The sequence below is a fragment of the Lactuca sativa genome, chromosome 8 (genome assembly GCF_002870075.4).
Source record: "Lactuca sativa cultivar Salinas chromosome 8, Lsat_Salinas_v11, whole genome shotgun sequence".
Lineage (NCBI taxonomy): Eukaryota > Viridiplantae > Streptophyta > Magnoliopsida > Asterales > Asteraceae > Lactuca > Lactuca sativa.
The window spans coordinates 220,386,984-220,459,072 of record NC_056630.2 but is presented as its reverse complement, the minus strand read 5'-3'; positions in this window follow the sequence as shown (position 1 = coordinate 220,459,072).

The following is a 72,089-nucleotide window of genomic DNA, read 5'->3' as shown; positions in this document are numbered from 1 at the left end:
TGGATCCAAGGAAATGGAAAGCCATGACAATTAAGAGTTTACCCTAATTGTGTAACTATATAAGCATCTTATTATTGAGGAAAAATCGGCCACTAGAGATAGTGAAGAAAGGGCTAGCCGATTTTGATGAGTGTAGAATTCTCTCAAGTCATTCCAAGTGTTTTGATGATTGTGATTCCATTTGAGGTGTCACACTTGGGGCACTAAGCACTCAAGCTTCATGAAGACTTACTACACCAAAAAGGTATGTATTCTATCCTACTATATCCATTGTTTTATATGCTAGATTAGGATAATACCTTGGAAGTTCTTATTTGCATGTATAATAGAGAAAACATAGATCCAAGGTATTTAGGGTTGCATGTACACTTAGGAAGTGTTAGAATGCTCAAAACCCAACAGTTGGATCGTCAGATGGATGAAACTAGACGGTTGCTTCAACAAAATCGTGAAGAACTGTCGATTCGTGTGGAAGAGCCTGAATTAAATGAAGGGCACTCGGAAGGTGGAAACTTCAGTGGGTCTGTTGGTCCAGCCAACCCACTGATAGTTAGGCAAGATAACCGTGATGAAAGGAATGATGGAATGGGATGCACGTACAAGGACTTTTTGACTTGCAAACCATCGACCTTCAATGGAAAGGAGGATCCGATTGGGGTTATGGATTGGATCTCCGAAATGGAGCTAGCCTTCATGACTTGTGGCTGCAGAGGTAAATTGCAGACTATCTATGCCGTGCGTCAATTCCGAGGTGGAGCCGTTCATTGGTGGAACACTCTAGGGAAGACCTTAAGCCCTAATGAGCCACTGCAATTGACATGGGCAGAATTCTTGGTGCAGTTCAAGCGCAAGTTCTGTTCGGCTCAAAATTTGTTGGAGTTGGAGAACAAGTTCCTGACATTGACGAAAGGCAGCATGTCAGTTGATGAATACACCAATAACTTCACCGGTAAGATGGAGTTTGCCTTGCGTATCGTTCCAGACGAGCTAACAAAGGTGGATCGGTATGCAAAGGGACTTCCATGGGAGTACGAGGTGCCAGTACGTCAGGCACTTACTCTAGAGGCAGCTATCTGGGCTGCCAAGTCTGTTGAAAACATGATCAAGGGGAGAACCACCGACAAGGTTGATGTTGGTGAGAAAAGAAAGTTTGAGGGAACATCTGGTTCCGGTAAGAAAGGAAAATTTTCGAAATTTGATTCGAAAAAGTTTGGAGGAAAAGGAGGCGAAGCAAAGTGGTGTGATAAGTGTAAGAAAAAGCACTTTGGGAAATGTAGTGAGGATGTGACCTGCTACAAGTGTGGAAAGGTTGGACATTTTGCCAATGAATGTCCGAACAACAAAAGGATGTGTTTCGGTTTTAATGAAGAGGGGCACATTTTGAAAGATTGTCCGAAGAAGAAGGAGGCAGCAAAGCCCAACATTCCACCAAAGCCGAAGGCGAGAGCCTTCCAGATGACACTTGAGGCTTCGAAAGATGAAGCTGATGTCGCTTCAGGTACCTTTCTCGTAAACGAATTACCTGCTCATATATTGTTTGATTCTGGAGCCAACTACTCCTTTATTTCGCATGAGTTTGGTAGAAAGCTAGCTTTGCCTATTGATAGACTAGATAATGCTTTATTAGTCGAAGTAGCTAGTGGCAAGTTTGTACCTGTTAGCCATCATATGAAAAATGTCTTGATCGACCTTAATAGGAATAAGTTTCACGAGGCGTTATTGCCTATCGAACTTAATGGTTTCGACATCGTCTTGGGAATGGATTGGCTTAGCGCCAATGATGCCGAAATTTTATGCAAGAAAAAGATAGTTAAAGTAAACCCGCCTGGAAAAGATTCGTTTATGGTGTATGGGGACAAACAGCGAGTGAATTATGGGATCATTTCTCTAATGAAAGCCAGAAAGTGTTTGACCAAGGGATGTACATCATATTTAGCATTTGTGATTGATGCTAAGAAGGAAAAGAAGGTGATGAAGAGCATTCCAGTGGTGTGTGATTTTCCGGAAGTGTTCCCCGAGGATCTTCCTGGATTACCACCTGATAGACAAGTGGAGTTCAGAATAGACTTGTTACCAGGAACCACGCCAATAGCAAAAGCACCTTATCGATTAGCACCGACGGGGATGAAGGAGCTGATGATGCAACTTCAGGAGTTATTGGACAAAGGTTTCATTAGACCTAGTTCATCGCCCTGGGGAGCTCTGGTGTTATTTGTGAAGAAGAAAGATGGAAGTATGAGAATGTGCATCGATTATAGAGAGCTGAACAAGGCAACAATAAAGAATAGATATCCGTTGCCGAGGATTGATGACTTGTTTGATCAATTGCAAGGTTCGAGCTATTTCTCAAAGATCGATCTTAGGTCAGGATATCATCAGCTGAAGGTAAGAGAGCAAGATATCGAGAAGACTGCATTCAGAACTAGATATGGACACTACGAGTTCTTGGTTATGTCGTTTGGACTAACCAATGCTCCAGCAACGTTCATGGATTTGATGAATAGGGTTTGTAACCCGTTCCTTGATAAATCTGTGATAGTGTTCATAGACGACATTCTGATTTACTCGAAAAGCCAGGAGGAGCATGGAAGACACTTGCGAGAAGTGTTAGAAATCTTGAAGAAGGAGAAGCTGTATGCGAAGTTCTCCAAATGAGATTTTTGGATTCGTGAAGTCCAATTCTTGGGTCACGTGGTCAACCAAGAAGGGATAATGGTTGATCCAACGAAGATCGAAGCTGTGACGAAATGGGAACAACCGAAAAGTCCCACGGAGATTCGAAGCTTTTTGGGATTAGCCGAATATTACCGCAGGTTTATCCAAGGTTTTTCTTCGATTGCTACTCCATTGACAGCTTTGACCGACAAAGGAGCTACTTATGTTTGGAGTGAGAAGCATAAAGAAGCGTTCGAGAAGTTAAAGAAGAAGCTATGCGAGGCACCGATACTTTCTCTACCCGATGGAGTTGAAGACTTCGCTGTTTATAGCGATGCGTCTGGTGTTGGATTGGGTTGTGTTTTGACCCAAAGAGAAAAGGTGATAGCATATGCGTCTCGACAGCTGAAAGAGCATGAAAAGAATTACCCGACTCATGATTTAGAGTTGGCAGCGGTAGTTTTCGCTATGAAAATATGGAGGCATTACCTCTATGGCACGAAGTGCAAACTTTTCACTGATCATAAGAGTCTCCAATACCTCTTTAATCAGAAATAATTGAATATGAGGCAACGACGCTGGCTAGAATTACTTAAAGACTACGACTGCGAGATACTTTAGCACCCCGGTAAAGCTAATGTTATTGCTGATGCTCTCAGTCGGAAGGTCAATCTTGAAAGGAGCAGGCCAAGAGCGTTGAGAATTGAAGTTGTCTCGACCATTGTGGAAAGTATAAAGAAAGCTCAAGAGGAAGCTTCTGAGAAAAATGACCGAAAGGAGGAATGTTTGGGTAAAACGTTGGTGTTTGGTACTAACGGTCATGGACTGAAGGTATTCCAAGATCGTATTTGGGTACCTAAGTCAGGAGGAATTAGGGATCTTCTGATGGAAGAAGCTCACAAAACCATGTACTCAATTCATCCGGGTAGCACTAAAATGTATAGGGACCTGAAACCCTACTACTGGTGGCCGACGATGAAGCTTGATGTTGCAAAGTATGTGGCCGAGTGTGTGACTTGTGCGAGAGTCAAGACACAACATCAGAAACCTTACAGGAGTTTAGAACCATTGCCTGTGCCTATGGGTAAGTGGGAAGACATTGCTATGGATTTTGTCACTAACTGCCCAGAACAAAGAATGGTCACGACATGATTTGGGTGGTCGTTGATCGATTCACTAAGAGTGCGCATTTCATAGCAGCCAAGGAGAAATGGTCTATGGAAAAGCTTGCAAATTCTTATGTGAAGGAAATTGTGAGGCTTCACGGTGTTCTGTTAACGATTGTATCGGATCGTGATAGCCGTTTCACCTCAAGGTTTTGGAAAAGTCTACAAGAGGAAATGGGTACCAAGTTATGTTTAAGCACAGCTTACCATCCGCAGACTGATGGTCAGAGTGAAAGAACAGTACAAACACTTGAAGATATGCTGAGAGCATGTACCTTGGAATTCCTAGGTAATTGGGATGAACATTTACCGTTGGTAGAATTTTCCTATAATAATAGTTTTCACTCGAGCATTAAGATGGCACCTTATCAAGCTTTGTATGGACAGAAGTGTCGTACGCCGTCTTGTTGGCTTGAGGCTGGGGAAAAGCAGTTTATGGGACCGGAGATGGTTCATCAAACTGCTGAAAAGTTGAAAATAATTAGGGAAAGAATGTTAGCAGCTCAAGATCGTCAAAAGAGCTATGCTGACAAGAAGCGAAGACCGATGACTTTTGAGGTTGGAGATTCGGTTTTGCTTAAAGTCTCGCCGTGGAAGGGACTTATAAGATTTAGTAAAAGGGGAAAGTTGAGTCCAAGGTTTATCGGACCGTTTAAAGTCCTTCAGAGGATTGGGAACCAAGCTTACAAGCTCGAATTACCCGAAGAACTGAATGGAATTCACAACACTTTTCATGTGTGTTATTTGAGGAAGTTCACGGGAGAAGTTCCCGATATAATTCCAATTTCTCAATTGAGAATTGATGAGAACAAAAGGTTGATTGCAGAACCAGAGGCAATTGTTGACCGAAAGACTAAGAAGTTGCGACGCAAAATGGTTGGGTTAGTTCTCGTCCGATGGAAACACACGAATGGGCCGAATCTCACCTGGGAGACGGAGAGTGACATGTTGAGTCGCTATCCGCATTTGTTTGTTGATGTGTGATTCCGGGGACGGAATCATTTTAAGGTGGAGAGAATTGTAACGCCTGTGTTTCCGGGCTTGCCATTTTTAGCAATGTAATGGTCTAGGTTAACCTTTGTAACCCGTTTTGAAATAATAAGATTATATTATTTGAGTATTATGTGTTTTGTGCTTAATTGCTTAATTATGTGGTTTGATTAATTAAGAAAAAAAGTAAGCGTCAAAACTTAAGTGTAAAATAAACTTAATATCTTTGGTTAATGTTGTAGTAATTGAAACGAGGTTTCCGAATATATATAGAACGCCCAAATCTTACTTCGTATGAGGAAGTTATGATTTATCGAAGTTCCGGCTTAGCGGTATGCAGCCTGAAATACTCGATTTGAGATCGAGCGGTTTTTAGCCGAAACAATCTAAATGAGAATCGAAGATCTCATTGTTGGTATCGAAACGATAAAAAGTTAGGCGAGAACGGACGTCAAACGAAGAAGTTATGAATTTATAACGAAAGTTTCTGTCCCGGCCTATTAAAAATAATTAATAAAAATAAAGTCAAAATTAGCCGACGGAGTCTAAACGAAAGTCGTAGAGTGTGGTCTCACCTTTCCGTGGATATAAAGAACGTCGAAAACGGAGTTCGTATGAAGAAGTTATGAATTTCCGAAGTTTATTAATCATTTTGTATTTAAATTTAAATCAAAAATCAGAAGCCTTATCCGAAGCGAGTCATTGATCTGATCCGAGGTACGCGCTGCGTACGCGAGAACGCCCCGCGTACTCCGGAAGTGTCGACACTTCGGATGACGCATGCAGTGACGATTCGGAGCCCTGTACGCCCCGCGTTCGTGCGAGGGCCCAGCACTATAAAAGGGGATCCGAAGGCAGCCAAAATTCTTGTTCATTTCTTCTCTTCTCTCTAGTCTTTTGCATCGTTTTGTGTGCCGATTCCACCCTGAAGCCCCGGTATCATACTCTAGCCCCGAGGCAAGTCCCGAGACCCCGAAGATCCCGAGAAGTGCGGTTCCCGAGTCGAAGCTCTGCCCGCGAGAAGTTCGATTTTTGAGGAGATCTTCCAGATCTGCTGAGGAATACTACTTCTATAAGCCGTAGTGCTGTCGGATCATCTTCTGATCAAGTGTGTGTGTATTTATTTTATTTCTAATACAATAATACGAAGTATTTTATATAAAAATACGTGCTATGTGTATATATTTGGTTGTGTTATGGGTGAATGTATATTCACTCTCTTCTATCTTATAGATCTGCTTATTTCTTTGTGAGATATGTGTTATGTATGTGTGTGCCTCATCTGTTATGTGATATATGTGTTGATTAAAGCATGCTATATAGGTTTTCTTTAAACTATGTATACAAATATATATTTTTATCTACTAATATGTTGGGTAGAACATGGGTAGATAGTTGGTGTGTAATAAACAGATGAGAGGCCTCATTGTTGTTTGATTTAGTCATCTAGCGGAGTTTAGATGACGACCACATACTTTTCTAGATAGTCTTGTGGAAACATTAGCAGGTTCGCCACCTGTAGGTGTTAATGAACTTGGGTGTTCATTCGCTGTACTCCATCCCCCTCATGGTTGCCTTATTTGACTTATATTGCTAAGGTACCCCCGAAGCATGTGTTGTCGCCCTGATGAAATATTCTTAGACTAGGTCCCTTATGTTAGTTGTTTTAGGGACATTAAAGTGAGAATAACGGGAATGGGTAATTGGGTTATTGTTGGTTGGTGAAAATTAAATATGATATTTATTGTGGGTTGAAAACCCTATATGCTCACCAGGCTCCCAAGCCTGACCCACTCAGTTTTAAATTGTATTACAGGAAGTGGCGGAAGGGCATGAGATGGATGATCCATCAAGTTGTTTTGTTTACAAGTCTGCATATGTTTATATTTTATAAATGACTTGTAATGTATTCGTTTATGCTTATTGGTCTATATCAGCACATGACACCCCGAGTTTTGATTATAATGAAAATACATTTCTTTTATGAAATGCTTCGGTAAACATTGTTTTATCATGTTTTGTTTTTGGGAACAAATTCCGCAACTCTTTCAAATCAAAGGATTTACTCTGAAAATATTTAAAAGCATAAATGAAAATCGGTCTTTTCTGGCCGAGATTTTGGGGATGTCACACATACGCATCCCGCCAATTAAAGACGCACGAAGTAAATTATACGACCCATGACCTAGAATTGGGAGCCGTGGTCTTCGCTCTGAAAATTTGGAGGCACTACCTGTACGGTACAAAGTGCACCATCTTCACGGACCACAAGAGTCTCCAACACATCTTGAACCAGAAGGAGCTGAACATGAGGCAACGAAGATGGGTGGAATTGCTAAACGATTATGAGTGCGAGATCAAGTACCACCCAGGCAAGGCCAACGTGGTAGCCGACGCGTTAAGTCGGAAGGAGTACTCTAATCGCCGTGCGAAAACTCTCTCAATAACCATCCAATGTCACTTAGCCACTCAAATTGCGGTAGCCCAGTCGGAGGCAATGAAAACGGAAAACAAGGCAAGCGAAGCATTGCGCGGGATGGAGAAGAACCTAGAAGCAAAGGAGAATGGAGTATACTACTTCATGAACCGTATTTGGGTCCCTAAGGTCGGAGGATATAGGGAGGTAGTTATGAAGGAAGCCCACAAGACGCGATACTCCATTCATCCCGGTTCAGACAAGATGTATTTGGATATTAAACAACACTATTGGTGGCCTAACATGAAGGCGGAAATTGCTACCTACGTTAGTAAGTGCCTTACGTGTGCCATGGTAAAGGTGGAATACCAGAAGCCCTCAGGGTTATTGCAGCAACCAGTAATCCCTGAGTGGAAATGGGAGAAAATTTCTATGGATTTCGTGACCAAGCTACCCAAGACGTCGGACGGACTAGACACCATATGGGTAATAATCGACCGACTGACGAAATCTGCCCATTTCCTGCCAATCAAGGAATCCTACAAGATGGAGAGATTGACGCGTTTGTACCTACAAGAAATCGTGAGACTCCATGGAGTGCCAAAATCTATTATCTCGAATAGGGACAGTAGGTTCACCTCACGTTTTTGGAAATCACTCCACAAGGCAATGGGAACTCATCTCGACATGAGCACCACTTATCATCCGCAAACGGATGGTCAAAGCGAACGAACCATCCAAATGCTCGAAGACATGCTACGCGCATGCGTGATAGACTTTGGGAAGTCTTGGGATACCCACCTACCATTAATTGAGGTCTCATATAACAATAGTTATCATTCGAGCATCAAGGTGGCTCCTTTCGAAGCACTGTACGGGCGTAAATGTAGATCACCGTTATGTTGGGCTGAAGTAGGTGACACCCAGCTAGCAAAAACACATACGTCGGACAAGGCACTAACGGGACCGGAGATCATTCGCGAAACGACGGAAAAGATTGTTCAAATCAGAGCGCGATTGCAAGCATCGCGTGACCGACAAAAGAGCTACGCCGATAAACGGCGAAAGCCCTTAGAATTTCAGGTTGATGATCGAGTACTGTTGAAAGTCTCACCCTGGAAAGGGGTTATACATTTCGGAAAACGGGGAAAGCTGAACCCACGATACATTGGACCTTTCGAAATCGTCGCCCGAATAGGTCCGGTAGCATACAGACTGCAACTACCCGCAGAGCTAAACGATGTACACCCCGTGTTTCATGTCTCTAATCTGAAGAAGTGCCTATCAGATGAAACCCTTGTCATTCCTCTTGACGAGATCGAAATCAATGAGAATCTCCTGTTCGTTGAAGAACCAATTGAAATCATGGACAGGGAGGTGAAGCGTACTAAGCAAAGTTGCATCCCGATCGTGAAAGTACGGTGGAACGCAAGGCGTGGGCCATAATTCACGTGGGAACGCGAACACCAAATGAAGCAAAAGTACCCTCACCTATTCTAGCCTTCTCAAACCTAGCTTCGAACAGAATTTCGGGACGAAATTCCCTCTAACGGGGGGATGATGTCACATCTAGAAATTTTGTGTCATGTAATCTATACATTCAAGTAAATGTTGAATCAAAAACTTAAGAACATGTGTGATACCTATTATTATGACATCAAAAACTTCAATCAAATACATCATACAAATACTACAAATAGTCATCAGGCAATTGGAAACCCTAGAAGTTCTTGTTTAGGTCCATATGGGACTAGGACTTCCTTATTCGACTCAATGGACCAATAAGCTTCCAATTTGACTATCATGGGCATAGAACCCTAATTGGGCTCTAAGTGGACCCACATTAATTTATTTCAAAATTTTGGGCCATTTTGGGCCTAGAATGAAATGAATTAAAAGCTTTGATCCATGAATAACCTAAACTAGTCCAACAAAATGTAAAAAAATCATCTTATATTTCTTTTAGGTTAAAACTCACCTAAACTAACTCTAATATTGGGCTTAGGGGCAAAAGCCCAAAATTTTCCCTTTTCCTTCCAAATTCTCGGCCCAAGGCCCAAGTCCAAGAAGAAATGGAGAGGTGTTGACTAATTGCATGCCACCTCACTTATATCCAACATGTTTCCATGTACATCTCATACTTCTAGGAACACATCACTTCAAAGATCATTTCTTCTTTCCCCTCTCTCACTCTCTGCCATTTCAAACACACACACACACACACCTAACAAATTCTCTCTAGAATACTCAAGAACTCATCCCTCCTCTCCATTCAAAAATCTCAAAAATTAAGAGGCTTTCAAGAGGATATTTCCACAAACTCTTCATCTAAGGTAAGGTTATGCTTGGATCTATGACTTAGATTCTTTGTTTTATCAAAATCTCTTCCTAATCCATGCAAAAATCGTGATCTTACATCCTAGAACCACCTCAAACTCGAGATCTTCAAGAAAAGGGTGCTAAGGCCAAAAATCACCAAGTTTTCTTCCATCTTTTCTTCAAAAACCGAAACCACACCCTAAGGTGAGCTTCATACTCCCTATTTTTCTATTTTATAAGTTTTGTGGGGGGGGGGGGGGGAATACAAGTGAAAGTGTAGATCTATATGTGTTTTGTATGCCTTGTATGATTTCTATGCCTATATGTGTGTTTTTGTGTGTTTATGATGTTAGATCTAGCCATAAACCCTTAAAAATCGAGATATACTTTTGTTAAATGATACTAGCATCAAATATATTTCTACATACAAAGTGTTCCAAGAAAAATAGCTAAATGGCTTAATAACATTTTCTTTGGGCTAAAAACTCAATTTTTGGACATAAAATGTTAAAAATATAAAGTTAAAGGGCCCAAAATGAAATATTTCGAATTCTGATGGGTGAGATGATTCAAAACAGTTTCCATAATGTATTTTCTGAAAATATACTCTTTTGGAGGATTAAAAACATAAATTACAAGCTTAATGGGCTAAAAATGACATTTTCGGCCCAGTAGGGCCCAATATGCGAAATTTTCTGTTTTGAAGGGCCAAAACTGTGTTTTTCTGTAAAACAGTGGACTACTAGTGTTCCAAGACCTTTTCTGAGGTTTAAAATGCTTTTCAAATTTAAAAAGGATCAAAGTTGCAAAAAATTTCCAATTTGGGCCAAAATTGTAAAAACTGCGAAAAAGAGGGGTTACAACCGAGAAAACTGTATTTTCAGGGACTAAAACTGTTTTCAACTCAAAATGTGCTGAAAAATATCAAATTTCAATAAGTTTTGGTATTAAAATGTCAAGAAAAATGGTTTAAGGACCAAAGCAGAAATTTATTTAATTAAAGGGTTGAAAAAGTAAATTTACAAAATAAAGAAGGGCTGAAAACAGAAAATTTTCAAGGCTAATTCAACACACCCAACGTGATCAAATATTGGCACCGCGACTACCGACGAAATACAATACACAACAATACCAAAAATCGTTGTTAAACGAATTGATTCGGTCTCGAATCAACAACAACCCGAAACTACTAACACGACGATAACTCGATTCACACAAGTAACAATTGGGAATTTAATACACACGTGAGAGTGCACAGATGTCTACGCACCATCTTTGGGCCCCAAAGTGTAAAATCTTGTTTGTTGGGCCTAGCTAGCCCAATGACCTGATCTTTAGGCCCGAAGACTTCTACCTTACGAGTTGTTGGGTCTTACATGATCTAACACTGCGTAAAAGGACTTTCAATGGCTTTTATACTATTGGTCCCCAAGGGTCCTTTGGTCCTGCTAGTAAAGTCGGTTATTTTAATGCGAGGCGGGTCAAGGGCCCCTCGTACTCTTTTTTTTTTATCCCCAACCGGCTAACGGAGTTATCGAGGTCTTCGTGCCCTCTTTCTCTTCGGATGTGGGATTACTCGAAGTCAGGGCGGTTGGATTACGTGAATAGTACGGACGACGCCTACGGGATCGTTAGTATAGTTGTAAACTGGTCATTTGCGTAACGCGTGTTTATAGCAATTCACCATGCGCAATAATCCGACGTCGCCTGGAATTAATGACTTCACACGTCGCGATGGTATTATTTTCAACTTCATGGAATTCAAAGTATTAGGAAAACATCGGGTTTTCCTAGGGTTTTACAATACATACAGTTTCGAAATGTACACAAGTTTAATGAACATTTTTTTTACAACTATAGAAACAAACAAGCATACTTATGGATCTTCACAAACTTTTTCAGAAACTCTTTTCAGAAAATATCGGATTTTCTGGTGGTTTTCAAAATAATACAAAACGTTGTTTTTCAAATACCGCTTATGAACTCACCAACATTTCATATGTTGACGTTTTTCAAAATACTTGTGTTCTCAGGTAACAAGTGAACCAAAGGAAAAATATACTCAGTGATGGCTTGCAGTTTATTTATTTATGAACCGAACAATTTATTTTTGGGAATGTAATGTTAAGACAATTTACTCAATGTAAACTTTATCGGTTGTACTATATTAATGCATGGTGACGAATGATGTTATGTTTCATATATATTCAATGTTATGGTATTCAATTAAGTCACAACAGCCCTCGGACGTTTCCGCCGTCTGGTTCGGGGGTGTGACACTTCGTTCGTCACTCTTAGAAGAAATCCTACTGATTTGATCAGTTAGGTTAGAATTGGTGACACGGGTTTGGGTGAGACTGCTACTTATGCTAGAGAATTTCGACTTCAAATTATTTAATTCTTTTTCATAATTAGTAGCAGCTATTTTTAGAGAAGCAAGAATATCTTGTACCTTTTTGATCAACTCATCGCATTCATTGATCTGAGCACTGACAGGCTTGGCAGCGAAACATCTGTCCTCTCGATCTCTTTCTTCTTCAACTCCCCCATTAGTTTTGTATCCTCTCATATGGGACACACCCTCGGTCACTGCAAAACATCTTCCCATTGACTGTTCTGCTTTTGCCATCATTGCTTTTCCATGAGATGGCTTCCTAACTTCATCATCCTCAGAATCTGTAGACCAGACTTCCACACCTCCAAACTCGTCACTGTTGGTCAACCCCTGCACAATTAAAGCATTCATAGTAGAGTTATTAACACCAGACTTTCTTTTCTTTATTCCCTCCAATCTTTTCAGGAGGCTCGCTTCCTCATCATCTTCTCCAGTCTTCTCTTCTTTCTTTCTCAGCATGTAGTCTTTGGCAAAATGATTTTTGCCTCCACAGTAATGGCAATCAAATCCTAAGTCGCCTCCAATTTTAGCTTTCTTCTTAGACTCTTCAGATTTTGATCCCATCTTCGGTTCCTCCTTGACCCGTTCGGCGCTATAACTTCCCTGCCAATTTCGGTTTTTTTTTGGCGGGGAATTTCTTCTTGATGAATTTTCTGGGGTTTGAAACCATCATTGCATATTCTTCGCCGGTTAGATCGAAGTCAGCAAGATGTAATTCCTCTTCTTCTTCAATCGAACGCTTTCCTTTGGAGACAAGAGCCAGAGAACCAAGAACCGAAACTACATTCGTTTCCTTTGATAAGGCATTCTCATGGGATTTTAAAATACCCACAAGTTTTGCCATAGAGTATGACTTGAACTGTTCATGAGCTTTGACAATTGACACAACAGCCATCCATTCGGGTCTGAGACCATTCATGTGTTGGGTTTTGAGCATTCTAACACTCCTAAGTGTACATGCAACCCTAAATACATTGGATCTATGTTTTCTCTATTATACATGCAAATAAGAACTTCCAAGGTATTATCCTAATCTAGCATACAAAACAATGACTATAGCAAGATAGAATACATACCTCTTTGGTGTAGAAAGTCTTCATGAAGCTTGAGTGCCAAGTGCCCCAAGTGTGACATCTCAAATGGTTCACATAACACCAAATACACATGGAATGACTTGAGAGAAAAACTACACTCATAAAAATCGGCTAGCCCTTTTACTTCACACACTAGTGACCGATTTTGGTCAAGAATAAGATGCTTATATAGTTAGGGTTACACCATGTAAACCCTAATTGACATGGCCTTTCATTTCCATGATCCATGGGTACAAATACACCATGGAGCATCCATGGACCATCCTATGGGTTTTAGCCCAACTTGATTATCCATGGAGCATTAGCCCACTATATAAGTATGGATGATTTACACAATCAACCCATATATTTAATTAGACTTCTTTTGATCACTTAATTAATCCTAGATTAATTCTTGATCAATACTAATTAAATAATCTTATTATTCTTATTATTAATATACTAGAACTTATAATATATTAATAACCATAAGTGTCTTATTTCTCTCATTATAGTCTATCCAAGTGCATGATGGTATGCAACCCAAATGGACCATGCCGGGTCGGGTCAAGTTTTACCAATTATAGTTATGGACTTAGACATTAATCCAACATCATGAAAGTGACCTTTTGTTCAATCACCTTTCTTTCAATACCATGCTTTATCATCTTGCTCAAAAGATGATTGAAACATTGAAAGTTTCGATAAGCTTTTCTTCAGGCTTTTGCTTAAAATCACCAAACTCTGACAACAAGAGGGTTTGAATAGAGTGTTCCAGATCTTCATCAGTGGAATACAATTCCTTCAATCTATCCCATATCTCCTTGGCTGTAGCACAAGACCTTACCAAACGAAATGTATCCGATTGCAGCGCAAATCTTATCGTCATGAGAGCTTTGGTATTGCACTGTAACTTCTCTTTTTCATCCTGAGGGATGTCTTTGACATCATTAACAAGTTGATTGTATTCTTTCTGCGTTTTAACAATCTTTGACGTGCTAGTATGAGTGAATGGGCCTGAAGTGATAGCTTCCCAGATTAGATACCCATTCTCCTCCGATCCAATCACGTAGTCTTCAAAGTGATGCATCCAGACTTCATAGTCTTGAGTGTACAAGATCGGTATTCTTGTTGTAGACCCTATGATGTTTGAGATATTTATCAGATTGGTTTGAGAATTGTTCATAGACATTGTGAGTACTTTTGATCGAAAACCTGTAAAAGATCAGACTTGTAATATTTCGATTAGGGTTAGACTAACAATTAATGAGATACGCCAACAAGGAATGACGGCTCAATAAATATCAATCAATGCGTAATAAAAACCCTATGAACTTCTTCGACAGAAGAGGTGTGTATGAATTACACAGTCTCCTGCTCTGATACCAATTGATGAGTTTAAAACCCTTAGATCGTTTAGATCTTTCACAAGTGCGATAAAAGAATTCTAGCAGTTAAGAATAAATAATTAACGAACATAGATCAGAATCAAACAAGAGCTTATGATTCAAAACTGAGTCACGCCTCAGCAGAGCTCGATGAAGAACTTCCACTGTAGAGGCGAGCTAGGGTTTACAAAATAGTGAATACGAAAATAATCAAAAAGCTTCCTTCTAAGTCTGCATGCATGCAACTTATATACTAAACCCTAATGCAAAATAATGCACGGCTGGATAGGCCCAATACCGGCAACTAATCTAGGCTATGGACCGAGCCCATGACGCAATTCATTAGACTCAATAGGCTAAAAGTCGCTCGATCTCTATTTCGAGTTTTTAGCTGTCTACCGCTATATCCTAAACATCGAAATATCATAACTTCCTCATACGAAGTTAGATTTGGGCGTTCCTTTTACGCATGTTCACGGTCTAATGATATCTACGATTTTCATTTAGATACTTAAGGCTAAAAAGTATTTTGTTGAAATTTCTCGTTTTATGCTTAACACTGTCTTACCGGTATTGTTACGGATCTTCGATAGGTCATAACTTTTTCGTTATCACTTAGATTTTAGCGTTCCTTATATTTTTGGAAACCTTGTTACGATATCTACCACTTGGCATATCCAATTATGTTTTTTTTTGTTTTTTTTTTCAGAAAAGTTAAATGTTTGACCTAATTTGACTGGTGTTACAAGTAGTGTTATTTCTGTTTTATTTCTTTTCAGAAAAATCAAAAATCCAAAAATATTTTTGTTTCCATTTTATTTTTCAGAAAATATAAAAAAAATCCAAAAAATATTGGGTGCTAACTTTTCTTTTAGTTTTTTTCTTTATCTTTTAGTTTTGTTTTGTCTTGAAAAGTGAATTCAGATTTAGATGAGAGTCGTGGAGACTGTATCGAAATTTCTGAGCCAAGGCTTCATCCATGATCATCGAAGAATTCTCATTCTAAGGAACAAGAAATGAAGATTATTCTTTCAACATTCAATCTATCAACCCCATAAGCATGGTGAAGCTGTATTTGAAGATTATGTGACAGATTGCATTGAAACCTTCTCAATCAATCTGCTACTATCTTGAACCTGCCGAAGTGATCCTGGAGATTAGTTATCTCTGTTGTTCTCACTGAAGATTCTCAAGCTGAAATTGCAGATTTTTAAGAATCTCTACATGAAGCCTCCTCACCCAACGTTCGTTCAAAGTCAAATCTTGAAGAAAAGCTCATCCGTTCAAGATGAAGTTAGTCAATTGGAAGATTCATATGTTCATCTTGAAGATGTGAAGATATCAAAGATAAACACTGAAGCCAAGCTCCAAGAGAAAGATTAACAAGAAAAGCTGGCTACTTTTTAGGGGGAGTGTTTTGGGTCGATTAGAAAAGAAAGCTATAAACCATGGGGGAGATTGGTGGGTCTAAAAATATGGTTTATACTTTGCTTTTCTACGCAATTGGGTTTTCGGTCATTTAATATGTATTTTGTGTGGCTGTGTACGGTCGGAGTCGTGTCTATGGCCGTGCACACTGTGTATGGTTGTACACGCGTGTACAACTAGTGGTCATATAAATAGATGTTAGGTGGGTGAGGAGTAAGTGGCCTTGAGGAGAGTCATAGGAGAGGAGCATGTTGTAGAGAGAGAAACTAAAGAGAAGAATAGTGTGTGTGAGTGAATCTTGTATAAAGGAGCATCATTCTAATCATCAATACATCATAGATTCATCTTATTCTTCTTCTCCTTCTTCTTATTTTGATATGAGATCATCCAATTGATTGGGATTCCGCACCGTCAATTGGATCTTATTGATACACAAGCGAATTTGGGGACTTGCACTCGTCGAGCCTGTTCATGGACTTGGTGAGTTCATCTGTCAGATTGCAGAAAAATCGATTTTCCATCTTTGAAAAATAAGTGAGCATCAAATATAACAGAAAAAAATCCTAGTCTCTGATACCACTATTGGGTTTTGTATACGACAACATCCTATGGTGCACATACAACCCTAAAAGCTTTGGATCTATGTTTTCTCTAATTATACATGCAATATTGTTTACAAAGTTTAAAGCCTACAACTACCATACAATTGATATAAACAACATAGAATTGAGTTATAGAGTTACCTCTTTGTTGTAGCTTGTAGTTTTGGCCTTTAACAACTTAGTGCATCAAATGTTGCACCTCAAACGGTTTACAACACACCTTGGATAAAGGAAGAGTTTTGAGAGAGCTTCTTGCACTCAAAATCGGTTATGGGAACTCCAAGAACCCTAGGGTGTCGATTTGGTGATTTAGGGACTCCTTTTATAGTGTGGCAAAACTAGGGTTACAACCATGCAAACCTTAATGCTCCATGACCTTTCATATTACTTAGGCTCCTTGGGTTAAACCTCCATGGACTATACATGGACTATCGTATTGATTTACCCATCCTAGATAACCATTGGCCCACACTATAAGAACCAATGATTTACTTAATCAGTCCCCGTATATTTAATTAGTCTCCTTTGATCACTAAATTAATTCCAAATTAATTTTTGATCTAATTAAATCATATGATTTCATATTAATATATAAGAACTTATAATATATTAATAAATCATAAATAACCTCTTCAAAAAAGTCCATCCAATGAAATTGTCGTGGTGATATGTAACCCGAAATGGACCATCCTACTCTCGAGTCAAGTACATACCAATTATAGTTATGGGCTTAGACACCTAATTCAACACAATACGTCACACCCCAAAACTGGAACGGCGGAAACGTTCTGGGGCGGATGACGTCATGTACAGTATCATAACAAAGCATAATAGTAAACAAGCAACAACATCATCCATTGCATTAATAGTATAATTTAATACATGTGTGTTCTGTATAAAAATAAGACACCAAAAATGATTAACCAAAATAAAGACGAGTCTTGAAAGTGCTCCGTCTTCTCAAAACTTGGCCATCTGTACCTGCCTACTATCGACCTGAGAATACAAGTTATGTTGAAAGAGAGGATCAACATTAAAGTTGGTGAGTTCATAAGTGGTTAGTGTCAAATGTTTGCATAAGTTTTGATGAAAGTGTTTGTAAATGTTTGGAGTATAAAATTGTAGTAAATGTTTGCATCTTCCAGAAAATCCTATATTTTCTTCTAGAAATGTAGCCTTCTACCAAGACCTGAACGTTCTATATGTTGTTTGTTTGAAAAGGTGAGTGTTTTCCCAAGTATGACTATCATTACCAAAATATAGTTTTACATTACCGGTTATGTGAGAAGATCACAATGTGAATGCAATGGGAAAATAATGATGTATTGTAGTATTATATATAGTAACTACTTGTTGTATTAACTACCTTAAACCAATTGTTAATTAAGGTATAATGTGATATGATTGTAACCATACTTGATCGACTAGAAGTAAACACAACGCTCGAAGACGTCGAAATGTTATGACACTTGTTACCCGTTGACCTGCACGTCCCACTGTAGCTAGCAATAAGGTGTAGGATGGTGAATACAGTATAGATGTATACAAATTTCATGCTCTCTCTACAAGAGACTCTACTTACAAAACATGACACATCAGAGATTTCCATGCCATGAAGTGGCTCAGATTAGCGCTATAGTATCCTTGTATCTTTGTAGTATGTTCTCTCTGTCTTAGTGTATTGTATGTTCTCTTTGTATAGTATATAGTATGTTCCTCCTTGTTTCTCATTATATTATGTTTGAACTGACTCATGTATGAAGTGACTCTTGTATGTTTCATTGTATTAGAAATAGTGAGTAGTAATCTCCTAAACTATACCTATTATAGTTTACTAGTAATGTTTGTTTCAATGATTGAGTATGATTGCACACCTTTTCTACCCAAAGGTGTCGGAACTGAAGCAATGCTTTTATATCTACACACACATATATAATATATAACGAGGATTCAAACGACACTCGGACAAAGAACATGATACTTTATGTCCACAACCAAATAAGGAACAAGAAATAAAGTAAGTTATCAGTCCTAAGTCCTTTCAACCTTATTTATATAACTATATCTATATAGACATGAGTTTCACAATATATAAGTTTAAAATAGTTTAATAAATAGTTTAGAATATAAAAGAGTTTGATAACATCTTTTGAAATAGTTGATTGATAACACAGTTTTGAAGTTTAAAAAAAATCCATTAGTTTGATATTTATTAATCACATATGAATCATATAAAAACTATAATGCTTCAACTTGTATTCCGGCCCCTATTAAAAGCGTTTAAAATCATTTAAAAAGTAGATTAAGGGGTATGAACTCACTTGCTGTGAGTAACTCGAATGAAAGATCGATATAGGGAGTGGAGTGTCAATTGAAGTTTTGAGCATAAATGAATCCTATTAATCATGTAATGGCACATGTATGCACATAATTAGTGTATAAAAAACTAATCATGAAAGGTAACACCCTACAGGACTAGGAAACACTTATATTGAAGTGCTACAACCACATATGATTGCATATAAGGGGTGTATGACCATACAATGGAGTGTGCGGCTAGAATGCACAAGTTTAGTGTGTGTACGGACAGGATGTGCAGCCCAAGTGGGTGTGCGGACGCATACTCATAATGAAATGTGGAAAAAGTGATTTTAAGGCGTTAAGAGTCATCCATGAAGGGTTCTTGGTCCATGCTTTAGCCCTAAGGGAAGTTGGTTGTCATGCTGGACCCTTAAAAGGGTGTGTACGGCCACACAAGGAGTGTGCGGCCGCACACCCTTGATGATCTTGTCTAAATGGTGTTTTTCATGAAGAACTTCAATAGTTCTTAGTATATAACAAGTTATGGAAAGAGTACTCTCGATTTAGAGGCTTGAAAGGATGATTAAGGCCCAAAAACTAGTGTATGTTCTTGGTGTTCTTGAAGATCTAACCCAAAAAGTTGAATTTCGTGGATGAAATCAAAGGATGTTACTAGTTAAACCCTTGCATCAACAAATCAAAAAGGAAGGATTACTTACTTTTATGAAGATCAAGATGAAGATCTTGATGATACTTGAGAGAAACTCGAGTTCTAGGATTTGAAAGTGTGTAAAAAGTGTTCTAAAATGACTAAGTACCACTTATATAGGTGGGAGTGTGAGGCCACATTGGGTGTGTTGTTGGGATAGGTATGTGGCCGCACACTCATGTGTGTGGCCGCACACTCCACATGTTGGAGTCTTTGGCCCGAATTTGGTTGATATAAATCGAGTTAACCCATCCATAGGCTCCTACCTTGATTGTACTAGGTTTAGAACACTCAAATCGACCCTAAACAGTGCTAAAAGATAGTGAAAACGAGTCTGACTTGGATTGAAATGAATGTTTATATAAGATAGAAATTTCGGGTTGTCACATCATACTCCCGTTAGAGAGAATTTCATCTCGAAATTAGATTTTAAACAATTAACTTATTAAAAATAACTAAGCAAAAAGATGAGGATATTTCAGTTTCATTTGATCCTCACAATCCTAAGTAAATTCAGGTCCCCGCTTGCCAATCCAGCGAACCTTTACTATCGGGATACGACTTTGCTTCGTTTGTTTGACCTCTCGTTCCATGATCTCTACTGGTTCTTCCACGAAGTTGAGGCTCTCATTGATCTCGATCTCGTCGAGTAGGATTACAAGAGTCTCGTGCGACAGACACTTTTTCAAGTTCAAGACGTGGAAAGTAGAATGTATTTTACTAAGTTCCTGCGATAGTTTGAGTTTGTAAGCTACAGGGCCGATTCTAGCGATAATTTTGAAAGGCACTATGTATCTTGGATTTAGCTTTCCTCTCTTTCCGAAGCATATCAAGCCCTTTTAGGGTGAGAATTTCAATAAGACGCGATCTCTAACCTGGAATTCTCAAGGTTTTCTTCTCTTGTCTGCGTAGCTTTTCTGTCCATCTCTAGAGGCTTTTTATCGCTCACGAATATGAACGATCTTCTCTGTCCTTTCTCGTATGATTTCTGGATCGGTTAGAGTGCTGTTAGGAACTTGTCCTTTAGCTAATTGCATGTCACCGACTTCAGCCTAACATAGAGGTGATCTACACTTTCGTCCGTAGAGGGCTTCAAATGGAGCAGTCTTTATGCTCGTGTGATAACTGTTACTGTAGGAAAACTCGACAAAGGGGTAGGTGAGTATCCCATGCTTTCCGAACTCAATCACATAGGCTCACAACATATGCTCCAATGTTTGGACAGTCCTCTCACTTTGTCCATCAGTTTGTAGATGGTAGGCTGTACTCATGTCCATCCTAGTTCCTAGGGAACTTTGTAGCGAGTGACAGAATCCATAAGTGAATCTACTATCTCTATCGGAGATATTGGATATAGGAACACCATGCAGTCATACTATCTCCTTAATATAGGTTCTTGTTTGTTTCTCCATCTTGTTAGTTTCTTTGATAGGAAGGAAGTGTCCAGATTTTGTTAACCTGTCAACGATCACGCATATGGTATCGAGACCACCCGTTGTCTTAGGCAACTTCGTTATGAAGTCCATCGTGATCTGCTCCCACTTCCATTCTGGTATCTACGGTTGTTGTAGTGAGCTTGAGGGTTTCTGGTATTCAACCTTAACGTTGGTGCAAGTAAGGAATTTACTCACAAAGGTAGCAATCTCTGCTTTCATGTTAGGCCACCAGTATAGCTTTTTGAGGTCTAGATACATCTTATCTGAACCTGGGTGGACGGAATACCTAGTGTTGTGGGCTTCAACCGTGACCAAGTATTTAAAACCACCATGTTTCGGTATCCAAATCCGGTCCATGAGATATAAGGCTCCGCCACCCTTGACTTCTAAGTTTTTATCCATCCCTCTCAGGGATTCACCTGCCACATTTTTAGTTTTCAATGCTTCAAGCTGAGCCTCCTTAATTTGTGTAGACAGATGCAAATGGATAGTCATAGTGAATGATTTGACTCTACGACCACAATATTCTTTCTGGCTTAGGGCGTTAGGTACTACATTGGCTTTTCGGGATGATAACGAATTTCACATTCATAGTCATTGAGTAGCTCATCCCACCGTCGTTATCGCATATTGAGCTCCTTCTGGTTGAATATATGTTGCAGGCTTTTGTGGTATGTAAAGATAGTGCTTTTTGTACCATACAGGTAGTGTCTCCAAATCTTAAGAGCGAATACTATTGCTCCTAACTCGAGGTCGTGTGTTGTGTAGTTGACTTCATGTGTCTTTAGTTGTCTTGAGGCACATGCAATGACCTTACCTCGTTGCATAAGAACGAAACTGAGTCCTTGGATTGATGCATCGCAATAAACCACGAAGTCTTCTATCCCTTCTGGGAGGGATAGTATCAGTACGGTGCATAAGGCTCGCTTCATCATTTGGAACGCCTTTTCTTGTTTCACTTCCCAATCAAAGGCCACACCCTTCTGGGTCAATTTCGTAAGCAGTTTTGCGATCCTAGAGAAGTTCTGAATAAACTTGCAATAGTAGCCAACAAGACCTAGAAATTGACGAATTTATGTGGGTGTCTTCGGTGCTGGCCAGTTCTCAATGGCTTTAATTTTGTAAGGGTCCACATGAATTCCTTCTTCACTGACAACGTGACCCAAGAATTCGAATCTTCAGATCCAGAATTCGCACTTTGAGAAATCCGTGTAGAGCTTCTCTGATCGTAACATTTCTAAGACCTGTCGAAGATTTTGACTATGCTCCTGCTTACTCCGAGAGTAGATAAGTATGCCATTGATGAACACAATGAGAAACTGATCTAAGTAAGGACGGCACACCATATTCATTAAATCCATGAATACTGCGGGTGTGTTGGTTAATCCGAATGGCATCACTAGAAACTCGTAGTGTCCATAACAAGTTTGGAAGCCTGTCTTCGGAACATCCTCCTATAACACTCCTAACTGGTGATACCCGAATCTCAAGTCTATCTTTTAAAAGTAATTCGCCCCTTGTAGTTGGTCGAACAAATCGTCTATACGAGGTAGAGGGTAACGATATTTGAGGGTAAGCTTGTTGGGTTCTCTGTAGTCGATACACATACGGAACGATCCGTCTTTTTTCTTCACGAATAAGACCGGTGCTCCCCAGGGCGAGGAGCTTGGTCTAATAAAGCCCTTACTAAGTAGTTTGTTAAGTTGACCGGATAGTTCCTGCATCTCATCTGGAGCTAGACGATAGGTTTATTTGGCTAGGGGAGTAGCTCCTGGAACTAAGTCGATTCTAAACTCGACTTGACGTTGTGGCGGTAATCCTGGCAGTTCTTTTGGAAAGACGTCGGGAAATTCGCGAACTTCTGGGATGTTCTTTATTTCTTTTGTCGCTTGGCTCATATCGACAACATGAGAAAGGAATGCATGGTATTCCTTTCGCATGTACTTCTTGGCTTGCATACTCGAGATGATACGAAGGTTCGTTCCGGGTTTTTCGCCATAGATGATTAGGGTTTCGCTAGATGGTAGATAAGGTGAACAACCTTCTCATAACACATGATATTAGCACGATGAAGACTCAACCAATCCATGACAATTATGACGTCGAAACTTTTAATCGAGACCGCAGGAGATCGATTAGGAACGAATAAGTATCTAGAGTTAGAGTACATCCTATGTATATACTAGTAGTGCTCTCAGTTTTCCCATTAGCCATTTCTACAGTGAACGGATCCTTTAGTGCACATGATTTTTGTTTAAGTAAATGAGCATATTTCTGGTTCATGAAGCTTCTCTCAGCTCCACTATCCGACAGTATGAATGCATATGAGTTATCGAGGAGAAACATACTAGTGACCACTGCAGGGTCGGCAACTGCTTCCTCGTGGCCTATAGCCAAAAGTCTTCCTACTTCGCCTGCGTTTCCTGCCTTTGGGCAGTTTCTTTTGTAGTGGCTCACCTCGCCACAACCTAGCAAGCCTGTCCCATGCCAACGCCATGGACTTGGTTGATTGGCCTTGCCGGAGACGTGCAGGAACGGGCAGTGTGCCCTTCCTGTTACAGTTAGCACACTAGAGTTATCGGAAGGGTCCATTGTGGTGGAAGCTGCATTTGTTTCACTTCGACAAGTTTCCCGCATACTTCCTTACCGGTGCATTAGCAGTAGGTGCTATCACAGCATGCACGGCCACGATCTGCTGCTTTTTGGCAGCGTTCCGTGCAGTGTTCTTCTTCTTATTATCCCATAACTTTTGCTTCTTGTCAGCGGCTTTGGAGTGTTCTGAGATAACCAGGGTTGTTGCTGTTGTTGGGGTGCGGACTTTATGATCAATGAGCCGTTGTGCCAATCTCTTGGCACTGTCAAAAGTAGTGGGGTTTGAAGCTAAGACATTCTCCTGGAATTGAGGCACCAGCCCCCAAATATACCTCTCCACCTTCTTTCCCTCAGTAGGGACCATTCCTAGACATAGCGCCACCAGATCGCTAAATCTGGCAGTGTAGGAAACTATGTCGGAGCCTTTCATGGTTAGACTCCAAAGTTCTTGTTCTAATTTCTAAACTTCGCCCCTCGGCCAGTATTCTTCAATCATCATTTCTTTCATCGCTTGCCAGCCCATAGCATTTGCCACTACCAGGGTTAGTGACTTGACATGGCTATTCCACCATGTCAAGGCTCTGTCTACGAAGGTGCAGGTAGCAAATTTAACTTTTCTCCCCTCCGAAAAGGAGCAGATGTTAAAGAACGACTCCGTCTTCTCGAACCATTGCGAGAGGGCAATGATTCCTCCAGTCCCATTGAAGGTCCTGGGTTTGTAGTTGGTGAAGTCCTTATACGAGCACTCTCTGAAGCGCACATGAGCATCACTTGGAGTAGGAGGCACGGTTCTTCCACACATGCTAGTGTCGGCTGTGGTGAACGGAGCTAGGGATATCGTAACCGCCGCAGCCACTGCAGCCTGAATAGCTGCAGGGTCAAATTGTGGAGTTGGTAGTGGTGGTTGAGTTGGAGTTATTGAAGTAGTGCGTCTTGTTGATCGATGTGGAGGCATCTTGCAACTATAAGTTTACAAAGATGAAGATGATAGTAAGAATCAATTGTGAGTATAACAATAGAAGGATGAAAGTATTTGGATAAAGATTTCCCATAAGATTTGACGGCTATCAATAATACTGACATTGATGATGTAACAAGTTCGGGAAAAGTGACCTGCGGGGAGGTTTTACATCAACCATATTAAAGAAAATTTTGACAGCACTAAGACCATACTAGACTAATGAGTTCAAAGTCTTATCATAGACAGGGAATTTAAAACTGGAGCTTTTATATAGACCTAAGTTATATCCAAAAGAAAAATTAGAGCAGATTCTACTGGCTACGAGAATGGTTTGAATGAGTCCTTGATTCTGCTAGGCGACGTTCCATGTCTCTCATGTGCCTTTAGAACGTTTCCTGGCGAGCTCAAAGTTCCCTGGCTTCGGCTTGAGTTGCAATGAGTTCTCTTAGCAAGGTCGCATCCTAACTCAGGGTTCTTCTATGAGTAGTCTCTAGTTGACGAATGCGGACTGTATTGACTTCCGCATCGGCATCAACTTGCATGAATCGGTTGATAGCTGCCCTACCCTGCTCGTCATTGCGAGCCACCCTGCAAACCAGAACAGGCAGGACTGTAACAACCCGAAGTTCTCCATTGACAAAACCTGTTACGCCCGTAAAACCCGTCTATAGCGATTCGTTCCTACTCTGTTTTGGGCTAAGTTGTTTAAACTTATAAGTTTATTTTAATCTCATGAGTGTTCAAATCCCTTAGAAACTCATAAAAATGGCCCATAATCATTAATTTGAAAATTTCTAAATTCTATCTTGTCGGATTACGATAACTTAATCGGGTGCGACCAAAAGCCCCGTTTAACGTCGGTATCGGGTAGAATTCCACTGTGTCCCGAATTTAGGACCTATTTAAAACTCAAAAGACTTCATTTGAAGCCTTTCCTCTCTCTCACTACTCTCTCTCTCTAACCTCTCTCCTCAAACTCAAGATTTAGGTCCAAAATCATCAAATTTAAGCTCCAAATCACCAAGGTAACTATCCTAACTCCTAGTATAACATCTTAGACCTTCAAATTCGAGTTCAAATCATGAAATAGGATCATATTCATGAGTTTACGACCCTATATCAGTCCTAGGCCGTGAACTCATATAAATTGGGTTTTGGAGCCCAAAAACCCATCCAATCGACCTTTGGAGCTTAGATATGGCTTAATGGCTTAATGGACCGGACTTAGAACACCTTGAACTTAATTTTTGGTGAGTAAACATGAGTTTACTACCCAAGAACATGATTGGGCCGTAAACTGCATATCATGGAGAGTAAACTCATTTTAAAATGTTAAAATGCCATTTAAACACACCAATAGCCTTGGAATAAATTCTAGAATAAACCATAAACGAATTAGAAGCCTTAAACCCAATGAAAACCCCTCCCTAAGGAGTTCACAGCCGTAGACCCCCCAAGGATGGGTTCTTGGGCCGTAAACTCCTATAACATAGTCAAATGATGCCCAAAATTCCATCCAAGGCTTGTAAAATGAGTTCAAATCGCATGTGATTGTCCTAGCACCACCAAAACACATAAGGAATGGGTATGGGGAAGTTTACGGCCGTAAACTCCTAGTTTACTGTCGTAAACTCCATTAAATGGTCCATAAGTGAGTTAAATCCATTCCTATGCCCTAGATTTGATCCTAGCTAATTTTCCTAAGTCATATAAGTCCATTTAGCACCATAAAACCCTCACCCATGAGTTCACGGCCGTGAACTCATGTGGAGTTGGTCTTAGGGCTGAAAACTCCATAAGGAGTTTACTCTCAATGAGTAAACACTTTATCCAAGCCATATATGTCCGTAGATGTCACCCGGGTCCCTCCAAACACTTGTAATGAAGTGTTTTCGCATCTAGAAGCATATGTCCCTAACAAATAAATAATTTAAGTCCTAATTAGATACACATGTGTATCTTCTCTTAATACATAGGAATCTTGTGCGTTTGCAAGCCCATAACCGACACTTAGCATCCAATCTGACACGTTTCTCAACCGGTGAGTTCATACCCCTACCCTTTTTCAAATGTTTTTCAAATGTTTTCAGGGGGGGGGGGTAATACAAGCATAAGTACAAGGAAATCTTGTACTGAAACTTATTATTTTCAGTTCAAATTTTTATATTCTGTATGTTTTAATATCGAAAAACTGTGTTAAACAAATAGTTCGAATTACGAAGTTAGCTTTCAGACAAATCATAGATTTCTTGATAAAGTGTTACAATCTAAATTATATTTCATAATCTACGAATAATTCATACTAATCATCAATTAGAACTAATACGAATACGAATACAAAAGTACAACTAGGAATTAGAACGAATACGAAATTACATCTAAGAATAGAACGAATACGAAAGTATAAACTAGGAACAAAACGAATAGAAATACTAAAGTAGGAATATGAATACGAATGCGAATACGAATGCGAATACGAATACGAATACGAGTAGGATTAGGATTAGGAGTAGGAATGCGAATACGAATACAAATACGAGTAGGATTAGGATTAGGAGTAGGAATGCGAATACGAATGCAAATACGAATGCGAATACGAATACGAATACGAGTAGGATTAGGATTAGGAGTAGGAAGATGAATACAAATGCGAATATGAATACGAATAGGACTACAAATATAAATACGAATACAAATATAAAAATACGAATATTAATATGATGAAGAATAAGAATACGAATATGAAGGCACACATCTAGGTACATTCAAGTGTAACATAATTAGGATATCAGAATATCTAGCTAATATACAAGTATGATAGACAATCAAATGTAACAATTAGGATTCAATAACTAAACTTACTTTTAAGAAAATATAGGATTTTCCTGGGATAACAATTGTACATAAACAGAATTGTGTAATAAATCAGTTAATCAAACTTTACATATACGAAAATACGGGATTTTCTTGGATAACAAACTTTTCGGAAAACCAAAGGGAACTTGTACATTTTCAGAAAACAAACATCTTATGAACTCACTAGCTTTATGATGATTTTCAAACTGCTTGTATTCTCAGGTCCATATTAGACAGGTACCCACGATCTTTTGGTGAAGACGGAGCATACAGAAGAATCGTCTCTACTTTTGTCTATATATATACATATACATATGTACCATCAGTTGTAACACTTTACTTTTGAACATATGTAAATTCTAATATGTAATGTAATGGTTGTTTACTTGCTTACTATGTACATTGGATTTGATACTCAACGTGGAGTCCGCCCCGGAACTGTTTCCGCCTTCGGTTTTTGGGGTGTGACAGATTGGTATCAGAGCCCTTGTTTATAGTGAACTAGTCTACCAAACCTTACATGGTATAAAACTACAAACACTAAAGGGCCTAAGTTCTCTGAACTAAAAGTATACCTCGAATATAAGTATTTTCAAAAGTATACAAGTATACCTAACCGTCGAAATCCATAACTACAAGTAGAACAAAACATAAGTAAATGGGTGTTGTACTTTGCGGTTAAACCTGGGCAGTTATGTAGTCGTGTCTAGGATCAATATAGCATGGCCAACTATATTCATTCGAGACACTGCCAACATGTGCTTGGGAATGACTGTGGTGTACGGCATGCCTAAAACTTACCCAATACCCAAACAATGAGCCGTAGTTGCAGCGAGACATGAAATACTATGGGAGTATTTCTAGAGCCAAATCCGTTATAGAAATCCTCATTCCAGCGTTGCTCCCCAATCATTTCTTTAGCGATAATTTATCTGCTTTGATATCTCTTTCCTGCTTTATCACTTAATAGAAATTCTATATCTATCATAATGAGATATCCCTTGTATCATATCTCTCGATTCAATTCAGAGGACTTACCATCCTCTCCTTCGTGATCTTTATAGATCAAGATGCCTCCAAGAAAGAGACCCAACTCAAAGACCAACAACCTTCCTCCACCACCTTCTCATCAAATCGATCTGGTAACACTTCAGGCAGCCATTACTACCGCAGTGACAGCCGCCATGTCACAAATGAACCCTGGTAATTCAGGAGGTGGTCCCCAGCCCCAAAACCAAGAAGGTAACCAGGGACACCGGAAGGAGTGTTCCTATAAGGACTTTATGAGTGTGAAACCTGCGTTTATCGATGGCACAGGAGGTGTCATTGCTCTAACAAGGTGGTTAGATAAAATCGAATTTATCTTCGAGATCTGTGCTTGTTCAGAATCCGAGAAGGTAAAATTTGCTGCCTGCACTCTCACCGATAAAGCTCTTACTTGGTGGAACGGCCGAGTCAAATCCCTAACTCTACCTGTAGCCAATGCTATGGGTTGGGAAGTTATGAAGGAACTTCTGCGCGCGAAGTATTGCCCTCGGGGTGAAATTCAGAAGCTAGAGTATGAACTCTGGAACTTGAAGATGAAAGGTTCCGATATCGCAGCTTACACTTCAAGGTTTGACGACTTGGCGCTTCTTTGTCTAGGGATGGTTACCCCGAAAAGTAAGAAGATTGAGAGGTTTATCTGGGGGTTGACTCAACCAACCAAAGGGAACGTTTTAGCTGCAAATCTGGATACATACGTCAGCGCAAAATTCCTAGCACAAATCTTGATCGACCATAGTGAGGATGTAGAGGAAGCAGCCACCACTCTTGAGCCGACAGAAAGAAGTGGTGAGAAAAGAAAGTTTTGGGAAGCGGGGGAGAAATGTTAGCCTTCACAGGAGTTCTCGAAGAAACAACAGATGGTGGCAGTCCACGCTGCCACTACCCCTGTTGCCGTATCTGTCATCGGTTCCTCAGCCCAAGCACCTATCACCGGATATGCCGGTGTTCTCTCGTGGTGTGACCAGTGCAGTTACCACCACTACATCCCCGGTCCCTGTCGTGTGAAATTTTGCAAAAATTGTGACCAAGAGGGTCACCTTGCGTGGAGTTGCAGAACACCAACAAATCAAGCTTCCGGAGCGGGCATCAGTCAGGCCTATTACGGATGCGGTAAAGTCGGGCATTATAAGAGAATCTGCGCCAATGCAGCAACAACTGGCAACACTGGAAGAGTCCTAGCTATAGGACAAGGTGAGACAGTCGCCGATCCCACAGTTGCCTCAGGTATAGTCCTCTTCGACAACCCTTCTTGTCACACCCCAAAACCAAGAACGGCGGAAACGTTCTGGGGTGTAGGACGTCATGTACAGTATCACAACAATGAAAAGTAGTAAACAAGAAACAACGTCATCCATTGCATTAATAATATAATTATTATACAAGTGTGTGTCACACCCCGAAAAGTAAAGGCGCAAACATTTGCAGGGTTGACTCCACGTTGAGTATAAAGTCCAATGCGCACAGTAATCAAAGTAACCAACCATTACATTACATATATTTGAAAGTTTACATTTGTTTCAAAAGTAAATTGTACAAGTTTTATACATATATCATATGAACAAAACGAGACGAGACTTCTACGCACTCCGTCTTCACCAAAAGAGATCTCCGGGTACCTGTCTAATGCGGACCTGAGAATACAAGCAGTTTGAATATCAGCATAAAGCTGGTGAGTTCATAAGATGTTTGTTTTCTGAAAAATGTACCAGTTTCCTTTAGTTTTCCAAAAAAGTTTGTTATGCAAGAAAATCCCATATTTTCTTATGTAAAACAGTTTAGTTATCCTTCATTACCAGTTCAATTACGCGTTATATGTTACCCCAGGAAAATCCCATATTTTCCTAAATGCAAGACCGATTGAATATCACAAAGTATTGTTTAATACACAAAACTATATATTGAGAATCATGGGATTACTATCCCGAATTAGATATAAAATACTTTGATATATGTGAACTGTAGATGGAAGTAGTCTGAAAATCATGGGACTCACATCCCGTACTAGATACAAGATAGTTTGATATACATGAAAATATAGATTGAAAACCATGGGACTACCATCCCAGACTAGATATAAGATCCAAAACCAAGGGATTATCATCCCATATTAGATATAGTTTCAAAACCATGGGATTACCATCCCGTATAAGATATAGATTGAAATCATGGGACTATCATCCCGTACTAGATATAGGATACATATATACTGAAAACCATAGGAATAACATCCCGCACTAGATATAAAATCAATAGACAGAACACTTTAGTCTTCCCGTACTAGATATAGAAACTATAAACAGAGAGTAGATAAGAAAATCAAATAAAATCCAAAACCAAACCCAAACCGTGAATAAACTTATATTAATATGTATTGTGAGTCGGGTAACCATGCTGATACGACTACGAGACCTCCTTGACGCTTGTCTGACATCGGACGATATCCAGAATTTGTCACCCCAGGCGTGCCTGCCTAACTGTAGCTAGTAGTTAAGGTGTGGGATTGTCAGTCCCGAATAGATCTATTCACAAATTCTACGTTCTCCCTCCAGGAGACTCTAGTTACACTTTCGGGGAGGATTTACTGATAACCCAAAAGGGTAATGACGAAACTCATAAGCTAGTACTAAATTATTCACAGGATTCTCATACGATATCAAACATACTAAATTTAATGAAACATAATACAATGAATATAGATACATACAATGAGATTATCTGGCAATACATTCTAAATGAAACAGAGATAAACTGAATCAGACATAGTTTATCTAATAACTTTATATATATATATATATATATATATATATATATATATATATATATATATATATATATATCAGTACAAGATTAAACAAGAACTAAAGAACCCCAAATTATTCCCATAATAATTTGTTTAGTTTGGTTATTTCCTTAACTAAAATTCATATAGTTGCAGTTGATAAATCATTCCTTATGCTCAGCATAATACATAAAGGGGTAAGATGTTTATAAGTTTGCCAGATACTATTTGAAATACATAAAAATTATGTTTTGAAAACATTTATAGTTTGCTTGTATTCCCCCCTGAAAACATTGAAAAATCATTAAAAAAGGGTAGGGGTTTGAACTCACCGGACGAGAAATGTGTCTACGTGGACCCTAAACGTCGGTTCTGGGTTTGCAAACGCACGAGGTTCCTAGGTATAATGAAAAGATACACATTTGTATCTAATTAGAACATAGATTACTTATTTGGTAGAGACAAACACTTCTAGTTGCGGAAACACTCCTTTACAAGTGTTTGGAAGGACCTAGGTGGCATTTGAAGTCACATAAGGCTTGGATATGGAGTTTACTCTTCAAGAGTAAACTCATAGAGGAGTTTTCGGCCCTTATTACCCCATCCATATGAGTTCACGGCCGTGAACTCATGGATGGTACTTTTGGGTGCAAAATGGCTTCTTAACGCAAGGATAATTTAGCTAGGATTTTATCTAGGGTATTGGGATGAATTTAGACTCACTTAAAGACCATTTATTTGAGTTTACGGCCGTAAACGCCCCCACACATAAGATCCTTAATGTATTGGTCCTTAAATAATCACATGTGATTCCAATTGATTTTTCCAAGCCTTATATGAATGTTTGGGGGACTTTGGACATGGTTTTAGGAGTTTATGGCCCATGAGCCCCCTCATGGCTGTGAACTCCTTAGATGGGGGATTTAATATGTTTTAAGGTCCAAATCTTGTTTGTGGTCACTTCTAGAATTTCTCGCAAGGCTTTTGGTGTGTGTAAATGGCATTTTAACACACTAAAAGGAGTTTACTCCCCATGTTAATGAGTTTACGGCCCAAGCATGCTCTTGGGCAGTAAACTGATGGTTACTCCTCTAAATTAATGTTCAAGGTGTTCCAAGGCCAATTCCAATATTCTACAAGTCATATCCAAGCTTCAATGGAGTTTTGGAAGGGTTTAAGAGCATAAAAACCCCATTTATATGTGTTTACAGCCCAAGCATGCTCCAGGGTCGTAAACACATGAACAAGGCTCTAAATCATGGTTTAATCTCGAATTTGAAGGCCAAAGATGCTATAGTAGGAGTTAGGGAAGGTACCTTGGTGATTAGAAGCCTTAAATTTGTGATTTTGGACCCTTAAATTTGGTTGAGGAGAGAGGTTAGAGAGAGAGTAGAGAGAGGAAGCAAAAGCTTCAAATGAAAGTTTGAACACATTTAAATAGGTCCCAAAACTTGGACACGGAGGAATTCTACCCGATACCGGCATTAAACGGGGCTTTTGGTCGCACCCGATTAAGTTTCCGTAACCCGGCGGAGACGTTTCTAAAATTTCTGAAATAAACATTTTGGGCTAATTTCATGAGTTCCTAAGGGGTTTGGACACTCATTAGATTATAATAAACATATAAGTTTAAATTATTTAGCCCAAAATAAAATCAGAACGAATTGATAAACGACGAATTTTTTTATGGGTGGAACGGGTTTTCGGCGATGGACAACTTCGGGTTGTTACATTATCCCCCCGTTAGAGGGAACTTCGTCCGAAATTCAAAGATTAAGATACAGATCATGAATTGGAATGAGATACAAATGGATTTGTTGCCTCGGATCATCACGCTCCCAAGTAGAATCGGGTCTCCGCTTGGCGTTCCAGCGAACCGTCACTATCGGAACGCGTCTTTGTTTCGTACATTGACTCTCTCAATCCATGATATCAATCGGTTCTCCCATGGAGGTTCCGACCCTTGATGACTTCGGTCTCCTCAAAGGGATCACTAGGGTTTCGTCGGGTAGGTACTTCTAAGGATTCGAGATGTGAAGTACCAGATGGATGTTACGAAGTTCTGAGGGTAGCTGAAGTTAGAAGGTTACAAAATCGATTCTACGAGGATCACGAAGGGTCTATTGTATCATGAGGGAAGTATTTTACACTTCCCAAAGCATATCATGCTTTTCTGTGAATAAGCCTTCAATAGGACACACGCTCCAACAAGAAGGCACATCTTCGTAGAGTAGAGTAGCTAGGGGTCTGATCGCTTTAGAAGAAATTTATGGGTAGGTATGCGATAATAGCCAATGGGACCCAAGAATCGACAGGTTTCTATGGGTATTTCCGATGTCGACCAATTCCCTATCGTCTTAATTGTTGGAAAGGTTCACGAGTATGACTGCTTTTCTTAGCTACATGATCAAGGAAAATGATTTGACCGAAAGGGGTACAACTATTAGCCCGTAGTGATCATATCAATTCTTGGTCACCGACTTGGACATGTTACTCTCACTGAGGTTTGGTCACGAGGTAGTTCCAGGGATTAGACCGGTGCGAGACTAGACTAGACGTTCGAGGGGAATTCTCGGGAATCCTTCGGGAAAAACATTAGGGAAAGAGCTGCAGACTTCCCGTTTCTCGATAATCACAGGAACGAGGGATGCATTGCAGTTCCAATCGGGAAAACTTTTTGAGCCTTGATGCACGAAATGATGCGAAGGTTTGTTGCCGAAGATCACGAGAGTCAGTTCGGGGTAAGATCTAGACGGGCGACTCTTTCGAAACCAAGAATAACGACATGAATGGGACTCGGTCATTTCATGTCAAACACAGCATCAAAGCATTTCGTGAAAACTTTTTCATTAAATCGAATGGGACAGAATAATCCTCCGAACTGAGAATACAATCTATAGGTACAAAGTTAGCATTCTCTATCTCACTGGTTAGCCGTCTCGACGGTACACATTTTCGATTACGAACGAAGGATTAAGTTTAGAAAGATGTTCGAATGGATAGATAACATGTTTCCCTTTTGATACTAGAGTCGAAAAGAGTTGCAGGCATAAGAGTTGTCAGAGCGGAGTATACCTGCGGCGACAATATGATCAGCAGTTGTCTCCTCTCGTCCTATTACTAGGACTCTTCCGGTGTTGCCAGCTGTTGCTGCTTTGGGGCAATTTCTTTTGAAGTGCCCTACTTCGCCACAACTGTAGCAGGCTGGACTGATTCCCGTTCCGGATGTTTGGTTTGCTGACTTGGCTGGTTGTCTGCAGGTTCGAGCAAGATGGCCCTTCTTGCCACAATTGTCACAGATTCTTTTGCGACATGGACCAGGAAAACGGTGATGGTAGCTGCACTTACCACACCAAGGAAGGGTACCATTGTATCCACTGGTAGGAGTTTGGGCCGTGGACCCGACAGCTAAAACAACAACATGGGCAGTAGCAGCATGCACTGCTACCATTTGCTGTTTCTTAGAAGAGCCTTGTGTACTTTGGGCCTTCCGCTTGTTCCAGAATTTCTTTTTACTTCCACCTCCACTTGTGACAGGCTCGGGAGTGGTAGCCTCCTCGTCAGATTTGTCTTCGTGATCGATCAGGGTTTGCGCAAGACATTTAGCGTTGTCATAGGTGTCTGGCTTCGCAGCCAAGACATTCCCTTTCGTTGGTTGGGTCAACCCCCAGATGAACCTCTCAATGTTTTTACTCTCCGGGGTAACCATTCCCGGATAGAGTAATGCCAGGTCATCGAATCTTGAAGTATAAGCGGCTATGTCGGCACCCTTCATCTTTAGGTTCCAGAGTTCGTGTTCCAGTTTCTGTATTTCGCCCCGAGGGCAATACTCTACGAGCAGAAGCTCCTTCATAGCTTCCCAACCCATGGCATTTGCTACAGGTAGAGTTAAGTATTTGACTCGGCCGTTCCACTAAGTCAGGGCATTGTCAAGGAAGGTGCAGGCGGTGATCTTTACTTTGTCAGACTCTGAACAGGCACATATTTCAATGATTGATTTGATTTTCTCGAACCATTGGGTGAGGGAAATGACACCTCCGGTGCCATCAAAGGATGTGGGCTTCGCGTTCATGAAGTCTTTATAGGAACACTCTTTTCGGTGTCCCTGATTGTTCTCTTGGTTTTGGGTTTGGGTATCACTTCCCGAACTACCGGAACCACCGGTGTTCAATTGGGACATAGCAGCTGCCATCGCGGCGATAACAGCTACCTGAAATACCACGGGGTCGATTTTAGGAGGAGGTGGTGGCGGAAGGTTGTTGGTGTTCTTCGAGCTGGGTCTCTTCCTTGGAGGCATCTTGATCTAAAAAGATCAGGAAAGAGAGGATTATAAGTCCTCTGAATTGAATCAAGAGATATGGAACAGGGGATATCTCATCAAGACAGATATAGCATTATATTAAGCGATAAAGCATGAAAGAGTTATCAAGGCAGAAAATTTTATCGTTAGAGGAATGATCAAGGAACAACGCGTATATGAGGATTTCTACAAAGGATTTACTCGAGAAATACTCCAATAGTATTTCATGATTTACTGCAACGACGATTTGTTGTTTGGGGTATTGGGTAAGTTTTAGGTATGCCGCGTACCACAGTCACTCCCAAGCACATGTTGGCCGTGTCTCGAATGAATATAGTTGGCCAGGCTATATTGATCCTAGACACGACTACATAACTGCCCAGGTTTAACCGCAGCGTATAACTCACATTTATTTATGTTTTGTTCTACTTGTAGTTACGGATCTCGACGACTCGGTATACTTGTATACTTTTGAAAATGCTTATATTCTGAAGGATACTTTTAGTTCAGAGCACTTAGGCCCTTTAGTGTTTATAGTTTTATACCATGTAAGGTTTGGTATACTCCGTTCACTATAAACAAGGGCTCTGATACCAATATGTCACACCCCGAAAACGAAAGGCGGAAACATTTATGAGGTTGACTCCACGTTGAGTATCAAGTCCAATGCACATAGTAATGAAAGTAAACAACCATTACATTACATATATTTGAAAGTTTACATTTATTTCAAAAGTAAATTGTACAAGTGTGATACATAATATATATATACGAACAAAATGAGACGAGACTTCTACGCAATCCGTCTTCACCAAAAGAGATCTTCGGGTACCTGTCTAATGCGGACCTGAGAATACAAGTGTAACAGCCCAAAATCTCAAGTATTGTTAAATTGCAATTTGGGGTGTTTTAAAGGAGAGACTCGGCGAGTTGGAGCCAGACTCGCCGAGTAGGGTCGCAGAGTTGGTCGCGGGTTCGCGACTGGACTCGACGAGTCCAGGTATGGACTCGGCGAGTCGACGCTGTTCAGTGGAAAACCCTAGCCGTTCGGTTTGGGGAGTATTTAAGGGATCTTATGCCTCCATTGTTCGCCTTTTGGCCGACTGAGAAGGATCCTAAATCGGTTGTGGGCATCCAGAACAAGGTTTAAAGATCATTGGTGATTTGAGGAAGTTATGGTCCAAGAAGGAGAAGGTTATGGCTAATGGGACAGCAAGGGAATCACGTTTTGAGGCTTGGGGACACTGAGCGTGCATGATTCAGGTAATCTTTCGGATTATTTCCTGTTATGTGAATGTGTGCATGGATTTAGGGTTTGTGAAACCCATTTGGAGTCTAGATGGATTGTTATGTTGTTATACAAAAGTTTATACCCTGGTAATAGGATGATTAGAGGTCCAGAAGTCCCATTAGTGCGTTTTTCGGGAATATACGTATCTCAGGAAGCAGTTCGATTGACTGCATGGCGTGGACTCGCCGAGTCGGATGATCAGACTCGGCGAGTAGCTTGAAGATTCACTAGGACTCGCCGAGTTGTTCTTCAGACTCGGCGAGTAGCTTGAAGATCTACTGGAACTCGTCGAGTCGTTCTTCAGACTCGGCGAGTGGTGTCAGGATGCTTATACTCGTCGAGTTACCCTTTGCACTCGACGAGTCCAGTCAGGATTGACCGTTGACCTGTATATATCTTAGAGGGGTCAGTTGCCTTGGTTGATAAGATCATTAACTAAGGCTGTGGTATTATAGGGAACCTGCGGAACTAGCGGATTGTGTGCGAGTAGCTCGAAGAGGTTATAGCCTGCGTACTACGAGGTGAGTCTTCTCACTATACCTCACCCGGAAGGGTTTGATTGTGTGACCGGAAGGTCAAGTATGCTATGTGTTATGTTATATGCTATAAATGGAAAGTTAGCTGCTACGCGTGATATACATGCTTATATATGGGCCGGAAGGCAAGGTATTATGTGACAGAAAGGTCAGGTATGATATATGATGGTTTGATTGTGTGACCGGAAGGTCAAGTATGTTGTGTGTTATGTTTATATGCTATGAATGGAAAGTTAGCTGCTACGCGTGTTATACATGTTTATATATGGGCCGGAAGGCAAGGTATTATGTGACAGAAAGGTCAGGTATGATATGTGATATATGTGCTTTATGTGTTAGAGTATTTGTATTATGTGTTATATATGTGTATGGGCCGGAAGGCGATTATCTTGTGGACCGAAAGGTCCGGGCCGGAAGGCGATATTATGTGGATCGAAAGATCCGGGCCGGAAGGCGATATTATGTGGATCGAAAGATCCGGGCCGGAAGGCGATATTATGTGGATCGAAAGATCCGGGCCGGAAGGCGATAGTATGTGGATCGAAAGATCCGGGCCGGAAGGCAATGTTATGTGGACCGAACGGTCCGGGCCGGATGGCGTATGTGCGTAAGGTATATTGGGGAACTCACTAAGCTTCGTGCTTACGTTGTTTATGTTACGTTGTTTCAGGTTCTTACAGTAACGCGGGATGGCAACGGTTCGATTGTACACACCGAAGAAAGAGTTGAGTTTTGGAGGATCCTGGTCTTCTTTTATAACGAAAATGAAACTACGTTTTGTAATTTGAATGTGAATAAGATTTTAAAACAAGTGTTTTTAATATTAAATTGATTAATTAAATGAAAATTTTATTTTTGGAAATCTGGGTGTTACAAATTGGTATCAGAGCCTTGGTTTGAGGGATTCAGACGCGCCTACGGGTAAATCTGGACTCAAACCGAGGAGGTAAGAAAAAGTTTTCCAAATAAATGGTTTTCTAAACGTGAAAAAGAGTTCAAAGAGAAAGCAAGAAAGAGCAGTGTATACAATCAGCCAGAGCCAAACGGTGATTTCCCAAAATACCCTTACTTTTGTATTATGGAATATCTATTATGCACTTTATGAGACATTATTGCATGCTAGAGACAGGCTAGGTACTTCACATCTTAGGACTAGAGTGGCCTGATTTGTGATGCCTTACTCTAGGGATTGCTGTTATATGTGCGTTATGCTTTTGTGTGTATGAGATGAGTGAGAGTATCTAGTTAGAACGCACAAGGGGTAAAGCTACGGAGTACAGAGGTACTTCCGAGGATGAGTCGAGAAGGTGGAGCTACCACAGATGGGGAGTCCTATGTATGCTTCAATGCTCGAATGCTGCTTGCTTTGTGCTTTGTGGAGTTATCGATGATGGGAGTCAGCTACCAAGTGAGTATGACGATACTCAGGAGGTAGAGGGCTGGCATCATTGGGAACTCTTCAGCAGCTGATAGCAAAGAGGTGGGAGGACAGCGGAAGGGACTAGGGAGTAAACCTAGCCAGATGAGTGCGCTGGTAGAGTAGAAGATTTCGCTGGAAAGCGAGCACGCGCGATGAGATTGGTGAAAGAGCAGGTTTATCAGCTACTTAGGAACTCTGGAATGGTCCGTGTGGAAAGTATGGGTAGATGTGGCAGGTAGTATGGGCCCGTACTACTGAAAGCAGAGGACCCATACTTGATACAGGGGGCATTCTGAAGGTCCTAAGGAACAGATTGAGGGGTGATGTTATGGTTCGGATACCATACATCGGAGCGGATACAGAGTGATGTTATGGTCAGGGCACCATAAATCGGAACAGATTGAGATAGATGTTGTGGTTCGAGTGCTATACATTGGAGCAGGTTGAGGAATGGTGCTATGGTTCAGGTACCATACACCGAAGCATGTTGAGGAAGGATGTCATGGGATGAGTACCATGGTCCGTAGTGGATGGTGCTTGTGGCTATCTTGTTATCCGGTTATCGATCGGACGAGCACGAGCGAGCGGGATGCGAGGATTCGCGAGATCCGGCGTGATGAGGTTGCTGCCTTGTTGCGGGTTGAGTCGCCAGAATTGTTTGGGTCGATCAGGACCACTATGATTGAAGTAGTTTGATGAGCGATATGCGACTTCCGCAGAGACGGCTGCCGCGGCGGTTGCAGCGGCTGTAGCAACGGCAAAGAAAGGGACTAGTCGGGGTTTTCAGTATCGGGACTTCTATTATGCGAAGCCTCCCACATTCGATGGAGTTCAGGACTCGATTGTTGCTATGAGATGGTTATCAGACATGGAGGGGTGTTTCTCCACGAGTTTATGCCCTGCTGATCAGAGGGTGGGGTGTGCTCTGAACCTGTTGAGGCTCGGGGCGAAGGATTGGTGGAGATTGACCACGAGGTCATTTTCTGATGCGCAGAGGGCTGCGGTTTCATGGGATCAATTCAGAGGGATGTTCAGTACTCGCTATGTTCCGCGGGATGAACAGGAGAAATTGGCTCGGAAGTTCGTTAAGCTGAAGCAGGATTTGGAGTCGGTGACTGAGAGCACCGGGATGTTTGTTGAGAGGGCGATGTTTTGCCCTGAGTTCGCTTCGGAGCAGGCTCAGATGCCCGATATTCGAGTAAGCTCAAGGGGGTATCAGACAGTTCGTGTCTGCGCGGAGGTGCGAGACCCTGTTGGAGTTGCAGAAGGCCGCCATGTGGCGTGAGTTAGAGGTTAAGTTGCAGTTGCGTGAGCTGGGACAGGCCCCGATGCAGTCGCAGTCGGCGCCGAAACGGTCCATGACCGTAGACGTTAGAATTGGGGGATCGGAGCGGTCACACTTGTGGGAAGTGTGAGGGAGATGACACCAGAGCTTGTTGGCCCAGTGGTGCATGCCGCAAGTGCGGAAAGGAGGGGCATGGTGCACGGGGTTGTCGGCAGACAATGCCAATTCGGGATTCCAGGATTTGTTATCAGTGTCGGCAGGTTGGACATTTGAGGGTCAAATGTCCACAGCTTTTGCAGGATCGGTGCAGGCTCTAGCACCGGCCACCTTGAGGAGTTCAGGAGGAGGACAGGATGGAGTAGAGCCCAAGGGCTCAGGGTTGTGCTTATCGGCTTGCGGCAGAGGGAGACGGAGCAGTGCCGGAGGCAGCTGCGGGTATGATACTGTCTTGATGTCTTGATTAGCTTGCGTTGTTTGTGGCGTATTGTTTGTGCTGGTAGTGTGGATTTCGATGCGGTATTCGTTGTTCGCGGGATTGGCATGGTTATGGATTGGTGCTTCAGGGTTGCTTCGGCATTCGTTGTTCCCTGATGGTTGGGTAAGGTTATAGTCGGGTGTTTTAGTGTCGATAGCTTTGTGCGGTTTTCGATGTGGTATTCAACCTTTGGCAGGTTGTGGGTTTGGTTATGGGTTATTGCTTGGGAATTTCGTTGGTTATCGTTGGTGGGAGTTGTTAGTGGAGATGCGGCACTGGGTTGAATGATGGGTAGCATCTGCAGTTGTGGAGTGGATAATTGAAAGATCGGATTATTTTGAGCGGATTGATCAGGGAGGAGAGGTGTTTTGATGAGGGTTGCTTATGCTTGTGGGAAGCAGTCAGAGGGTAAATGTTCTCTTTGTGCAGGATGGTTCTGAAGGGTCGTTAATGGCAATCGGTGGCAGTTAGTCAGTGCTTTAGTGGGGGAGAATTGTAAAATTCTCCGGGAGATCGACGAGTATGTGAGGGTGCTTAGCTGTTAGGATTCAGCAGTGTTTGTCAGCGCAAAGTATAGGCCGGCGAAAGCGAGTGTTGGGTATGCGGGGCGAGATACAGACCTAGGGCATTTGATTGTGGAGGCCTGAAAGGAGGTCGGGATCGAGCTTGAGTAAGTAAACGGAAGTTTGCGATCAGAGTATTGGTACGTTTGAGGTACGTGATGGTTGTACTGCATTAATCCTACGGGATTATGTTGTGCATGTTTCTAGAGCTGGAACCGAAAGGTTCCCAGAGTCAGAACCTGAGGGTTCGCAGAGTTGGGTGTACGGACCCACAGAGATATAGCCTCGAGTGGCTAGTATGTGTTATGAGGGTCGGTCCAGTCATACTGGAGACTCTGTTGGTATTGCTGGATTAGTTTGAGATTTGCGGATCACGTATGTTGCAGTGTGATTGCATTGGAAGGTCTGGCCCTGGGTTGTTGATCTTGTTTAGCGGAGGCAGTGATTTTGATGAGTGGAGAGAGTGCATGGGATTGAGAGCCCCTGCAATGAGAACCAGAGTATGTGAATGGCAGTTACGCAAAAAGGGTGGTGTCGCTTGGGGCGAGCACCGTGGCACCGGTTGGGGTGGCATTATGTTCAAGAGAGTTCCGTGGAAAAGGAAAAAAGGAGGGTATGTAACTCCGAAGGGGGTGCAAGTTCACAAAAGTGAAAGCTGCAGAGCAGAGTTATGGTTAGAGTACTTCGAGTATGGTTCTGAGCATCGTGTTCGCGGCAGTGGAGTAGGAACCCATCCGGTTGGGATGTCTGTTGAGGCTCAGAAGGGATGCATGGAGAGAGAAAATTTTAAATTTTCAGTGTGAATCTGATCAGAGTGTAGGGTGGATGTAGTGGTTCATCTTGGGAGTGTTGGATAAGGTGTCTAAGTCCATAACTATTTCGGGCTTGTACTTGACCCGACCCGGCATGGTCCATTTGGGTTGCATGGCACCATGCAATTGGATAGACTAAATGAGAGAAATAACACTTGGAGATTATTAATATATTATAAGTTCTAATATATTAATAATATTATTTGATTAGTTGATCAAAGAATTAATTTGGAATTAATTAAGTGATCAAAGGATAACTAATTAAATATATGGGTTGATTGTGTAAATCATCCATATCTTGTATAGTGGGCTAAGAGGCTCCATGGATTATCAAGTTGGGTTCTACCCATAGGATGCTCCATGGATGCTCCATGGGAGTTACAAACCCATGGGTCATGGAAATGAAGAGTCATGACACATTAGGGTTTACATGGTGTAACCCTAGATGTGTTAACACTATATAAGAAGCATATTCTCCACCAAAATCGGCACTACTACTAAGGAAACAAGAGGGCTTGGCCGATTTTGAAGTGTGTGTTATCTCAAGAGTCTTTCCAAGAGCATTTGGTGTTGTGTGAAGCATTTGAGGCATCACACTTGGGGTGCTAGGCTCACAAGGTTTCAAGGAACACAAGCAACAACAAGGTAAGTTATTCTATCTATGATTCAAGTTAAAATTGTTCCCCATGTATGCTAGATAGGAATATAACCTTGGAATTCAACTTTTCATGATAATTAGACAAACATAGATCCAAGGTTATTAGGGTTGCATGTACACTTAGGAAGTGTTAGAATGCTCAAAACCCATCAGTGGTATCAGAGCCTAGGCTTGTTTGTTTGTTATTTGTGCTTAAAATTTGAAGAAAGTCGAAAATCTTGCTGTCTGACTGATGGACTCGGCGAGTCCATGGGGAGGACTCGACGAGTTCACGTGTATCTTCAACCTACTCGGCGAGTAGGTTTATGCACTCGGCGAGTAGGGTCGACAGAGTGCAGAATTTCGACTTGTGTTGCTGGAAATGGATTAGAATCATTACCCTAAAATGTTTTGGTACTTGAAAACTTATTTTAGAAGGTGTAATGTCTTTTCTAACACATTTACAACAACAAAGTATCAAAATTACAAAGATTAAATGTGATTTTGATTCTTGAAAGTGTTCATATTCATGTTCTTGTTCTTATGATGTTTAGATGATCATAGGAATTATTTGTAACCTATGTGGTAGATTAATTCATGATCATAATGTGTTTTAATGGAGTCCATAACTTGTCCTCAAGTTATGGAAAACCAAAAGTCTCTTGGATTAAAAAACCATTAAAAGAACACAAGAGTTAGAAAAATGAAAAGTCCTCATTTTATTACTCTATTAAACTCATAAGTTACAAGAAATGAAAAGTTTTGAAAGTTTACAAAACTTGCCCTCAAGTTTTGGAACAAGTAAAGTTAAGTTAAAACTTTAGTTCCAACCCCTAGAATTTTAAAAGTTAAAATTCAACCCTTATACTTATATTATTATGATTTAATAATTATATATATATGTATAAGAACAAAGTCGTCTTACCGCTAGTACGCCTCATTCACGAAGCCGGTCTATAAGGTGGGTATAAGGTTGTTGCCTATAAAATGGTGACTTAATGGGTGTCCACTCTCACCCACCGCTTGCTTGATCGGTGGAGGGTCGTTAGCCGAACGGGTAAGACAAGGACTTATTAATTCTCATTCAAAGTATGATGAATATTATAAAGTAACTAAATGTTTTATTAAATTCCCAATCTTAGTTACTTTAGGAAAAATGTGAATAAGGTGCTATTCCATGAAATTACACTTTACACTTTGATTAAGTCGTTGGTGGAGCGTGTGTGGTTAACCGGCACACTAACTTGGACTTAACAAGGTAGGTAAAGGGTGACTTAGGGTTTATTATAGTATCGATGGAGCGTGTGTGGTTAACCGGCACATCGATTGAGTGATAAACTTTAAGGGTACCAAGTGATTTGCATGGTTACTTCACACCTCGTTTTGTGATCCTCGGTATCCCAGTCACAAAACCTGGAGGGCACACTCGAGATTGAAACATGCCTTTGAAAAGTTCATTGAATCTCAAAGAATCTAGGAATTTCTAAGAACCATTCAAAAACCTAATACTAAAATATTGCGGTTTTCGTGGTGGAAATTGGTGAATCGTCATTCACCTACCTTTCAAATATGATATAGCTTAGATTACGGCATACCTCTTCTAAGTTATATTATATTGTGATTGGATCCTAGCCTTAATATTACATTTGGGTGTTTTATTAAGGACTCTCTTATATCTAAACTAATCTTGTCCTAATTCCTTCAGATGTCTTTCAACAATGCTTCTGGCTCTAATCCTAATGGCTCCTTTTCCCTTATGAACTTGTGTGGGAAAGTCACCTTTGATGGATCCAACTTTAATGAGTGGATCAGAAACATCAGGATGATTACCCGCTACGAGGACAAAGAATATGTCCTTGACAAGGAGCTTAAGGAGATTAATGAGTCCACTGCAACTCCTCAGGAGATCGCTGAATTTCGGGCACATGAAAGGGATGCTACGAAAGTGGCTTGCATCATGACGGCCACGATGACAGCGGAGCTCCAAAAGTCTTATGAAGATTTCTACCCTTATGACATGCACCAAGATTTGATGGAAAGATACCATCAAAGTGCAAGACAAGAGAGGTATGAGATCATCTGCTCCATGATAACAACCATGATGAAGGACGGGGAATCCGTCACGAGCCACATGCAGAAAATGCAAAGGTATGTGGATCGTTTGCTGAAGCTTAATGTGAACTTCCCGGAGGATCTTGCAATAGATATTATTTTGCATTCCTTACCATCGTGCTATGATCAATTCCGCATGACATATCACATGAACAAGGAAGAAGTCACCCTCAGCAAACTTCAGGGACTTCTCAAGACCGCAGAAACAGGTCTTAAGGGGAAGTCGGTTGCTATCACTCCTACTCAAAACTCTACTCCGGTTTTGGCAATCGGGAAGAATCGAGGGACGAAGAGAAAGAGCTCTTCTAAGGGTACCAAGGTTCGGACCCTTGATGGCTCTTCTTCAAGTAGAACCAAGAAAGGTTTCGTTACTCCTTCTTCTGACCCAAAAGAGGCTGAATGCTTCTATTGCCATGAAAAAGCTCATTGGAAGCGGAACTGCCCAAAATACCAGCAAGATGTGAAGGATGGGAAAGTTAAACCCAACCATGCAGGTATTTACACTATCATTTCTAATAACTCACCCCATTCTAATTCTTGGGTCCTTGATACCGGGTGTGGTATTCACATTTGTTGTGACTTGCAGGGACTAAGAAGAAGTGAGGATGTGGAGCAAGGAAGGATAAACTTGATCATGGGGAATAGGAAAGCTATACCTGTTACCAAGATTGGAGTTTATACTTTATCGCTAAGTAGTGGGTTTAGTTTAGATCTGAATAAGTGTTGTTATTCGCCAGGAATGGCAAGTAATATTATTTCCTTACATGCTTTGTACAAACAAGGGTTTACCTTTTCATTTAATAATGAAGTTGGTTCTATAGATGTGTTCTATAATAATGTCTTTTATTTTAAAGCATTACCTTGTGATGGTGTGTATGAAGCTGTATCTGTTGTAGATAACTTGGGAAATAATGTTTTGTGTATTGATTCTACTAATAATAACGTGGATAAAGCATCTTTATGGCATTGTCGTCTTGGACATATAAGCAAGAAACGCATAGGCCAACTCCAAAAAGATGGAGTCTTGGAGTCGTTTGACCTAAAGTCAGATGATAGTTGCGAATCATGCTTACTTGGAAAAATGACAAAGTCACCCTTCACAGGTTCATGTGAGAGGGGTGAAGGTTTGTTGGACCTTATACACACGGATGTGTGTGGACCATTCAAACATGCCACAAGGGATGCTAATCGTTATTATTTGACTTTTACTGATGATTATAGTAGATATGGATATGTCTACTTGATCAAGCATAAGTCAGAGACTTTCGAGAGGTTTAAGGAATTTAAACAGGAAGTCGAGAATCAATTGGGCAGGAACATTAAGATGCTTCGATCCGATCGTGGTGGTGAGTATCTTAGTTCAGAGTTCCTCGACTATCTAAGGGAATGTGGGATAGTCTCACAATTGACACCTCCCAGGACACCACAGTTGAATGGTGTGGCTGAGAGGCGTAATCGAACCTCGTTAGATATGGTTCGTTCCATGATGAGTCGAGCTACGCTACCAATCTCATTCTGGGGGTATGCCTTAGAGACTGCCGCCCATATCCTCAATCTAGTCCCTACAAAGAAAGTTGCCAAAACTCCTCACGAGATGTGGACTGGTGAAGTACCTAAACTAGACCACATCAAGATTTGGGGTTGCGAGGCTTTCGTGAGACGCGAGACTCATGATAAGCTCGAACCTCGAAGCGAGAGGTGTATTTTCATCGGCTACCCACAGCATTCCTTTGGTTACCTCTTCTACAGACCTAGTGACAATGTGGTCTTTGTAGCAAGAAGAGGAGTCTTTCGAGAAAGAGAGTTTATAAGCCAAGGAGACAGTGGGAGGCAAATTGATCTTGAAGAAATTCAAGAATCAAGCGGTGAAGGAACTTCAAACTCTAGCCCTCAACTTGAGGAGGAAACTCCTGTTGAGCCAATTGACAAATCTGTACCTCTGAGACGTTCCACGAGAGTTAGGAGTGCACCTGAGCATTACTATGGATTCCATATTACTGCAGAAGGTGAGACACTTATTAGTGATGAGACACTAGTAAGTCAAGATGACCCTAACAGCTACGAGGAAGCCATGGCAGGCCCCGAGTCTGCTAAATGGAAAGAGGCTATGGATAGCGAGATACAATCCATGTATGACAATCAAGTTTGGAACTTGGTTGAAAATGTACCAGGTCGTAAGACAGTAGGGTGCAAATGGGTCTTCAAGAAGAAGACCGACATGGATGGTAAAGTACACACTTATAAGGCTAGACTGGTTGCAAAGGGCTTCTCTCAAATTCCTGGAGTGGACTATGATGAGACCTTTTTCTCCGGTAGCCAAGATTAAGTCTATTCGGGTTCTGTTAGCCATAGCTGCGTTTCATGACTATGAAATATGGCAGATGGATGTCAAAACCGCTTTCCTTAATGGGAAGTTGGCTGAAGATGTTTACATGAGTCAGCCAGAGGGTTTTGTCAGCAACGAGTACCCTAATAGAGTGTGTAAGCTTGAGAAATCCATTTATGGATTGAAGCAAGCACCTCGCAGATGGAATCTTTGCTTTGATGAAAAGGTCAAGGAATTTGGCTTTTCTAGGAGTGAAGATGAATCTTGTGTGTATGTCAAGGCTAGTGGGAGTATAGTTAGCTTCTTGGTATTGTATGTGGATGACATACTACTCATAGGAAACGACATTCCAACCCTGCAGGAAGTAAAGTCCTGGCTTGGGAAGTGTTTCGCTATGAAGGACCTTGGTGAAGCTGCCTATATTCTAGGGATAAGAATCTTGAGAGATCGGAGTAAAAGACTAATTGGACTTAGTCAGAGTACCTACTTGGATAAGGTGCTGAAGAGATTCAGCATGCAGGACTCCAAGAAAGGAGAGTTACCCATCCAGAGTAACACCAGGTTGAGTAAGACACAAAGCCCTAGCACTGAGGCTGAGATAGCAGAAATGAGTCGAACACCTTACGCTTCGGCTGTAGGATCGATCATGTATGCTATGACGTGTACTCGACCCGATGTAGCTTTTGCCTTGAGCATGGTTAGCAGGTATCAGGCGAACCCTGGCAAGGCACACTGGACTGCGGTAAAGAATATTCTCAAGTACCTACGAAGGACTAAGGACTGGGTCCTTACCCTCGGTGGGAGTGATGACTTGAGAGTTGTTGGGTATAGTGATGCTAGCTTCCAGACTGATAGGGATAATTTCCGCTCTCAGTCGGGCTGGGTCTTTACCCTAAACGGAGGAGCAATTTCTTGGAAGAGTTCCAAGCAAGAGACAGTGGCTGATTCTACTTGTGAATCAGAGTATATTGCAGCTAGTGAAGCAGCAAAGGAAGCGATATGGCTGAAGAACTTCATTGGAGACCTTGGAGTTGTACCAGCTATTAAAGAGCCAATGGAAATTTTCTGTGATAGTGAAAGTGCTGTTGCCTTAGCCAAGGAACCAAGGGATCATGGGAGATCCAGACACATCGACAGAAAATACCATTTCATTAGACATCGGATCGAAGAAGGACTCCTCGTGGCAAAGAGGGTATCATCGGATGAGAACCCAGCAGATCCCCTCACGAAGGGACTGAGTAGGGTTAAGCATCTCCAGCATGCTCGGAGCATAGGGCTGAAGGATGATATAAGTTTTAGTAGTTAGATAACCCAGAAATTTGTAAAGTGTAATTGACATTTGATGATGAATAAAAGGTGTTTTATTTATGAGTAAAGTGTTGCTATCTCTTGTCAATCGTTTACTATATTTCTTTTGCATGTTTTGACTTCCAGAATAATTTTGTTTGGTATAACATATTATTCAAACCTCCACAGTCGGTCATATGTCGGAAGTAGGTATGAATCAAGACTGTCATGATGGGTTGTAGAGGTCCAAGGTGTTGGACAAGGCTACAACAATCATGAGTGCTCATAAGTTCTGAGCATTGGACTCAACCCACGCTCACTGGAATCACTTCATGGAATTCTATCTCGAGTGATCGTGAGACGGTAATATCATATAAGTCTTCAAACCTAGAGATATGATTTGTTACTTACAAGTTGGTTATGCATTGACTGTACGAAACCGCATTGGTAACTCGATGTTATAAAACGTACTTTTGTGTGTAATTCAATGAGTGGTAGAACAAACATATGAGTCGAAGTTTATCTGTTCCTTCTTGGATTAGAAGCTGATATCTGGGCCCCTCGATGATTTTGTTTTGACCCATGTACCGGGCCCGGTCAGAACTAAGTTGATGTGTTCAATTGAGTTCTATGTCAAACAAATCGGAAATCGAGAAACAAATGCTGGACAATAAGCAAGACTATGTTCCATGTATTTGTCCGGCTGATATCTAGAACGGAGGATTATATGATCACTTATCTTAAATGGCGTACCATCATCTTCTCAAGTTTCGAGAAACCTTGTAAAGAGCTACGATTGCCGGTCGGTTCCTGAAGTACTAGAGATATAGTTATTAGACTTATCCAAGTGGGAGACTGTTGGATAAGGTGTCTAAGTCCATAACTATTTCGGGCTTGTACTTGACCCGACCCGGCATGGTCCATTTGGGTTGCATGGCACCATGCAATTGGATAGACTAAATGAGAGAAATAACACTTGGAGATTAGTAATATATTATAAGTTCTAATATATTAATAATATTATTTGATTAGTTGATCAAAGAATTAATTTGGAATTAATTAAGTGATCAAAGGATAACTAATTAAATATATGGGTTGATTGTGTAAATCATCCATATCTTGTATAGTGGGCTAAGAGGCTCCATGGATTATCAAGTTGGGTTCTACCCATAGGATGCTCCATGGATGCTCCATGGGAGTTACAAACCCATGGGTCATGGAAATGAAGAGTCATGACACATTAGGGTTTACATGGTGTAACCCTAGATGTGTCAACACTATATAAGAAGCATATTCTCCACCAAAATCGGCACTACTACTAAGGAAACAAGAGGGCTTGGCCGATTTTGAAGTGTGTGTTATCTCAAGAGTCTTTCCAAGAGCATTTGGTGTTGTGTGAAGCATTTGAGGCATCACACTTGGGGTGCTAGGCTCACAAGGTTTCAAGGAACACAAGCAACAACAAGGTAAGTTATTCTATCTATGATTCAAGTTAAAATTGTTCCCCATGTATGCTAGATAGGAATATAACCTTGGAATTCAACTTTGCATGATAATTAGACAAACATAGATCCAAGGTTATTAGGGTTGCATGTACACTTAGGAAGTGTTAGAATGCTCAAAACCCATCAGGGAGATGTTCGAGGATATCATCAGTGTATCGGGTCTTCCAACCTACGAGTGTTGGGGCTAGTTCAGCATGTGTATATGATGGCAAGAGGAGAATTTGTGAGAGTTACTCTGGGAGTGAGAATGGATCTCTCAGTTGGTCTGGGATGGACAAAGTGGGCTTTGGATCGGGGATCCGGTGGTTCAGGGCTTCCTAACCCTCATTGTTCGAGTGATTGTTGGGGTTTAAGAGCAGAGTTGCATCTTGGGTGGTTCTCGGTTACAGAGAGAGATGGACAGTACAGAGTTTGGGCTTCAGTCGACAGAGCAGACTCAGCAGGTTAAGGAGAGTTAGTGATCGTTTAGAGTTAACAGGAAAGTTATGCAGGCAGATGCCGTTACGAGTATGTGATTCAGGTCAGCGACTTTGTATTTCTGACGGGTGCTTCGATTTAGGAAGAAGGGTAAATGGGGGGCCCCGGTATGTTGGGTCTTTTCGTGAAGGTGCGAAGGTAGGAAGGGTGGCCTATCGTTTGGAGCTGTCAACGGAATTGGGACGGATCCATGACACTGGTATGTGTCGCAGTTGAAGAGGTGTATAGCGGATGAGTCAGCAGTGGTTCTACTAGAGAACGATTAGGTGGATGTGAGCCTGTGTTACGTCGAGAGGCCAGTGGCCGTCGGAGATCGGAAGATCAAGGTTCTGAGGAACAAGGAGGTACCTCTGGTATTGATTCAGTAGCGACCTTGGAAGATATCGGAAGTGTTTAGGGAAGCCGAAACGTGTGATGCGGGAGCAGCATCCAGAACTATTTTCAGGGTGAGACTTCGAGGGCGAAGTCTAATTCTAGTGGGGGAGAGTTGTAACAGCCCAAAATCTCAAGTATTGTTAAATTGCAATTTGGGGTGTTTTAAAGGAGAGACTCGGCGAGTTGGAGCCAGACTCGCCGAGTAGGGTCGCAGAGTTGGTCGCGGGTTCGCGACTGGACTCGACGAGTCCAGGTATGGACTCGGCGAGTCGACGCTGTTCAGTGGAAAACCCTAGCCGTTCGGTTTGGGGAGTATTTAAGGGATCTTATGCCTCCATTGTTCGCCTTTTGGCCGACTGAGAAGGATCCTAAATCGGTTGTGGGCATCCAGAACAAGGTTTGAAGATCATTGGTGATTTGAGGAAGTTATGGTCCAAGAAGGAGAAGGTTATGGCTAATGGGACAGCAAGGGAATCACGTTTTGAGGCTTGGGGACACTGAGCGTGCATGATTCAGGTAATCTTTCGGATTATTTCCTGTTATGTGAATGTGTGCATGGATTTAGGGTTTGTGAAACCCATTTGGAGTCTAGATGGATTGTTATGTTGTTATACAAAAGTTTATACCCTGGTAATAGGATGATTAGAGGTCCAGAAGTCCCATTAGTGCGTTTTTCGGGAATATACGTATCTCAGGAAGCAGTTCGATTGACTGCATGGCGTGGACTCGCCGAGTCGGATGATCAGACTCGGCGAGTAGCTTGAAGATTCACTAGGACTCGCCGAGTTGTTCTTCAGACTCGGCGAGTAGCTTGAAGATCTACTGGAACTCGTCGAGTCGTTCTTCAGACTCGGCGAGTGGTGTCAGGATGCTTATACTCGTCGAGTTACCCTTTGCACTCGACGAGTCCAGTCAGGATTGACCGTTGACCTGTATATATCTTAGAGGGGTCAGTTGCCTTGGTTGATAAGATCATTAACTAAGGCTGTGGTATTATAGGGAACCTGCGGAACTAGCGGATTGTGTGCGAGTAGCTCGAAGAGGTTATAGCCTGCGTACTACGAGGTGAGTCTTCTCACTATACCTCACCCGGAAGGGTTTGATTGTGTGACCGGAAGGTCAAGTATGCTATGTGTTATGTTATATGCTATAAATGGAAAGTTAGCTGCTACGCGTGATATACATGCTTATATATGGGCCGGAAGGCAAGGTATTATGTGACAGAAAGGTCAGGTATGATATATGATGGTTTGATTGTGTGACCGGAAGGTCAAGTATGTTGTGTGTTATGTTTATATGCTATGAATGGAAAGTTAGCTGCTACGCGTGTTATACATGTTTATATATGGGCCGGAAGGCAAGGTATTATGTGACAGAAAGGTCAGGTATGATATGTGATATATGTGCTTTATGTGTTAGAGTATTTGTATTATGTGTTATATATGTGTATGGGCCGGAAGGCGATTATCTTGTGGACCGAAAGGTCCGGGCCGGAAGGCGATATTATGTGGATCGAAAGATCCGGGCCGGAAGGCGATATTATGTGGATCGAAAGATCCGGGCCGGAAGGCGATATTATGTGGATCGAAAGATCCGGGCCGGAAGGCGATAGTATGTGGATCGAAAGATCCGGGCCGGAAGGCAATGTTATGTGGACCGAACGGTCCGGGCCGGATGGCGTATGTGCGTAAGGTATATTGGGGAACTCACTAAGCTTCGTGCTTACGTTGTTTATGTTACGTTGTTTCAGGTTCTTACAGTAACGCGGGATGGCAACGGTTCGATTGTACACACCGAAGAAAGAGTTGAGTTTTGGAGGATCCTGGTCTTCTTTTATAACGAAAATGAAACTACGTTTTGTAATTTGAATGTGAATAAGATTTTAAAACAAGTGTTTTTAATATTAAATTGATTAATTAAATGAAAATTTTATTTTTGGAAATCTGGGTGTTACAACAAGCAGTTTGAAAATCAGCATAAAGCTGGTGAGTTCATAAGATGTTTGTTTTCTGAAAAATGTATCAGTTTCCTTTAGTTTTTCGAAAAGGTTTGTTATCCAAGAAAATCCCATATTTTCTTATGTAAAACAGTTTAGTTATCCTTTATTACCAGTTCAATTACGCATTATATGTTACCCTAGGAAAATCCCATATTTTCCTAAATGCATGACCGATTGAATATCACAAAGTATAGTTTAATACACAAAGCTATATATTGAGAATCATGGGATTACTATCCCGAATTAGATATAAAATACTTTGATATATGTGAACTGTAGATGGAAGTAGTTTGAAAATCATGGGACTCACATCCCGTACAAGATACAAGATAGTTTGATATACATGAAAATATAGATTGAAAACCATGGGACTACCATCCCGGACTAGATATAAAATCCAAAACCATGGGATTACCATCCCGTATAAGATATAGATTGAAATCATGGGACTATCATCCCGTACTAGATATAGGATACACATACATTGAAAACCATAGGAATAACATCCCGCACTAGATATAAAATCAATAGACAGAAAACCATGGGACTAACTTCCCGTACTAGATATAGAAACTATAAACAGAGAGTAGATAAGAAATTCAAATCAAATCCAAAACCAAACCCAAACCGTGAATAAACTTATATTAATACGTATTGTGAGTCGGGTAACCATGTTGATACGACTACGAGACCTCCTTGACGCTTTTCAAATGTCGGACGATATCCAAACTTTGTCACCCCAGGCGTGCCTGCCTAACTATAGCTAGCAGTTAAGGTGTGGGATTGTCAGTCCCGAATAGATCTATTCACAAATTCTACGCTCTCCCTCCAGGAGACTCTTGTTTCACTTCCGGGGAGGATTTACAGATAACCCAAAAAGGGTAATGACGAAACTAACAAGCTAGTACTAAATTATTCACAGGATTCTCATACGATATCAAACATACTAAATGTAATGAAACATAATACAGTGAATATAGATACATACAATGAGATTATTTGGCAATACATTCTAAATGAAACAGAGATAAACTGAATCAGTCATAGTTTATCTAATAACTTTATATATATATATATATATATATATATATATATATATATATATATATATATATATATATATATATATATATCAGTACATGATTAAACAAGAACTAAAGAACCCCAAATTATTCCCATAATAATTTGTTTAGTTTGGTTATTTCCTTAATTGAAATTCATATAGTTGCAGTTAATAAATCATTCCTTATGCTCAGCATAATAGATAAAGGGGTAAGATATTTATAAGTTTGCTAGATATTATTTGAAATACATCAAAGTTATGTTTTGAAAACAATTATAGTTTTCTTGTATTCCCCCCTGAAAACATTGAAAAATCATTGAAAAAGGGTAGGGGTATGAACTCACCGGACGAGAAATGTGTCTGCTTGGACCCTAAACGTCAGTTCTAGGTTTGCAAACGCACGGGGTTCCTAGGTATAATGAAAAGATACACATTTGTATCTAATTAGAACTTAGATGATTTATTAGGTAGAGACAAACACTTCTAGTTGCGAAAACACTCCTTTACAAGTTTTTGGAAGGACCCGGGTGGCATTTGAAGTCACATAAGGCTTGGATATGGAGTTTACTCTTCAAGAGTAAACTCATAGAGGTGTTTTAGGCCCTTATTACCTCATCCATATGATTTCACAGCCGTGAACTCATGGATGGTACTTTTGGGTGCAAAATGGCTTCTTAACACAAGGATAATTTAGCTAGGATTTTATCTAGGGCATTGGGATGAATTTAGACTCACTTAAAGACCATTTATTGGAGTTTACGGCCGTAAACTCCCCCACACATAAGATCCTTAATGTATTGGTCCTTAATCAAACACATGTGATTCCAATTGATTTTTCCAAGCCTTATATGAATTTTTGGGGGACTTTGGACATGGTTTTAGGAGTTTATGCCCCATGAACCCCCTCATGGTCGTGAATTCCTTAGATGGGGGATTTAATATATTTTAAGGTCCAAATCTTGTTTGTGGTCACTTCTAGAATTTATCCCAAGGCTTATGGTGTGTGTAAATGGCATTTTAACACACTAAAAGGAGTTTACTCCCCATGTTAATGAGTTTACGGCCCAAGCATGCTCTTGGGAAGTAAACTCATGTTTACTCCTCTAAATTAATGTTCAAGGTGTTCCAAGGCCAATTCCAATATTCTACAAGTCATATCCAAGCTTCAATGGAGTTTTGGAAGGGTTTAAGGGCATAAAAACCCCATTTATATGTGTTTACGGCCCAAGCATGCTCCAGGGCCGTAAACACATGAACAATGCTCTAAATCATGGTTTAATCTCGAATTTGAAGGCCGAAGATGCTGTACTAGGAGTTAGCGAAGGAACCTTGGTGATTAGAAGCCTTAAATTTGAGATTTTGGACCCTTAAATTTGGTTGAGGAGAGAGGTTAGAGAGAGAGTCGAGAGAGGAAGCAAAAGCTTCAAATGAAAGTTTGAACACATTTAAATAGGTCCCAAAACTTGGACACGGAGGAGTTCTACCCGATATCGGCATTAAACGGGGCTTTTGGTCGCACCCGATTAAGTTTCCGTAACCCAGCGGGGACGTTTCTAAAATTTCTGAAATAAACATTTTGGACTAATTTCATGAGTTCCTAAGAGGTTTGGACACTCACTAGACTATGATAAACGTATAAGTTTAAATAATTTAGCCCAAAACGAAATCGGAACGAATTGATAAACGGCGAATTTTTTTACGGGTAGAACGGGTTTTCAGCGATGGACAACTTCGGGTTGTTACAGTGTGTTCTGTCAAATTTTGGTAAACACTAAAGCATAAATCAAAATGAAAGATGAGTCTTTAATGAGCTCCATCTTCCTTAATCCTTGCATCGGTACCTGTCTATGATGACCTGAGGATACAAGTAATTTTGAAAGCGAGTATCAGCTTTGAAGCTGGTGAGATCATAAGTATTTAGTGTCTTTAATTTGTATGTAAGAGTTTGTATGTATATGACCTGTAAGTATGAAAATCTTTGTAAAACAACTATAAACGTTTGAAAAACCCTAGAAATCCTTATGATTCCTCCTATTATATAAGGGTGTCTTCTACCAAGACCTAACTGTTCTCAATCTAGTCTTCTACCAAGACATAACTGTTCTCAATGTAGTCTTCTACCAAGACTTAACTATTCTCAATGTAGTCTTTTACCAAGACGTAACTGTTCTAAATGTTCGTTTCTTGTAAAAGTGTGTAATTTTCCCAAGCGTAACTATCATTAACAAAAATATAGTTTTTACATTTAAAGGTTAAGTGAAAAGATCACTAAATATATGTACAGGGAAAATTAATGTAGTACTGAAATGTAGCGCTATAAGAACTATTGCTGTACTAACTACCTTAAACCGGATTAATAATAAGGCATCATGTGATTAATTATACCATACTATTGACTGGTAACAATGACATAAGTATGGTCGTAAAAAGAAATGACGTTTGGCACCCGCAGACCTGCAGGTCCGGCTATAGCTAGTAGCAAGGTGTAGGATAGTCAATCCAGTATAGATCTATACGCAAACTCACGCTCTCCCTTCAAGAGACTCTGGCTACAACCCAGGCCATGACATTTAAGTCATGCTCCGGTTCATATCACAATGATTAACGTATTCATGTATATGTAATGTAATGAATTGTTCTAGCTGTAATGTACGTGCTCTCTACCTAGCAAGTATAGTAATGTACTGTAATGTTCTAGTTGTAATGTACGTGCTCTCTACCTAGCAAGTATAGTAATGTACTGTAATGTTCTAGCTGTAATGTATGTGCTCTCTATCTAGCAAGTATAGTAATGTACTATAATGTTCTAGCTGTAATGTACGTGCTCTCTATCTAGCAAGTATAGTAATGTACTTTAATGTTCTAGCTGTAATGTATGTGCTCTCTATCTAGCAAGTATTGACTCATGAATGAACTGACTCGTTGTATGATATCGCGTTCTAGTACTGGTTCTAGTGTCTTCCTAAACTACCCATATGGTAGTTTACTATTAATCTAACTGGGACGTATGAACATGGATGTATACCCTTGCTACCCAAGCGCATTGGATGAACTGGAAGGACCTTTTATGACTATATATGTACACATGATATATAACTAATATTTAAACGACCTTCGGACGAGTACCCGATATCCTATCAGACCACATCCAAATCGAGGAAAAGGAAACAAGGTGGATACACTACCAGAAAAAAGGCCTTTTACGACGCTCATTGCGCGTCGTAAAACGCTCAGACGATGCGCAAATGCGTGTCAAGGAAGGCCCTGTCATAAAGACAGACGACGCGCATTTACGACGCGCATTTATGACACGCATTTACGACGCGCGGTTATGACACGCAATGCGTATCAAGTAAGGCACTGTCATAAAGGAAGACGACACGCATTTGCGTGTCGTAACCTTACGACGCGCGTGTTTATGACACGCAATGCGTATCAAGGAAGCCCCTGTCAAGAAAGGCCATGTCATAAATGAAGATGACACACATTTTTGCGTATCATAATTTTAAATGTTCTAAAAAAATATTTACAATATCTAAATTTGATGTCATACAATTCATAATAGAAATAAAATATCATATACAAAAAATACAATCCATTGCATAAAATTTAATGTCATACAATTCTATTTTTTACAATATCTAAATTTGCATCTAATCTACTCTCTACATCAAATTCCAACTAAATAAAGTTGCATCTTGCCTTTCATAATTCTTTAAGACTAATGCTCCAAACAGCTGTTATATGGATAAGAAGTTGTACATTGGCCCATCTCACTCAAGAAAGACTTAGCCAAATTCAACGCCAAGTATTTACTGCATCTTGCTGATAATGCTGCAAGATTTGAATCAAGTGGCTTCATATTCCTTTCTTCCACCAACTTTACCTGATGCACAAAATACACAGAAACAAAAAAAACATTGTATAGGACAATCCAAAAACACATTATAAGCATAACAGTCAGTCCATGGACTTACTGTGGATCAATAATTGCAAACACCAAAGTAATGAAAACAGATGTTTGTTGGCCACACAACACACATAACAAATGTAGCTGAAATGGCACATCTAATGAATCAGAAAATAGGTAATGTGATCCAGACTTGTTTTCCTTGTCTATAGCAAATGAAACAAAGATGCATTGATTTTGAACTTATTTGTTGACTTGATAGGGAAATTTTTCACAAAGAAGACTATTAAAAAGGAAACATCCAACTTAAACAATCTATCACATCACATCACATATTTGGCAATGTTCCATTCAAATTGGGATGAGTATTGACCTGTGATCATCCAAGATAGACACCGGTTTTGATCCATCCAAAGACCATGTAATATGGTATATAGAACCTTCATGCCCATCCAATCCAATCCACATACTGGGACAACTTTGTACTCAGCTCTCTTTGATTTTGATCCCATAGGATTTGGAGTATCTACTACTTTCCAGACAATTATCTAGCATGACAAATTTACAATCAACAATCTCATCATGTTTAGAAACTAGTTTTACTCATGTATCAGGCAGGTATGTATCTATTATCTAAGAGCCAGCTAAACTGTTAATATATTTAACCAAACCTTATGTAGTTATGTGTATTTAATGATTTAATCCTTTGAGATATGGAAAACTGAAATCGTGAAAGATGCTTACATAGTTCAAGTACTGACAGCACCAAATGTTGGCATCATTGCAGTTAGTCCCTATAAGATTGTTTAGTATATATGTTATTATTTATAAAACCAAGGGCAAAAAAGGAAAAGAGTATAATGTTTTTACCTTCATCTCCTCTGTTTATGAATAACAAGAGATCATCAACACACACACAAGCTCATGATCCTCTTCAACTTCAACATTTTCAAGCATACCTTAAATGCAGGAACCGAAGAACTGATTACATTCTTGAGCTGAACAACAAGCAACATACTTTCAACCCTGCAACTGCAAATCTGCCAAATTAGAGAAAACACTTATACTAATCAAACCATACGATGTTGATAGAAAAGTTAAAGCAGGATACAATTGCACATAATTTGTGATGAAAAGAGCAAATATTATAGCCACAATAAGTAATAGAACATATATATGCATATAATTACACCCACCTTCTTTTTAGTAGCCTAGATGCGATAATAATATGCAGTGGTGAATTGCAGGTCATCTGCTTCCTCTGTCCAAATGATAAAGAACATGTTCATGTGAAATCATAAAGCTAACTGTGAAATCAAATGATGACTTATTACAGGGGAAGTGAACTTCCTACCACTGCCAGAGACATCATTTGATGTTTGAGAGATTGTTGTTGTACAAAAAAAAACTATAAAAGCTCACCAAACCATCCTTTTGAGTTAGCACCTATCCAATAACTTTGTGCCTCACTTCATGGTCCTTCATCTTTACGAGTCTCTCCACCACTAAACTATAACAAAACATCACCATCTTTGGTTACAATCTCAATTCCCTCCTTTATATGTGTAACGAACCTAAAAAATACAAAATTAACCTTAAAACATATAAAGGTAAAAAAAAATCAAATTTTCTATTTATTTAGCACACCAATAACTATAAAAATACCTTCAAATCTATGATTTCTGTTTTTTCCATCGACATGCCATAAGGGAGGGGGACGGTTTCGTTCAATGATTGGGGGAGCTTCACTTGGAATGTGGCAATATTGATGAATCCCTTCGAAAGAAAGATGTTCAGGAATGAACATTGAGCTAGAACATTGATTTGAAGCTATGTTGTCGGGTTGGGAGCGCAGAAATAGCTGACCACATGCATGGACCCAATAATTATGATTGAGATTTTATTACCAAGGCACAAAACGTGCCAAAAAATAAATGAATTTGTATTAAAGAAAGCGTCTTGGAAATTTACAAATTTGGCAGCCTATCATTGTTCAAGTGCTCTTAACTTTGTTCATCTGCTGATCAATGAACATATCTTATCTCCTTTGAGCTATTCAAATTTGAAAGATTCAATTTAACTTATTTAATTGAATATTTTAGATAATCTATCCAAACCACAACAATTAATATTTCTGCTTGCATTCCACAATAAATATATGGGATAATCTATGACCGCATACATATATAAACAATAAAACGTTTGACTATTACCGATTTAGTACTAAGTATTTCCATTTAACTCAGTCACATTCAATCAATCAGATATGTAACTCTTAACCGACATTATGTAGCAATTACAAGTAAAAGCAATGAGCTAAACATCAAAACAATAATCAACTTATTTGTCAACAAAAGTAGAAACATGAAACTCAAAATTAAGTCAGTGATCATGTTCATACCTTCAAATTATCACATCAACTAATAGAATCAAAATTAAATGCACGCACCTATGTACAACTCATCCTTTTTCTTGAGCATATTATAAGCCTTTTGAACCGCCTACAACTCCATCACCAATCTGTCTGCAGCAGCTTCCCTTACTGAACCATCACAAACTATTACTTGTTCTAATCTTCTCAACTTCTTTGACCTCCAAATTTGCTAGAACTGGCTTCACTTCAGCGTTATCACCCAACCTTGTGCATTGCTTGTAGATTAATAGAAAGCGCCTCAGTCATAGTGGGCTTTTTCTCTTTCAATTTTTCCTATAAAAGACAACTTGTTAGCTAAAAATTATAATCAAAGTTAATGATAGCAAGAGGCAACCGATTCAATTTCTCAATGAAGATGAAACTCAGTCCTTACCTCTCTGAGATTAACCCATATATGGTTACGTGTTGTAGGTTTGCTTCAGGAGGAAATATTTTTAGGTTTGTGTTAGGATATGTAGAAGATTGCTCTTTCAAGCATTTTGTCGATCACTTGGAGTGCATATATGCTCTCTTTTTTCTAATCCATTTACTTTAATTGTACATTTATAACCATCGAAAACAAATGCCAAAATCACATACTTTAAGCATCGATTCATTGTAAAATATAAAATAAAACATCAAACTGAGGTTCAACAAAATAACATTAAGAGAGGGGTAGAGATTTTTGAGATGATCTACAGGGGATGAAGAAATAAAGTTCTTCTGTTAAAAAATAAAACCAAACAGATTCATCACTCTCAACATTTTAAAGACAAATATCAAGTAGTTAAACACAAATTTTAAACTGAAATTTAATCAATATAATGAAAAATCAGAAAAACATACTCACAGTAGTAGTCGTAGCGGCTGTAGTTGTCGACTCCGCCATCATAATGTTTTTTGTTGAAGAAATAGGAGATGGTAGAAGCGTCCTTTTCATAGCATAGTAACACCTCCCATTCCTGGGAGAAATAGGAGATCGTAGTTGTCGGCCGTAGTTAAACACAATTTTTGTTGAAGAAAGGAAACTTCAATTAAACGAACAACTTTACCATATTTGGGAGAAAAAATCGGGAATGGGTTACAATTAACGAACCTTAGAGAGTTTATCGCCACCAAGATGATGCAGATGCACGAAAAAAACCAGAATCCTTTTTTCTTGATTGAGAAGATGAAGTTGAGGGATGAATGAGAAGTCGTGTTCCCCTAATTTGCTGAATGGATGAAGAAATAGGACCAAGGCTAGAAGCGCAACTAGACTAGGGTTTGTAAACATGGGGAGTCATTGTAGATGGAGTAGGGTAGAGGTGAAGAGGAGTGAGCGGGGTACTTCAAAATTTTGGGGGATTTTCCATGTTTCTAGTGGTGGCGGCTGCTAGGTTTTACAGAGAGTAGCAGGGGAGAAAATGAAAGAAGATATTACTATTTCAAATGTGTTATGTTTGATTAGGGTTTGCACATAGAAGGAAGTGAAAGTCGATCGGAGAGGAAGGGGTTTGCAGAGAGAAAGAAGGGAGAGAATGAAGTCGATTTGGCGAGTGTAGAGAGTAGAGAGGAAGAGGAAGCGGGTGTTCAAAATTTTGGGGGATTTAGTGGTGGTTGTCGAGGCCAACACAAATAATAACCCTAAATATTACACACTAAAATAGTGTATAGTGGTAAAGGGATCGAATCCACGGAGATTGGTTCAATTTATAACTCTATGAAAAATCTCTTTGTAAAAATACTTGTAAAATGACAATAAAAATAAAATGGGGGGTTTTGGTGTTTTGAAATACTTGAAACAAACTAGAATTAACTATGATTTAAATAGACAAATGCAACAAAAATAAGAGTTTGATGTAAAACCAATGAGGGAAAGATGGTTGACTTAAAGTTTCCTCACTTTGACTTTTGATGAACATATCATTAGAATCCAATGGTGCAATACTTTGATTTAAATCCTTAATTTGGCTATAGTAATCCAAGGAGCTTGAGATTACCTAGACTTTTCTTAATTGTTGAAATGGCTAGAGAAGCTCACAACAATTTCCTTAGTCAAAGTCACTAATTCCAAATAGCATGTAATTAGTGAAAGTCAACTAGCATTAAGAAACAAAAAGTCACCAAATCCAAGAGGGGTCAAATGCTTTCACCACCATGTTGGAGGAAATGTTTTTATGATTGTGTGAAGCAAAAACAACACAAAAATCAATTGTTGCTTGCTAATTTGAGGATCCTTTACTTAATCAAGAAATTAGCCAACTAATCACCACAAACACATTTAAACTCATGAACTAAAACATACAAGTAGTGATAAGATGTTAAAACACAAAACATTCCCATAAAGATTTAAGAACATGTTCATGGATTCTTCAACATTCAACAAAAGTTCAAAGGATTAACCAAAAGTCAACCAAGATTAGTTTAGCCAAGCATGGCTAAACCCAAAGAAACAAAGTTAGAGAAAATTGTACCAAACATTAAGCAAGAATCAAGAGGTAAAAATATGATGTTCTTCAAGTGTTCTTGGCCTTCAAAAGTCTTCAAAACTCCAGAGAGAATCTCCAAAAATCGGATGTCTAAGAGTCTCTAAAAGATGGGCACCAACCTTCCTCAAATAGCCTTCCAAATGGATTTCCGAAATTGCCCCTGCAGAAGGTTGCGCGACCCGCGTGCTGTTGCGCGGGTGGGTTGCGCGGGTGGTCCCTGAATGTAGCATCTTTGAGGTTTTGGGCCTCCATAGCTTAGCCCACTTGGCCCAGTGCGAGCCCAATCAGCTTCTAGCCCATTTTTCTTCAATTTAAGCCCAATTTGGCTTCTCCAAATGATTCATAGCTCGTAAACTCGCCCGATTAATAATCTATGCATGCTTGAATATACTCCCGCATCTTGCAAATTTAAATGTTTATTTCTCTCCAAGCCTTCAAATAATCATCAAGCTCGCTCCATGCATCATCTCCACCATCCATCAAGCCTAAGATCCTTGTTTTCCACCAATTCCCATCGCTTTCCATACGTCCCGAACATTCCCGCTCCACTAGTCTCCATGAAATCTGCAATAAAGCTCACGAAACTACAAAGTGCCCGAAATAGTCATAAAATAACAAAAAGGAAAATATGCATGAAAATTAACTAGATTATGGATGAAATATGCTAAAATAAACTATAAAAAGAAGTAAATAAAATGAAACTATCAAATCACCCCAGGCTTAAACCTTACTTGTCCTCAAGTAAGACAAGACTAAAATGAACTCGGGATGAACTATCCTAAGGAAAATAAAAAGAATGGATAGAACCGCAGAACTTGATCGCCGTTAGTCAACATGGTCAGAACTGATCTTGCTGTTATCTCATTACTTTTTCATCCGATGACAAAGGGACCATAAACCACAGCCAAGATAACTCCTTTAGGTGAGTAAGGAGGGATGAGCAGTCGCAGCCTCAATGGAACATGCATACAATGAAGAATATCTGTAGTAGGGAGAAAGCAGCTGGATGGGCTCGGGTGGAGCTCTTCTTTAAGTGTACACTCTGATCTCACGTTTGCCGGTTTCTCTCATGTGTAACTTGGTTTAATCGCTCGGGCACCGTTGTAGGAATCGGTTCACTTGGTGTTGGCCCAAACCTCCCGTAGTATCCGACTCGACAGTCTCCCTAACATCACCAATTTGCGAAAAACAACTTGATCTATATACACTAAAACATACCTAAATAAATGAATATCAAACGCCGGGTGACCAAAATGTTGGAAGATTTAGTTCAATAATTGAACCGGTCACCCTTCTCAGATTTCTGCAGCTGGGAATTTGCCTGCCCCTTTTTTTTGTTTTTTGTTTTTTTTTATACTTGAAGGTAATGTAATAACAACCCTTTGACTCAGACTTTGGTTCCTAAAGTGTGTAAGTGGAACCGAAATGGTAGTAATATAATCCGAATGGTCTCAGGGAGAAAATGACCATGTGTGGAGCATAAAGATATAATGTAAGCTCCTCTTCAAATTTGTGAATTTGTTTTTCAAAAATAATGAAAATGTCCACATGCGGACTAAAAGACTTCTCCAAAATCCTAAGAAAATCGCAAAAAGATATGGTGATGTAAAGAGACCGGATATGGATTCTACTCGGGGACAAGCACTAGTGCTTCATCCTAATGGTTCAAACATGATCAAGTGTGATCCTCTCGGCGGTAGTGACTGCAAGGCTAAGACATCCATTGTTATAGTATATCCTACAGTCATTAGTATTGTATGCATAATTCTTCATGAAAACTACCTGTTCATGATCACTTACCCCTTTAAGCTACCAGCATTTGATCCCAAGTATGAAATCCCAAACTGCAGCTAGTGGTCTCAGTTCAATGGGTGAGATAGCAACAAGATCCTGGACCAATAATGATACAATAACTATGAACCTGTTCCATGGCATCCAAGGAGGTGAGAATAAACAGACAACAAAAATGCATGAATGTTAATGCCCTAAGCTAAATGTTATGCAAAAATATAAAAGGTGAAAAAGAAAAAATAAAATTTTTTTGGATTTAAAAAAAAATGAATGAAAATTAGCTTAAATCTAAAATGTTATGCAGCCTAATTAAAAATGCAAGAAAAAATAAAAGGAAAATGAAATGCCCCACCCCAAGCTTAAGAACAAGCATTGTCCTCAATGCTTAAGGTAAGGGCAAAAATGACCTAAATCGGAGGATTGGATGACGGGAGATGTCTGTGGCGGTGGTTTCGTGAAATTACGACCAATAGAACTCCGACAATCTTGAATTTTCCGGTGAGGTGGGTACTGGAAGGTTATATGAGAGGAATGGAGTGGGAGGTCAAGATGATTAAATGAAGAAGAAGGGAAGATGAACATTTTAATCTATGGGTCAAAAAGGGTCAATTTCGGTCAATGTTGGTCACAAAAAGTCAAAAGGTCAACTCATTAAAACCTTTGGTCAACACTTGGTCCAATAATAGCCAAAAATAGCCCAAATTGCCCAGCACAGTGCGCGGGTCGCGCAGAGTAGCACGCGGGTCGCGCAGACCTTGCAGTTAAGTCTTGGGCCAATGTCGCTTCATCACACCTGGCTGCGCAACCCACCCGCGCACCAGCACGCGGGTCGCGCAACCCGCTGATGCTGATCTTCATTTTCGCTTCATTTTTCTTCGTTTTCACCCGTTCTTGCTTTGGAAGGCCCCAAACACCTAGAAACTCTTGATTTCTTCAAAAAATAACTCTTTTGAATCCCAAAAACATCTTCAAAACTCATTTTGTTCAAATTAAAAACACGAAAACACAATGCTTTCCAACAATGCCCTTCTTTAACGTCTTTGGCAAGACGCCTCCAAACTTCACTTTAACACTTTGGGGCGTCCAAATGGACGACATCTTGGACATTTGAATCAAAACCTTCATTGAATGGCTTCAATCGATGTCCATTAACCTTGCAAATTTGCCCCGTGTCTACATTTTTTAATTTCCACACCTCCATTGGGACTCTTTTCTTATATTTGACTTTCTTTTTACGGGAGAACCATACCGGACTCAGACCTTTGATAATAGAAATCATCCAATCATATTCTTTCTTGTACTTGTTTAGTAAGGTGAGCAACTCTTCCCTCTTTGACATGGTGGTTGAGTAGGTGACCGGTTGGGCGTCTTCTTTCTTGTGATACGTATCCTTTGAAGAGTCCGACAAATTTATCGCTTCTGGCTCTTGTGGTTGGTCTACCAATGGAGTTAGTTTCTCAATGGTAGTGGGTGGCTCAACCTCTCTTTCATTAACCCATATCACTTCCTCTATAGTTTCATTGTCAGCTTTTTCAATTTCTTCTTCTTCTTTAACAACCTCTTCCACTTCTACTTCTTCTTCCTCTTCTTCATATAACACTCTTGGGCCATCAAAAGTTTTCTCATCTTTCAAAGGAATGCAACATGCGTTATGACATGGGCTCTCTTCAGATGGTAATTTATGTTGAGATTCCACCATACTCAATGATTGAGAAATTTGTGTTATTTGTTGCTCTAAGCTTTTGAGGCTAGCTTGAGTTGTTTCCTGGAAAATTTGGGTAGAAGTGGCAATGCTTTTCACAATGTCCTCTAAGGACATGCTTGGCGTTTCAGTTTGTTGAGGAGGGTAACGATAGGGTTCTTGGAACAGTGGAGTTGGTTGGTATTGGTTATTTCCCCATGTTTGGTATGGGTTTTGGTAATGGTTATTTCCCCAAACTTGGTTGTTGTCCCACCATTGATCATGTTGAGGCTGATCATAACTCCATTGGTTTGACCGATAGTAGCTTCCTTTCTCTTGCACTTCTTCCCATTCTCCTTGTAAATATGGACACATGTCGGAATGATGTCCATTTTGGGCGCAAAAATCACAAAGAAGAGGTGTGGGCTGCACACTTTGGTTACTTTCAATCATCATAACTAACTGAGCTAGCTCAGAAAGTTGGTCTTCGGTGCAAGTAGTATTCATTTCCGAAACAAACTGATTAAATCAAAACCAATCCCCGGCAACGGCGCCAAAAATTTGGTGGTTGTCGAGGCCAACACAAATAATAACCCTAAATATTACACACTAAAATAGTGTATAGTGGTAAAGGGATCGAATCCACGGAGATTGGTTCAATTTATAACTCTATGAAAAATCTCTTTGTAAAAATACTTGTAAAATGACAATAAAAATAAAATGGGGGGTTTTGGTGTTTTGAAATACTTGAAACAAACTAGAATTAACTATGATTTAAATAGACAAATGCAACAAAAATAAGAGTTTGATGTAAAACCAATGAGGGAAAGATGGTTGACTTAAAGTTTCCTCACTTTGACTTTTGATGAACATATCATTAGAATCCAATGGTGCAATACTTTGATTTAAATCCTTAATTTGGCTATAGTAATCCAAGGAGCTTGAGATTACCTAGACTTTTCTTAATTGTTGAAATGGCTAGAGAAGCTCACAACAATTTCCTTAGTCAAAGTCACTAATTCCAAATAGCATGTAATTAGTGAAAGTCAACTAGCATTAAGAAACAAAAAGTCACCAAATCCAAGAGGGGTCAAATGCTTTCACCACCATGTTGGAGGAAATGTTTTTATGATTGTGTGAAGCAAAAACAACACAAAAATCAATTGTTGCTTGCTAATTTGAGGATCCTTTACTTAATCAAGAAATTAGCCAACTAATCACCACAAACACATTTAAACTCATGAACTAAAACATACAAGTAGTGATAAGATGTTAAAACACAAAACATTCCCATAAAGATTTAAGAACATGTTCATGGATTCTTCAACATTCAACAAAAGTTCAAAGGATTAACCAAAAGTCAACCAAGATTAGTTTAGCCAAGCATGGCTAAACCCAAAGAAACAAAGTTAGAGAAAATTGTACCAAACATTAAGCAAGAATCAAGAGGTAAAAATATGATGTTCTTCAAGTGTTCTTGGCCTTCAAAAGTCTTCAAAACTCCAGAGAGAATCTCCAAAAATCGGATGTCTAAGAGTCTCTAAAAGATGGGCACCAACCTTCCTCAAATAGCCTTCCAAATGGATTTCCGAAATTGCCCCTGCAGGAGGTTGCGCGACCCGCGTGCTGTTGCGCGGGTGGTCCCTGAATGTAGCATCTTTGAGGTTTTGGGCCTCCATAGCTTAGCCCACTTGGCCCAGTGCGAGCCCAATCAGCTTCTAGCCCATTTTTCTTCAAGTTTTCTTCAATTTAAGCCCAATTTGGCTTCTCCAAATGATTCATGGCTCGTAAACTCGCCCGATTAATAATCTATGCATGCTTGAATATACTCCCGCATCTTGCAAATTTAAATGTTTATTTCTCTCCAAGCCTTCAAATAATCATCAAGCTCGCTCCATGCATCATCTCCACCACCCATCAAGCCTAAGATCCTTGTTTTCCACCAATTCCCATCGCTTTCCATACGTCCCGAACATTCCCGCTCCACTAGTCTCCATGAAATCTGCAATAAAGCTCACGAAACTACAAAGTGCCCGAAATAGTCATAAAATAACAAAAAGGAAAATATGCATGAAAATTAACTAGATTATGGATGAAATATGCTAAAATAAACTATAAAAAGAAGTAAATAAAATGAAACTATCATTTAGTTTCCCCCCTGAGTCCCAGAAACGCGCGTTTATTAAAATTATAAAGCGACATTTGTAGAGGACGCCCTTTTTATTATAGGTGCCCTCCGTGTTTTTAATATTTTTACATGAGACACTAATTTAAGGGCACTCAGTAATGCGCGACCTAAATCCTTAAAATTTTTGAAGAGATGACACTTTTTTAATGTCGCTCTCTAATGCGTAACATAAATCAAAGAGCGCCGTGTTTTGCGCGTCGTAAAAGGGTCTTTTTCTTGTAGTGATAGCCTTCCTAAGTCTTTTAAACATTACTTATATAACTATACATATAGAGGCATGTAATTTATAATATAAAAGCATAAAATAAGTTTTGTAAAACCTTTGAATATAAATATTATTTTAGAAAAGATCGACTTGATGTCAATCTATAAAATGGTTTGAAGGCATGGGTTTGATAAAACAGTTTAGTATAAAGAAACATTTGTTTGAATCACAATTGTCAATAAGTTTGAAATAAAACATATAGAGTAAAATGTACGGTGTAATAAGAAGTTTTGAACACATAAAGTGTTTACGATAAACATTTGAAGGAAATTGTTTGGTAAAACGGCTAATGAGTAGCCAATCATTCGAATGTTGTTTATTAATCACAAGTGATTGATATAATGACTAGCATGATTCTACTTGTATCCCCCCATAAAACATTTAAAAATAGTTAAAACATTAATTAAGGGGGTATGAACTCACCTGTAGTAAGTGGATCGGAAGGAAGTGTCAGATAAGTGCTTGGTGTCAAGCGAAGACTCAGACACGTACAAAGATCCTAATAACATATAAGGATATATGTATATATACAATTAGTCTTTAAACAACTAATAAACAAAGTTAAGATACTCTAGGACATGCTAAACACTTTATACAAGTGTTATAAGTCTCAAGGGTTGCATCTAAGTGTTGTAGGGAAAGGCTAGTGTGTCTTCTAAGCTATTCCAAGCATTCCTACTTCATGATTTAGCCTTAGGAAGTGTTGTGTGGCATCAAAACACTCCTAAATGGAGTTTACGGTATAAGGACCATTTCTCGATGAGTTGACTACCTTAGACTCATTAGTTTACTACCTTAAACTCATGAGTTTACTACCTTAAACTCCTAAGTTTGGTATTTGGCGGTTTTCAAGTCATTAGCTCAAACATGGCACTAGTCTAGGTTAGATTCTAGCCATAAGGAACAACCATGGGCCATTTATGGGACATTTACACAACATTTGAGGTGTTTACGGTTTTGGGAGATCCCCAAACCGTAAAAACATAAAAATATATGATTTTCGTGTTTTTTGTGTGATACACTCATCAAGGATGGATCTAGACAAGTCCCTAAGGCATTGTGAAGCATCTAGACACCCTAAAGCACCCTAAGGCACTATATTTGGTGTTTACGGTTTTGGGAGCCTCCCAAAACCGTGAACACCTTGTTCTTGGTGTTCTTGGGACTTTTCCTTGGTATAAACATGTATAGCTAGCTTAAAATGACTCTAGGATAGAAGTACTTACATTGTGGAAGCTTGAAATGAACTTTAAGTCCAAAAACACTAGTGTGTGTTCTTGGTGTTTTGGAAAAACTAGTCAACACACATAAATGAATGGATTAAAGGGTGTATAATCACTAGATTAAGTGATATACTAACTTGAAAGGGTTAGAACACTTATTAGTTTGAAGATCTAGAATAAAGATGATACTTGAGAGGATATTTTGGAGTTTACTCTTTTGACATTTGGGGAGTAAACACAAATGACTAGCTTTTTGGGGAGTAAACTCATACATAGGTATGAGTTCACGGTTTTTGGGTGATTTTTCAACCCAAACATAAACTTTTGGTCGGGAATTTCTAAGACGCGAAGTGTTTGCGGTTTTTAAAATTCAAAACCCGAGACGGCACTATCTTTCACCCGTTCATTTAAAAATAATATTAAAATAATCAAACGAGCTTTATATTTCTTGAAAATAAGAAATAATGACTTTAACTTATGATATGAAGTGGTTGACTTGTAGGGTTTGACCGAATGGAAAATTTCGGGTTGTCACATCATCCCCCTGTTAAAAGGGAATTTCGTCCCGAAATTAGAATTTAGATAAGGAAGTAGGCATGAATGGTCGAGTCGAGAGGAGGAAACTTCCTAATCGATTGCTTCTAGCGCTCCTAAGTGAAATCGGGTCCTCGGTTGGTATCTGTCACACCCCCAAACCAAGGACGGCGGAACGTCCGGGGGTGGAGGACTTCATGTGTAGTATCATAACAACAATGACAATAGTGATGAAAGTAAACACAACCAATATATATATAATTGAAAGAGTTACATCATTGTATGAATTACATGTTTCAAAATCAATTACAATATGTTGTCAAAATATGATAAGTTTGATGCCTCAACGCCCCATCCTCAAAAGTACTTTGTTACATGTTTAGCGATTTCCTGAGAATACAAGTAGTTTGAAAAAGTGTCAACACAATGGTTGGTGAGTTCATAAGTTTTTGTATATAATTATGAAAAAAGCTTGTCTCGTAATTGTATAGTTATTCCAGAAAAATCCGATATTTTCCTTAAAATGAATACTGTAGTCTTGTATCCAAAGACTGAAACGTATGAGTAATCTTCCTTATTTACAGAAATAACGTGAGTTTATTTCAATATAAACGCGTATGATATTAGTGAAATTCTCGTAAATTCTTAAGTTTGTTAATACTTTCTGTGAGTTATTATAACCATACTATGACCTAGGTGGCCTGAAAACGACGTTCTTCGGGCGTCGTAGAACTGAAATGACACTTGTTACCACAGACCTGCCGGTCTAGCTGTTGCAAGCAGCTCTGGTGTGGGTTTGTCAAGCCCAATATAGATCTATATACAACTATCACGCTCTCCCTCCAGGAGACTCTGGTTACTATACAGGACTTGTGATTTATACGAAGCGAATGTCTCACAAAGTTATTAACGAATTTACACTTAACATAATGAAAATTTCCCTTTTGTATAAATGTACTCTTCTGAAATGTATGCATTTGGAAATGTATCATAAACTATACCTATTATAGCTTATCAAAACAAGGGTAGTAATAGCAAAGTACGTAAACTATACTTAACATAGTTTAATAAAATGTTTGTGTGTAATGGGTATACTTCAATAATAACACTTTGTTTAATCTATGCTGGTGTATATCTAGATACTAACACAAGAATGTCATATATTGCAATAACACATAAACACATAATAATATACACCTTGCTCAACATGTTACAAAGTGAAATGAAATGGCTAGTGCTTTTCTGATTCTAACATTTTCTGTAACTGTCATTAGAAAATTTGTAGAAAAATCATAAAATGTCCAAATCAAGTTCTGTAACTTCTGAGAGTTTGGAAAATGAGTCTAGTTTGTTCATAATTTTTATTATAATTTTTAATGACCTCTTACTTGTGTGAAAAAGTCCATAATCGCAGACTGGTCTGGATTGATGTTTGAAATGATAGGCAGTTTTGTAAAAATCACCATAAATTGTAGAAAAATCGTATGGAGATGTGCAAGTAGTCATTTTAAAGCTAAGAAGTGGAACTACACGCACCTAAAACAGTTTTGAAAACTAAAATGTTTAAGTTGTCCAAAACAGTCCGTGAATGGAGTTGAACTTTTCTGATGAAGGCTGTTAGAAAAGTTTAGTTATGTTGTTGGTGTTTTAACTTGTATCCCCCCCCCCCCCCTAAAAACCTGAGAAAACATGAAAATGTAGGGGTATGAACTCACCTTGAGTGATTTCAGTAGGTAAGTGTTGAAGAAGAGAAGTGTTCAAAACAAGAACACTTGAAGAATCACTTGAAGATTCAAAGATCTAACAAGAATGTGATGATGTTTGTGTAAGCAATCTATGATTTTGAGTAGGAAGATGTGTAATAATCATAAGAAAGATGATGATACTTACTAATTGTAGGAGAAGAGTCTTGGAGTATGCCTTGAAATTCTCGAATTAGAGAGAAAAAGATGAGAGAGTTTGGAGTGTGATTCTTGGTAAAAATGAGAGAATGATTAAAGTGTGAGGAGAGAGGATGGATGTTCCAGCGCTAAGAAT